Genomic DNA, 72,089 nt, shown 5'->3' with positions numbered 1-72,089 from the left:
GTAGGTGGTATACAATTATGGATGGACTGCCGAGTGCCGACACAGAGATAGCTACAGCCGTGGACTACCGTACTGTACTGTGTCTGCTGCTAATATAGACTGGATGATAATAAGATGTAGTATGTATAAAGAAGAAAAAAAAAAAACCACGGGTAGGTGGTATACAATTATGGATGGACTGCCGAGTGCCGACACAGAGGTAGCTACAACCGTGGACTACCGTACTGTACTGTGTCTGCTGCTAATATAGACTGGATGATAATGAGATGTAGTATGTATAAAGAAGAAAGAAAAAAAAACCCACGGGTAGGTGGTATACAATTATGGATGGACTGCCGAGTGCCGACACAGAGGTAGCTACAGCCATGGACTACCGTACTGTACTGTGTCTGCTGCTAATATAGACTGGTTGATAATGAGATGTAGTATGTATAAAGAAGAAAGAAAAAAAAAACCACGGGTAGGTGGTATACAATTATGGATGGACTGCCGAGTGCCGACACAGAGGTAGCTACAGCCGTGGACTACCGTACTGTACTGTGTCTGCTGCTAATATAGACTGGATGATAATGAGATGTAGTATGTATAAAGAAGAAAGAAAAAAAAACCACGGGTAGGTGGTATACAATTATGGATGGACTGCCGAGTGCCGACACAGAGGTAGCTACAGCCGTGGACTACCGTACTGTACTGTGTATGCTGCTAATATAGACTGGATGATAATGAGATGTAGTATGTATGTATAAAGAAGAAAGAAAAAAAAAAACACGGGTAGGTGGTATACAATTATGGATGGACTGCCGAGTGCCGACACAGAGGTAGCTACAGCCGTGAACTACCGTACTGTGTCTGCTGCTAATATTGACTGGTTGATAATGAGATGTAGTATGTATAAAGAAGAAAGAAAAAAAAAACCACGGGTAGGTGGTATACAATTATGGATGGACTGCCGAGTGCCGACACAGAGGTAGCTACAGCCGTGGACTACCGTACTGTACTGTGTCTGCTGCTAATATAGACTGGTTGATAATGAGATGTAGTATGTATAAAGAAGAAAGAAAAAAAAAACCATGGGTAGGTGGTATACAATTATGGATGGACTGCCGAGTGCCGACACAGAGATAGCTACAGCCGTGGACTACCGTACTGTACTGTGTCTGCTGCTAATATAGACTGGATGATAATGAGATGTAGTATGTATAAAGAAGAAAGAAAAAAAAACCACGGGTAGGTGGTATACAATTATGGATGGACTGCCGAGTGCCGACACAGAGGTAGCTACAGCCGTGAACTACCATACTGTGTCTGCTGCTAGTATAGACTGGATGATAAATAATGATATAAAAAATATATATATATCACTACTGCAGCCGGACAGGTATATATTATATAATGACGGACCTGCTGGACACTGTCTGTCAGCAGAATGAGTTTTTTAATTTTTATAGAATAAAAAAACACCACACAAGTCACACGACGAGTGTACTTTTTCAGGCAGACATTCAATCACAATATATATACTATACTGGTGGTCAGTGTGGTCAGGTCACTGGTCACAGTGGTCAGTGGTCAGTCACACTGGCAGTGGCACTCTGGCAGCAAAAGTGTGCACTGTTTAATATGTACTCCTGGCTCCTGCTATAACCTATAACTGCTCCCCAGTCTCCCCCACAATTAAGCTGTGTGAGCACAGTCAGATATTATACATAGATGATGCAGCACACTGGGCTGAGCACAGATATGGTATGTGAGTGTGACTGTGAGCACAGATATGGTATGTGAGTGTGACTGAGTCACTGTGTATCGTTTTTTTCAAGCAGAGAACAAGAACAGAACGGATTATTAAATAATAATGAATTATAAAACTGCACTGGTGGTCAGGTCACTGGTCATCAGTCACTAGTATAACTCCTCCTAAGCTCCAGTAAGTAAATGAAGTGTCTCACTCTCACTCTCCTATCTATTTTAATTTCTAAACGGAGAGGACGCCAGCCACGTCCTCTCCCTATCAATCTCAATGCACGTGTGAAAATGGCCGCGACGCGCGGCTCCTTATATAGAATCCGAGCCTCGCGAGAATCCGACAGCGTGATGATGACGTTCGGGCGCGCTCGGGTTAACCGAGCAAGGCGGGAAGATCCGAGTCGCTCGGACCCGTGTAAAAAAACATGAAGTTCGGGCGGGTTCGGATTCAGAGAAACCGAACCCGCTCATCTCTAATTATAAACACTATTTACTTCATTTTATATTTTTTTCTAAATTTCTCACTAAGAAACTATGGTCTTGGGGTGCCATGACAGAAATTCTGAAACTCTAGGGCAGGGGTGTCAAACTCGCAGCTCCTACCGCATCCTTTTGTGGCCCGCGAGCAGGGGTCCTTTTGCGGCCCAGCCACCTTGCTTGCATCGAGGGCAGGAGAGCACAGCGCACACCTCTCTTGCTCCCCAGTCCAATCTCCGGCGATGGCACGGGTATCTTAAATCAGGTGCCGGTCCGTGTTCACGGACCAGAAGCCAATCAGGAGCAGTGCCAGAGTCTTTGCTTTCTATGTGCAATGCCATCTTCCCAAAGAAATCACCATGAAGACGGCACCACTGCCACTGGCTACAGCACAGGCATACTGGGGAGGGGTAGCAAACTGGGGCTTCTGCCAGGCCCCTCCAGCAGCCCCTTTACCAATGCTCGTCTTTTGTTGGTTTTATAACAACATGGAGACGACACTGTAGCAAAGAGATTTTCAACCCTTTACATCTCGCGGCACACTGAACAAGATTTAAGTATTGCCAAGGCACATTCAAATATAATGGTGATGCATGGTGCAGTTGCATGTCCAATGATGTCATGTTACAGCTTCTCCATAGGTAACGCCTGAGCCACATCTGAGAAAGCCAGAAGAGCCCAACACTGCCCGGGTCCTAAATAAGAACTGGCTCTGCAACCACTAAAACCACCAGTATTGATCGTTCCAGGGCCTCAGTAACGGCAAAACACTGACGGGCCTGGATGTGCTTCTATGGCGGCACACCTGGAGACTGCTCAGGGCACACTAGTTTTCATCGTTTTGTCCTTAAATGAGGTTATCATTGAAACACTGGAACAGTAGAAAACAACATAACAACAGTGGAAATTGGGTTCACACAAAGCCTTACATAGCCAAAGATAAATAGGGACACCCTACAATAAAAATATATACATATAATAAAACTGTAAGGGTTGTGTCTGTACATAGACATTTTTTTAATGAGAATTATACTTCTAGGGACTGTTTATGGACCATGGAGACAAAAAAAAGTGAAATTTAGACTGTGTCTGTACGTTCTGGCATCACACAAAAACTACTGTATGAATTTATATCACATTTTCACTGTTGTATAGCTTAGTGACCTAGAAAAGGATTGAGGTATGTATGGTCTCGATCTAACATCAGGGAGAGGAACAATAAATGAACAACCAGATGCTTGCAGTGTGCAGGCTCCTCAAGTCCAAAAAGGATGCGGTTACAATACCAGCGCTGGCATCATGAACACTGACTAGCCCGCCAGTTGGCATGCCGAGCAACAGGTACTATTCCCATAGAGTGAGATAGAACCTGTGGCAAGCGCAACGAGCCCGCAAGGGTCTTTGTTGTGCTGGCCGAAATCCCCCCTGCTGGCCATCTAACAGACGGAATCCCGGCGTCGGTATGGTGACCGCCAGTCTCCCAACCACCGATCACCCAATACCAACCTGTCCAAAATGACTATACAGTATGAGTGGAATTATTACACTCACTTAGTGCAGTTGGACTTACAGCATATAGCACTGCACTGACAGTTGGTGTTCCGGTCATGCTTCTGCAGACCTTGACTCTGCCCAGGTTATACTGTTTTCAGCTAGAAAGCTGTCCAATCTGATTTTGAATGCATTTACAGAGTCCGCCATTATTACCTTCTCCGGCAGGGAGTTCCAAATCTTTATTGCCCTGAAGAACCCCTTCTACGTTTTGTATGGAATTTTCTCTCCTCTAACCTCAGTGAGTGTCCATGTGTCCTATACAGAGTTCTATTAATAAACAAATCCCCTGCTAACTCCTTGTAATGACCCTTTACATATTTGAAGATATTAATAATATCTCCTCTTATACGCCTCTTTTCTAGAGTATACATATTTAACATAGTTAGCCTTTCCTCGTACTCCAGTGTCTCTAACCCTTTAATCAGTTTAGTAGCACGCCTTTGAACTCTTTCGAGTTCTCCAATATCTTTTTTATAATATGGTGCCAAAAACTTAACACAATATTCCAGGTGCGGACGTTCCAATGATTTGTACAGCGCCATGATTACATCCTCGTCCCTGGTCTCAATACCCCGTTTTATGCAAGCAAGGACTTTACTTGTCTTCTTCACTGCATTTTAACACTGTGTACTGCTATTGAGTGTATTATCTATGAGGACCCCCAAATCTTTTTCCACTACTGATACCACTATATTTTCCCCATTAAGTGAATAGGATGCAAGTTTGTTTTTAATCCCAAAATGCATAGCTTTGCATTTTTCAATATTGAACCTCATTCCCTATTTAGACACCCAGAATTCAAGTTTAAATAAGTCATTCTGTAGAGACTCCACATCTATTTCTGAATTAATTACCTTACACAGTTTAGTATCATCTGCAAAGATTGATACTATGCTTCCCAGGCCTATTCCTAGGTCATTAATACATATATTGAACAGTAGCGGACCAAATATGGACCCTTGTGGTATACCGCTGACTACTAGTGCCGAGCTGGAGAACATCTCATTGACCACTACTCGTTGTACCCTGTTATCCAGCCAATTACCTATCCATGTACAAATAGTGTATCCTAGGCCAAGTTCCCTTAATTTGATGATCAGTCTCTTGTGAGGCACTGTATTGAAGGCTTTTGCAAAATCTAAATAGACCACATCCACTGCTTTTCCCTGGTTAAGATTATCGCTCACTTCGTCGTAGAAGCTAATTAAGTTAGTTTGACATGATCTGTCGCTCACAAACCCATGCTAACTCCTGCTCATAAATTTAGTATTCCACAGATAATCCTCTATGCTATCCCTCAAAATTCCTTCTAATATTTTACCCACTATAGAGGTTAAACTAACTGGTCTATAGTACCCAGGATGATTTTTTTAGAACCCTTTTTAAATAATGGCACTACCTCAGCTATACGCCAATCCATCGGTACCATACCCGATTTAATGGAACTATAGAAAATCAAGTATAAGGGTCTTGCAAGCTGTGCCTTAAGCTCCATAATAACCCTCATATGAAAACCATTTGGTCCCGGTGATTTATTAATCTTTATGTTGCTTAGTCTCTCCAGGACTATTTCCTCACTTAAACAAGCATCTAGCCAAGAATCATTACCTTCACTGTCGTTATGCACTACTAACACCGTCTGATCCTCCCTGGTGAAAAAAAGCTGTTCAGTATATCCGCTTTTATTTTGACATCGATTCCAAGGCTCACAGTTCATCTTTTAATGGGCCTATGTTCTATTTTTTTAACCCTTTAATGTTTATGTATTTATAAAACTCTTTGGGATTGGCTTTATTCTCTATAGCAATTTGTTTTTCGTTTACAATTGTAGCTGCCCTTATTACTTTTTTTGCATCTTTTATTGCATTCTTTGTAATACTGGAATGACTCCTCCCCTCCATTAGTTTTAAATGCTTTTAAAGAACACCTCTTTTTAGCCATTGCTTCTTTGACATCCTTATTAAGCCACATTGATTTGAGTCTATTACTCTTGCATTTACTGCCCAAGGGTATGAATTTGTGAATATTGCTATCAAGCAACCCTTTTAAAGCATCTACATTTCCGATGTGTCTTTACTATGAAACAAAACTTCCCAGTCAATGTCGTTTAGCATATTGAAGTTAGCTTTTCTAAAGTTGAATGTTTTTGTTGATTCCTTATAGCTATGTTTCTTGAAACTGATGCTGAATGTGATCATATAGTGATCACTGGGGGTAATTCCAAGTTGATCGCAGCAGGAAATTTTTTAGCAGTTGGGCAAAACCATGTGCACTGCAGGGGAGGCAGATTTAACATGTGCAGAGAGAGTTCGATTTGGGTGGGTTATTTTATTTCTGTGCAGGGTAAATACTGGCTGCTTTATTTTTACACTGCAAATTAGATTGCAGATTGAACACACCACACCCAAATATATCTCTCTCTGCAAACGTTATATCTGCCCCCCCCCCCCCCCCCTGCAGTGCACATGGTTTTGCCCAACTGCTAAAAAAATTCCTGCTGCGATCAACTTGGAATTACCCCCACTGTTTCCCAAGGTCTCCCCAACTGTAATGTTTGATATAATGTCCACATTATTGGTAATAACTTGGTCCAGAACATTATAACCTCTGGTTGGGTCCTCGACTAATTGAGACAAGTATTGATCCTTTAATGTGTTTAGAATCCTGCTGCTCCTAATTTTTACACATGAATCGTTACTCCAGTTTATACCCGGATAGTTAAAAATCCCCTAACACTAGGATGTCCCCCATTCCCGCAGCTTTTTCAATTTGCTGTGAGAGCAGTTCCTCGTCACGTATGCTAATATCTGGTTGCTTGTAGCACGTGCCAATGACTAGTTTCTTTATTTCAGTGCCCCCACTAGTGATCTCAACCCATAGTGATTCCACATTATCACCAGTCCCCTCGTAAATAACATATATTAAGTTTGGTTTTAGAGATGGTTTTACATAGAGACATACCCCTCCTCCCCTTTTGGTAGCCCTGTCCCTCCTGAGAAGTGAATATCCCTCCAAATTAGTAACCCAGTCGTGAGAGTCATCCCACCATGTTTCCGTAATACCTATAATATCATACTGATTTTTTGATACATGCCATTCCAATTCCCCCATTTTACCTGATAGGCTTCTTGCTTTCGCAAGCAGACATTTTATGTTAATATTTCCTTTGCCCTTTTGCTTTAATGGTAACTTACCATTATTTACAAGTGCCTTTCTAGAATTACTCTTACCAACTGTTATTCTATTCTCTACCTTACCCCCCATCAGGGGTTAAGGTGCAATCAGTGAGATTGCTGGACTATTCAGGGAGTTTGGGAGATTTCTTCTATTTCAGGGAGTCTCCTGCAGAATGAGGGAGAGTAGGCAAGTATGTTTATACCAACAGAATAATGTACAAAAAGACAGCAAACTACATGTACAGTAGTTTAATTTGGACCACATGGCCTGCCTGGTAGTGGTATCACATCCTATAGCAACAATACACTGTTCAACACTTAAGTCACGTAATCGGTCAGGCAGAGATGCACCTCTCTGCCGGTAACCTCAGGGTACCATGTGTAAAATGTGGCACTGGTGCTCCCGAACTGTGCCATGTGGAACGCAAAACTGGATATAAGCAGCTAGCTCCTCCTGTGGAATGCAACAACTTCTAATGCAGCTACCAGTTAGCAAGCAACATCAGTGCACATGTGCAGACCAGTACGGACCATATGGTAGCACTGATCCCAAGTTTTGAATGACCAGCTAAACTACAAGAATAATTTATTAAACTCAATAAAACAGGAGTTAAAGGGAATGTCTCATATCAGCACATCCCTAGGCATACAATGCTAGCAAACTCAATGTGGTATTAGAATATTACTAGTGGCGGATCTTGCCACGGGGAAGCAGGACTTTTGCCCGGGGCGCCGCCTTCCGGAGGGCGCTGGCGCATTCCGGAGGGCGCCGCACCGTGGCAAGATCCGCCACTGCTGCCCGCTGTGTCCCTGTCCGCCTCCGCTGCCGTCCCCGTCCCCATCCCCGTCCCCGTCTGCCTCCTGAAGGGAACTAGACGCTATGCGTCTAGTTTCCCTTCCTGGAGAGTAACTTTGCTGAGCGGTGCCCGATGACGTCATCGCGCACCGTACAGCAAAGGTCCTCTCTACGAAGGGAACTAAACTCATAGCGTCTAGTTTCCCTTCGTGGAGAGGACCTTTTGCTGTGCGGTGCGCAATGACGTCATCGCGCACCGCTCAGCATTCAAGCGCGCTTTTAATGTACAGGGGGCGTAATTGACCACGCCCCCTGTATTAGGCCACACCCCATTTCCTGCCCGGGGCGCAGAGCGCCCTTGAACCGGCCCTGAATATTACTAGAGATGTGCACAGGACCATTTTTGCTGCATTTGGAATTGGCCCTGATTCGTCATCCGGCTTTGTATTTGGTTTTTGCCAAACTGCCGTGACTGGTTTTGTTTTTTTGTTTTCAAAAATTGACAAACAAAACTAAAATCACATAATTTGGGCCTTTTTTTTGTTCCATGGGGGTGATTCAGACCTGATCCTAGATGTGCTAAATTTAGCACATTTATGATCAGATTCTCTGACATGCGGGGGGACGCCCAGCACAGGGCTAGTATGCCATACATGTTAGGCGCCCGCATGAGACCCACAGCCATTTTTGTGATAGCATCGGCTGCGTGTGATGTCATGCAGCTGCACTGACTATGCCCCCTGTTTCTCCGTTGCCGCCCCTGTTTTGAAGTCTCGTCCCCGCAATACTCCATCTCCGTCTTTGAAATGGAGCGTTGCCTTCCCCCCCCCGTGACCATCTCTGCCTCATAGACAGGCAGAAGCAATAGCATTTTCTGTGGGGCGCCGTAGAAAATGCAGGCACATGCGCAGGATGGGTCCTGCTCAGGATCCCGCATCCTCTTAGCAATTTTTACCATTGGATCGCTTATTGCGATTGCGATCCAACCTTAATCAGGCTCTATTTGTAAAATATAAAATATACATCACAAGATTAGATGCCACTAAGGCCCTCATTCCGAGTTGTTCGCTCGCAATCTGCTTTTAGCAGCTTTGCACATGCTAAGTAGCCGCCTACTGGGAGTGAATCTTAGCTTCTCAAAATTGCGACCGACGGATTCGCAATATTGCGAATAGACCTTTCTTAGCAGTTTCTGAGTAGCTCCGGACTTACTCAGCCATTGCGATCAGTTCAGTCAGTTTCGTTCCTGGTTTGACGTCACAAACACACCCAGCGTTCGCCCAGACACTCCCCCGTTTCTCCAGCCACTCCCGCGTTTTTCCCAGAAACGGTAGCATTTTTTCCAACACACCCACAAAACGGCCAGTTTCCACCCAGAAACACCCACTTCCTGTCAATCACATTACGATCACCAGAACGAAGAAAAAACCTTGTAATGCCGTGAGTAAAATACCTAACTGCATAGCAAATTTACTTGGCGCAGTCGCACTGCGGGCATTGCGCATGCGCAGTAAGCGGAAAATCGCAAAATAACAAAAATTGGCAACGAGCGAACAACTCGGAATGACCACCTAAGTGAGCAAAACTGCCGGCAAATGGCAGTAATAAAATTTTTCTCATATAATAATTTTAAGTCACATTTCCCTTAGGTCAGTCATGTAAAAGACAAGGGCCTCAAACCAGAAATAACCAGTCTTAGCCGGTCTGGTGGGGTGTGTGAGGTCATGCTGTGATGTCATAATGGAAACTGCCTATGTCAGGGCTATGCTGTTGCTGTCTCTTGCATATGCTTTCAGAGGCCTGGCACGGCATAGCACACTGGTAGAAGGTTAGTGACTGGACAAAGATAAGAGCAGCTTATTTTGAATCGTCGGCAGACGTTTAGCATGACTATTATAATATATGACTTACGACCTTGGGGATAGCATAGTATTGGATAAAAACAAAATCTCACACCTACTGGGACAGTGCCATTACTTAACATCCACAAGCGGCTGCAAATGGGCCATTGGAGATATATGAAGGGTGCTTTACTCTCTCTCTCTCTCTGCCTGCCTAAATCCCAGTGTGCCAGTGTTGCACGCTGATCCATTTTTATTAATATGTAGAGATGTAAGAGAATTAAATTGTGCTTTAATCATTTGTTTTTATCCAATACTATATACAGATGTAGCCATGCTGATCATGGCTACATCTGAGGGAAACGTGCACCCTCGACGCAGCTATGCAAACCTGTGCCTAGCTATGTCGAGTTGCGGCATTTGCCGCCCCCATCCATGTGAATGGGGCACACACATGTCTTAGATGTCCAGATGTACATGGTGCGGTCGCGACTAACAAGGCGCAATCGCCTTAAGATGTAGCCACAATGAGAATAGCTACATTTGTACAGTTGTAATTCCTGTTAGCGTCAGAAATGAATGCTATGGTGGTAATGACTGTCCCCCTCCCCCCTCATTCCCACTCAAGGAGTGTGGGGGGAGGGGGACAGTCATAACCCATAGGGGTACAGGGGAAACTACCGGTGGGCCCTACTGTCTGGGGGCCCACCTCCTCGTCTATGGATCAGGTCCCGTCTGTGCACTTGAATTGTACATTATACATATTATCTACAGTGCATTGCAGTTATTAATCTGGTACATTATCATGCATGTACTAGCAGTATTTACTATATATATTTATCATGGGCCTTATACCATGTTAGCCAAGCCTCTGTGGCAGCAGGCCACACCCCTAAGCATGGGCCTTTACCTCTGCATTCCCCCGGTGGGCTCTCCATGCCCCACTTATTTCTTGCTCTCTTTTTTCACTCTCTAACCATTGACGTATAGGTGTGTTTTTCTCCTGCCGGGTAAATAGGGCAAGATATCAGATTTGAGGTGACAGATGGGAAGACTGGGTTAGGCAAGGTTAGTTGGAGGGCGGGTGGTCTGGGCAAACCAGGGACGTGCAGTCAGGGAAGGCAAGGGAGGCAGTGCCTCCCCTGTCATTAATGATTAAAATAATATAAAGAAGATACTTATGACACATACTGTATTCTGTGTCATAGGTATCTCCTTTATATTAATCTAATCATTATCCCTGTTTAAATGTGTTTGGGAGGCACCGATCATGGTGCCTCCCATTGTGAATGGGGAAGGGTGTGGGAGCGGGGGGCGGGGGTGGGCGGGGCCTAGCCATGGGTATTAAAAGTCCATTGGAAATGCATGGGAAAGCGGCACCATTAGAGATGAACCCATGAAAGCACACCCCTGTCAGTGAGGCCACAGTGATTGGCCAGAGGATCCGTCACTGGATCCGCTGCCATCACTATATGGGTGCGCGGAGGTGTGGGCATTGGTGGCAGTGAGAGTATTAGTGGCACTGCCATTCTGCAGAGTTTGGCAGCGGAGCAGTACCAATTTCATAAATGGCTCCTCAGCGTAATTTTTTAAATTCAAGATGGCAACCACGAGCCAATCACGGCTCGCTGCGTCATCACCCCGGCCCCTCCGGCTGACTTATATAAGTCAGCACGAGGCATCGGCGTCAGTCCGACGGCGGAAGAGCTCCTGAAGAAAGAAGACGCTGGAAGTCCTGGATGGGCTGTAGCCATGCAAACGAGCTTAAAGGCTGCCGCCCCCAGGTGAAGACCCTGAATAATAAACTTTTTTTAAAGATGGTGTGGTGTTTTTATTTTAATATTTTCTTTACAGGTGGACTACAGGTGCCAGCGGGCCCTTTATGTCCGGACATGCTGGCACTTGTGGTTCTTCAAGTGCTATGCAAAAGAGCTTAACGGCTGCCGCCCACCAGGTGAAGATGCTGGAAGCCCTGGGAAGTCGGCAGCCATGCAAAAGAGCTTAAAGGCCGCTGCCTCCCCGGTGAAGACACTGGAAGCCCTGGGGAGGCGGCGGCCCCCCAGGTGAAGGCGTCGGAAGCCCTGGAGAGGCGGCAGCCATGCAAAAAAGCTTAAAGGCCGCCGCCCCCAGGTGAAGACCCTGACTAATAAACTTTTTTTTAAAGACGGAGTGGTGTTTTTATTTTAATATTTTTTTTACAGGTGGACTACAGGTGCCAGTGGGCCCTTTATGTCCGGACATGCTGGCACTTGTGGTTCTCCAAGTGCTATGCAAAAAAGCTTAACAGCCACCATCCACCAGGTGAAGACGCTGGAAGCCCCGGGAAGGCGGCAGCCATGCAAAAGAGCTTAAAGGCCGCTGCCTCCCAGGTGAAGACGCCGGAGAAAGACGACGGAAGCCCTGGGGAGACGGCGGCCCCCCAGGTGAAGATGGCGGATGCCCTGGAGAGGCAGTGGCCATGCAAAAGTGCTTAAATGCCGCCGTCCCCAGGTGAAGACCCTGACTAATAAAAAAAAATTTAAAGACGGTGTGGTGTTTTTATTTTAAGATTTTCTTTACAGGTGCCAGGGGGCCCTTTATGTCTGGACATGCTGGCAATTGTGGTTCTCCAAGTGCTATGCAAAAGAGCTTAACAGCCGCCGCCCACCAGGTGAAGAAGCTGGAAGCCCTGGGAAGGCGGCAGCCATGCTAAAGAACTTAAAGGCTTCCGCCCCCAGGTGAAGACCCTGACTAATAAACTTTTTTCTTAAAGACGGTGTGGTGTTTTTAAAGAAGAAGAGGAAGACAAAGAAGAAGAAGAAGAAGGAGAAGAAGAAGATGAAGAAGAAGTAGTAGTAGTAGAACAAAAATAGGCTACATTTTGCTTAAAATAAAAATAGACATTTATTTTTTAAATATATTTTGCTTGAAGTTGTCTTAATAAATACATTCTCTCAAAAGGTGAAGAAATGACACATACTTAGGGAGACAAATATATTAGGAGAGTTTAAAACCATGCATTGTTTATTCTACACAAGAGAGTACCATGTGAGGCAGCCATTTTGGGTCCACTACATAGATTACACTGTGCTATAAGTAAAACATGGCAGTAAGGCATACAAAGGTTAAATGAAACGCAACTAACAGGACACCTAGTTTGCAGCTTACGCAGTAAGGAAAATGGTCTTACTCTATAATTGATTTTAGATAACTTTCTCCTTTATAACTATTTTAAAGTGAGCTGAGGGGAAAATAACAATACAGGGTCCAGTTACATTATAAAATAATAAAAAAAAATTCTCTGACCAAAAAATAAAAATGATTGTATAATAATTCTCCAACACTCTGAAGATGGTAAGCTCATACTGTGAATTGCATAAAATATTTCTATGAACCCCACTTAATCACTGTTACACACTGGTTCTCACTGAGCGGAGGCTGAGATGATAGAGGTGTTATTCGGAAGGATCACTGGAAGTCAGCAGACATCTTGGTACAGGGAGTGAAGCCTCCCTGAAGGAACAGTATGGAATCTGCGAAGTAGCGCTCTCCCCTTTCAACACTTTTTATGTACAAATAGGATAATAATGCTAAAACTCCCACATAGTCATCTAAATGGGATGTAGTCACCATCCCGGCGGTCAGCTTACCACCACCGGGATCCCGTCCACCGAATGCAGTCAGTGGGGCTAAGGACTATTCCCACTAGTTGGTGTCCATGACACCCATGGAGAGGGAATAGAACCTGTGGCAAGCGCAGCAAGACACCAAGTTCGCAGCGTGAAGCCCACAGCAAGGGGCTTCATTTTGCTTGCCCCTCTCCCGGCATTCTGGCAGTCAGGATCCCGTCATCGGTATGCTGACCACCAGGATCCCGGCCGCCGGTCAACAACGCATCTGAATTATTACTTGTGCCTGGTGTAGGATTTTCAAATATGTGTAGTTTACTGTATACAAGGATATAAAACCTTAAAGGAACTGAGATCTAAGGTGTATTACATGTGGTTATAAAAATAAGTTTATTTTATGGCAGTAGTTTCCATACAGGGGGCCGTGAGACCCTGGGGTTCCTTGGGAAAGGTGGGAAGGGGGGGATAGGGGAGGCCTTGCAGTGGTGCTGTAGTTTGGTGGTCCATGAACAATTCAAATTGCTTATACTGACTTTAATCGGCAAAACCAGTCCTTCACCACATAACTGAACCTAAGGTTAACATATTATAAACACTATTTACTTCATTTTATATATTTTTCTAAATTTCTCACTAAGAAACTATGGTCTTGGGGTGCCATGACAGAAATTCTGAAACTCTAGGGCAGGGGTGTCAAACTCGCAGCTCCTACCGCATCCTTTTGTGGCCCGCGGGCAGGGGTCCTTTTGCGGCCCAACCACCTTGCTTGCATCGAGGGCAGGAGAGCACAGCGCACACCTCTCTTGCTCCCAAGACCAATCTCCGGCGATGGCACGGGTATCTTAAATCAGGTGCCGGTCCGTGTTCACGGACCAGAAGCCAATCAGGAGCAGTGCCAGAGTCTTTGCTTTCTATGTGCAGTGCCATCTTCCCAAAGAAATCCCCATGAAGACGGCGCCACTGCCACTGGCTACAGCACAGGCATACTGGGGAGGGGTAGCAAACTGGGGCTTCTGCCAGGCCCCTCCAGCAGCCCCTTTACCAATGCTCTTCTTTTGTTGTTTTTATAACAACATGGTGACGACACTGTAGCAAAGAGATTTTCAACCCTTTACATCTCGCGGCACACTGAACAAGATTTAAGTATTGCCAAGGCACATTCAAATATAATGGTGATGCATGGTTTAGTTGCATGTCCTATGATGTCATGTTACAGCTTCTCCATAGGTAACGCCTGAGCCACATCTGAGAAAGCCCGAAGAGCCCAACACTGCCCGGGTCCTAAATAAGAACTGGCTCTGCAACCACTAAACCCACCAGTATTGATCGTTCCAGGGCCTCAGTAACGGCAAAACACTGACGGGCCTGGATGTGCTTCTATGGCGGCACACCTGGAGACTGCTCAGGGCACACTAGTTTTCATCGTTTTGTCCTTAAATGAGGTTATCATTGAAACACTGGAACAGTAATAAACAACATAACAACAGTGGAAATTGGGTTCACACAAATCCTTACATAGCCAAAGATAAATAGGGACACCCTTCAATAAAAATATATACATATAATAAAACTGTAAGGGTTGTGTCTGTACATAGACATTTTTTTATTGAGAATTATACTTCTAGGGACTGTTTATGGACCATGGAGACAAAAAAAAAGTGAAATTTAGACTGTGTCTGTACGTTCTGGCATCACACAAAAACTACTGTATGAATTTATATCACATTTTCACTGTTGTATAGCTTAGTGACCTAGAAAAGGATTGAGGTATGTATGGTCTCGATCTAACATCAGGGAGAGGAACAATAAATGAACAACCAGATGCTTGCAGTGTGCAGGCTCCTCAAGTCCAAAAAGGATGCGGTTACAATACCAGCGCTGGCATCATGAACACTGACTAGCCCGCCAGTTGGCATGCCGAGCAACAGGGACTATTCCCATAGAGTGGGATAGAACCTGTGGCAAGCGCAACGAGCCCGCAAGGGTCTTTGTTGTGCTGGCCGAAATCCCCCCTGCTGGCCATCTAACAGACGGAATCCCGGCATCGGTATGGTGACCGCCAGTCTCCCAACCACCGATCACCCAATACCAACCTGTCCAAAATGACTATACAGTATGAGTGGAATTATTACACTCACTTAGTGCAGTTGGACTTCCAGCATATAGCACTGCACTGACAGTTGGTGTTCCGGTCATGCTTCTGCAGACCTTGACTCTGCCCAGGTTATACTGTTTTCAGCTAGAAAGCTGTCCAATCTGATTTTGAATGCATTTACAGAGTCCGCCATTATTACCTTCTCCGGCAGGGAGTTCCAAATCTTTATTGCCCTGAAGAACCCCTTCCTACGTTTTGTATGGAATTTTCTCTCCTCTAACCTCAGTGAGTGTCCATGTGTCCTATACAGAGTTCTATTAATAAACAAATCCCCTGCTAACTCCTTGTAATGACCCTTTACATATTTGAAGATATTAATAATATCTCCTCTTAGACGCCTCTTTTCTAGAGTATACATATTTAACATAGTTAGCCTTTCCTCGTACTCCAGTGTCTCTAACCCTTTAATCAGTTTAGTAGCACGCCTTTGAACTCTTTCGAGTTCTCCAATATCTTTTTTATAATATGGTGCCAAAAACTTAACACAATATTCCAGGTGCGGACGTTCCAAGTATTTGTACAGCGCCATGATTACATCCTCGTCCCTGGTCTCAATACCCCGTTTTATGCAAGCAAGGACTTTACTTGTCTTCTTCACTGCATTTTAACACTGTGTACTGCTATTGAGTGTATTATCTATGAGGACCCCCAAATCTTTTTCCACTACTGATACCACTATATTTTCCCCATTAAGTGAATAGGATGCAAGTTTGTTTTTAATCCCAAAATGCATAGCTTTGCATTTTTCAATATTGAACCTCATTCCCCATTTAGACACCCAGAATTCAAGTTTAAATAAGTCATTCTGTAGAGACTCCACATCTATTTCTGAATTAATTACCTTACACAGTTTAGTATCATCTGCAAAGATTGATACTATGCTTCCCAGGCCTATTCCTAGGTCACTAATACATATATTGAACAGTAGCGGACCAAATATGGACCCTTGTGGTATACCGCTGACTACTAGTGCCCATCTGGAGAACATCTCATTGACCACTACTCGTTGTACCCTGTTAACCAGCCAATTACCTATCCATGTACAAATAGTGTATCCTAGGCCAAGTTCCCTTAATTTGATGATCAGTCTCTTGTGAGGCACTGTATTGAAGGCTTTTGCAAAATCTAAATAGATTACATCCACTGCTTTTCCCTGGTTAAGATTATCGCTCACTTCGTCGTAGAAGCTAATTAAGTTAGTTTGACATGATCTGTCGCTCACAAACCCATGCTAACTCCTGCTCATAAACTTAGTATTCCGCAGATAATCCTCTATGCTATCCCTCAAAATTCCTTCCAATATTTTACCCACTATAGAGGTTAAACTAACTGGTCTATAGTACCCAGGATGATTATTTAGAACCCTTTTTAAATAATGGCACTACCTCAGCTATACGTCAATCCATCGGTACCATACCCGATTTAATGGAACTATAGAAAATCAAGTATAAGGGTCTTGCAAGCTGTGCCTTAAGCTCCATAATAACCCTCGTATGAAAACCATTTGGTCCCGGTGATTTATTAATCTTTATGTTGCTTAGTCTCTCCAGGACTATTTCCTCACTTAAACAAGCATCTGGCCAAGAATCATTACCTTCACTTTCGTTATGCACTACTAACACCGTCTGATCCTCCCTGGTGAAAAAAAGCTGTTCAGTATATCCGCTTTTATTTTGACATCGTTTCCAAGGCTCACAGTTCATCTTTTAATGGGCCTTTGTTCTATTTTTTTTAACCCTTTAATGTTTATGTATTTATAAAACTCTTTGGGATTGGCTTTATTCTCTATAGCAATTTGTTTTTCGTTTACAATTGTAGCTGCACTTATTACTTTTTTGCATCTTTTATTGCATTCTTTGTAATACTGGAATGACTCCTCCCCTCCATTAGTTTTAAATGCTTTTAAAGAACACCTCTTTTTAGCCATTGCTTCTTTGACATCCTTATTAAGCCACATTGATTTGAGTCTATTACTCTTGCATTTACTGCCCAAGGGTATGAATTTGTGAATATTTCTATCAAGCAACCCTTTTAAAGCATCCCACATTTCTGATGTGTCTTTACTATGAAACAAAACTTCCCAGTCAATGTCGTTTAGCATATTGAAGTTAGCTTTTCTAAAGTTGAATGTTTTTGTTGATTCCTTATAGCTATGTTTCTTGAAACTGATGCTGAATGTGATCATATAGTGATCACTGTTTCCCAAGGTCTCCCCAACTGTAATGTTTGATATAATGTCCACATTATTGGTAATAACTTGGTCCAGAACATTATAACCTCTGGTTGGGTCCTCGACTAATTGAGACAAGTATTGATCCTTTAATGTGTTTAGAATCCTGCTGCTCCTAATTTTTACACATGAATCGTTACTCCAGTTTATACCCGGATAGTTAAAAATCCCCTAACACTAGGATGTCCCCCATTCCCGCAGCTTTTTCAATTTGCTGTGAGAGCAGTTCCTCGTCACGTATGCTAATATCTGGTTGCTTGTAGCACGTGCCAATGACTAATTTCTTTATTTTAGTGCCCCCACTAGTGATCTCAACCCATAGTGATTCCACATTATCACCAGTCCCCTCGTAAATAACATATATTAAGTTTGGTTTTAGAGATGGTTTTACATAGAGACATACCCCTCCTCCCCTTTTGGTAGCCCTGTCCCTCCTGAGAAGTGAATATCCCTCCAAATTAGTAACCCAGTCGTGAGAGTCGTCCCACCATGTTTCCGTAATACCTATAATATCATACTGATTTTTTGATACATGCCATTCCAATTCCACCATTTTACCTGATAGGCTTCTTGCTTTCGCAAGCAGACATTTTATGTTAATATTTCCTTTGCCCTTTTGCTTTAATGGTAACTTACCATTATTTACAAGTGCCTTTCTAGAATTACTCTTACCAACTGTTATTCTATTCTCTACCTTACCCCCCATCAGTGGTTAAGGTGCAATCAGTGAGATTGCTGGACTATTCAGGGAGTTTGGGAGATTTCTTCTATTTCAGGGAGTCTTCTGCAGAATGAGGGTGAGTAGGCAAGTATGTTTCTACCAACAGAATAATGTACAAAAAGACAGCAAACTACATGTACAGTAGTTTAATTTGGACCACATGGCCTGCCTGGTAGTGGTATCACATCCTATAGCAACAATACACTGTTTAACACTTAAGTCACGTAATCGGTCAGGCAGAGATGCACCTCTCTGCCGGTAACCTCAGGGTACCATGTGTAAAATGTGGCACTGGTGCTCCCGAACTGTGCCATGTGGAATGCAAAACTGGATATAAGCAGCTAGCTCCTCCTGTGGAATGCAACAACTTCTAATGCAGCTACCAGTTAGCAAGCAACATCAGTGCACATGTGCAGACCAGTAGGGACCATATGGTAGCACTGATCCCAAGTTTTGAATGACCAGCTAAACTACAAGAATAATTTATTAAACTCAATAAAACAGGAGTTAAAGGGAATGTCTCATATCAGCACATCCCTAGGCATACAATGCTAGCAAACTCAATGTGATATTAGAATATTACTAGAGATGTGCACAGGACCATTTTTGCTGCATTTGGAATTGGCCCTGATTCGTCATCCGGCTTTGTATTTGGTTTTTGCCAAACTGCCGTGACTGGTTTTGTTTTTTTGTTTTCAAAAATTGACAAACAAAACTAAAATCACATAATTTGGGCCTTTTTTTTGTTCCATGGGGGTGATTCAGACCTGATCCTAGATGTGCTAAATTTAGCACATTTATGATCAGATTCTCTGACATGCGGGGGGACGCCCAGCACAGGGCTAGTATGCCCCACATGTTAGGCGCCCGCATGAGACCCACAGCCATTTTTGTGATAGCATCGGCTGCGTGTGATGTCATGCAGCTGCACCGACTATGCCCCCTGTTTCTCCGTTGCCGCCCCTGTTTTGAAGTCTCGTCCCCGCAATACTCCATCTCCGTCTTTGAAATGGAGCGTTGCCTCCCCCCCCGTGACCATCTCTGCCTCATAGACAGGCAGAAGCAATAGCATTTTCTGTGGGGCGCCGTAGAAAATGCAGGCGCATGCGCAGGATGGGTCCTGCGCAGGATCCCGCATCCTCTTAGCAATTTTTACCGTTGGATCGCTTATTGCGATTGCGATCCAACCTTAATCAGGCTCTATTTGTAAAATATAAAATATACATCACAAGATTAGATGCCACTAAGGCCCTCATTCCGAGTTGTTCGCTCGCAAGCTGCTTTTAGCAGCTTTGCACACGCTAAGTCGCCGCCTACTCGGAGTGAATCTTAGCTTCTCAAAATTGCGACCGACGGATTCGCAATATTGCGAATAGACCTTTCTTAGCAGTTTCTGAGTAGCTCCGGACTTACTCAGCCATTGCGATCAGTTCAGTCAGTTTCGTTCCTGGTTTGACGTCACAAACACACCCAGCGTTCGCCCAGACACTCCCCCGTTTCTCCAGCCACTCCCGCGTTTTTCCCAGAAACGTTAGCGTTTTTTCCAACACACCCACAAAACGGCCAGTTTCCACCCAGAAACACCCACTTCCTGTCAATCACATTACGATCACCAGAACGAAGAAAAAACCTTGTAATGCCGTGAGTAAAATACCTAACTGCATAGCAAATTTACTTGGCGCAGTCGCACTGCGGGCATTGCGCATGCGCAGTAAGCGGAAAAAACGCAAAATAACAAAAATCGGCAACGAGCGAACAACTCGGAATGACCACCTAAGTGAGCAAAACTGCCGGCAAATGGCAGTAATAAAATTTTTCTCATGTAATAATTTTAAGTCACATTTCCCTTAGGTCAGTCATGTAAAAGACAAGGGCCTCAAACCAGAAATAACCAGTCTTAGCCGGTCTGGTGGGGTGTGTGAGGTCATGCTGTGATGTCATAATGGAAACTGCCTATGTCAGGGCTATGCTGTTGCTGTCTCTTGCATATGCTTTCAGAGGCCTGGCACGGCATAGCACACTGGTAGAAGGTTCTGTTTAGCTGGGGGTGTGCTCTGCGCTCCCTAAAATGTTTACTTGTTTGTTTTGTGTAACCGAGCAGCCCAGGTTGGAGTAGGAAACTCTTTTCGTTTGTTTCCTTGCTTTACAAAATCTGGGGGGAGGGGAACCAACCTTTGGCGCTACTGGTTTAAAACTCAGGAATAATGATTTATTCACAATAGAACACAATTTTCTGCAACTGATATATAATAGGTGTGTATATTTATGCACAATGTATATGGGTGTGGTGGATATATATGGAGGCAGTAGAATGTGTCTAGTTAACAAGTAGTTTATTTGGTAAAAATAATTTAAAAGTTTTTGACAATATTAATTCAAGCCTTACTGCTTTGGCGCGCTCTTTGTACTATTTTCAAACAGTGAAATGAAATTTAATAAAATTAAAATTAAAAAGCTAAAATCTATTGTTATTAAACACGTGATCAATAACACTTTGTGTGTAATTATAGAGACCGGTCTCTTTCTCTTTACGGTACTTTAGGATTGTCAAGTGTGAATCACGGCAGAGCTGATTGTGTCCACAAAAAATCCGGTTTTCAGTGAGTTCCTGATAGTCCGTGAAAGCAGATTGCAATAACAGTAGTATGGTTTTCAGGTGACAGGTTATTACGAGTTGCTTACGTGTCTTCACCCTATTCAGGGCTGTGGAGTCCGTGGGTGTCTAATGGTGCTGCAGGTGTCTTTTTCTCTGTAGCCGCGGTTTGTTACAGGCGCCTGTAACTCCGGTTCCTTTGGTGTTGCCTCGTCGGCGTCTTCCAGGAAGTCGGGATCTCCGGGTTTCGGGTGAAAGAAGGGGGCATGGTCCAACGCGTTTCACTCGCCCAATGGTGCCGTGCTTCGTCAGGGACAATGTGATGATGTGTGCCTCAGGCTCTCTTAAATAGTATTGAGTCTGTTGTGATTGGTTCAGGATAATTTCCTTTCAATCAGTGCAGTTAGCACTTCTGTTGTAAAAACTGTTTCTTTTTTAAAGTCCTGTCTTTGGTTTGTTTAACAATAATGAAAGCCTATTTTCGTCTTCATCTTGTCATAAATAGTATTTTGTTATATCAGAAGACAGATTGCAAGTTTCTGATACATTCGATTGGTCTGAAACTTAGTGTCTAAAATACTTTTATGTAAAGTTGCTATTATTTCACAGAGGAGTTTACAATTAAAATGTCCTTGTTATATATATATATGGCTTTTATAAGGATAGTGAGAGAAGAAGAAAAATGTTAAGTAGAGGTTATATGTGGATAAGAATAAATATAAATGTTGTACTGATAAGAAAGAAATAGTTAAGAGATATTAGATGTCTAGACGGACAATACAGTGGCATCATAGAGAACGGTCTATGTTCTTAGTGTTGTTTATGATAGGTCTGTGATGCATATTTAGGTATATTTAGGTATGGTATCTAAAAAAGATAAATTAGATGCTTAGACGGACAGTACAGTGACATCACAGGGAGCATTCTTCAGTACTGGTATGGTATCTAAGAAAGGTATATTAGATGCCTAGACGGACAGTACAGTGACATCACAGGGAGCATTCTACAATACTGGTACGGTATCTAAGAAAGGTATATTAGATGTTTAGACGGACAGTACAGTGGCATCACAGAGAGCATTCTACAGTAATTGTATGGTATCTAAGAAAGAAATATTAGAAATATTGGATGCCTAAACGAACAGTACAGTAGCATCGTAGAGAGCAATCTACAGTACTGGTATTGTTTATAACAGGTGTATGTCACATATTTAGGTGTGATACCTATGAAGTTTCTGTAAAGGATATAAATATTGTTTGGGCATCTGTTGTGGATATGGAAAACGATGTATATAAATGTTGAAAATTTAATTAGCATGCAGATAGGTAATCATAAGTATAATGTGTAATGAGTGGATAGAAGTATTCAATTGGATGTTTTATGGAGCAATATTTTGATATTTGCTTGTTTAATAGTCATTTATCTTGTAAGAAGTGTTTATTCCTCTTTGCTTGGTCGTGGATATTTCGATTATTCCTTATTCCTTGATTGTTCTTGGTTCAGGCCTGAGTGTTTTTCCTGGTTGATTAGTCCTTATTCCACTTGTGCCCCAGGCAGGCTATCCCACATCATCACCAGGGTGTTGCTAGAAGTGACATTACTGCACCTAGGGTTCATAGATGGTCTCCCATTCTATTACTTGCTAGGCCCAAACCTCTTTACTTCCGAGTTCGGAATGGGATCGGGTGGTTTGTGGATGGTATGGCAGTATTTATTCACTTTTTTGCAGTCCTGGTGGTGTGGGTAAACCTACTGGGCATTTTTGTGGCATCGGTTAATCTCCCAAAAAACTGCTGAGCTCAAAGTCGATATTTAAACCCTTTGGTGCTAGGGTTTGCATATTGTATATACACTTTGTTTCCTCTCTTGACATAGTTTTGATGTAATCTCCACCTCGCCAGGGTATAATGACTTTCTTAATTGCTATGAAGTTTAGAAGGCTTCCATCATGCTTATGGTTCTTTTTGAAGTGATCTGAAACGATGCGTGTTTCTACTTCGTTGTCAATATTCCTTAGATGTTCGCTTATCCTTGTTTTTAGGCTTCTTGTGGTTCGTCCTATATATTGTAGGTTGCATGGACAGGTTAGTAGATATACTACTCCTGTTGTGTCGCAGGTCATCTTTTCTTTTATCTTGAAAATTTCCTTGGTTTCGTTCGATATAAAGTTATTTATTGGTTTGGTGCTTCTCTGTTTGCATGTTTTACATGCTTTGCATCTTGTGCAGTGATAGAATCCTGGTGTGGTATCGTTTATCCAGGTCCTTTCTTTTTCCTTTTTCTCTTCAGGTATAAAGCTGGATACTATTTCTTGCTTTATGTTTGGTGCTTTTCTGTAAACTAACCTTGGGCGGTCTTGTATATATTCCTTGATTTCCTCGTCGCGTCTGAGTAGAGGCCAGTTCTTGTTGATTATTCTTTCAAAGTGTTTGTGCTGGCTGGTGTAGTTGGTGATGAAGGTCACTTCTTTCGCTTCCTGGTTGTTTTTTTCTTTATATTTGAGGAGGTCTTCTCTTTTTGTTTCTTTTGCTGCTTCTATAGCTTTATGAACAGTGTCTTTGTCGTAGCTCCTTTCAAGAAACTTCTCTTCTAATGTCAAAATTTGGTCCTCAAAGGTGATGTTTTTGGAACAATTCCTCTTGAATCTTTTGAATTGTCCCCCAGGTATTCCTCGCAGCCAGTTCTTATGATGGTTGCTGGTTGCTGGTATGTAGTTGTTGCAGTCCACGGACTTGATAAAAGTTTTTGTCTGTATTGTTCTGTTTTCAATGTAAATTGTTAAATCCAGAAAATTAATTGTTTCGAAACTATGTGTTTCTGTGAATTCCAAATTTAGGTTGTTGTGATTAATATGTTTTGTGAATTCTATGAGTTTGTTGAGTGGTCCTGTCCAGATGACTATGATGTCATCGATGTAGCGTTTCCAAAGTGCTATGTGCTCTAGTAGGCTGTTGTTTTTCCAAATGTAGTCTTCCTCCCATTGCGCCATAAATAGGTTCGCGTAACTCGGTGCGAATTTCGTGCTCATAGCGGTCCCGCGGACCTGTCTGTAGTGGGTCTTGTTGTACCAGAATATGTTGTGGTTGAGAATGAATTGGATACCTTCTATCACGAAATGTATCTGTTCTTCCGGTAGATCTGACTGATTTCCTAGGATTTGTGTGATGGCCTTGCATCCATTCTGATGGTCTATACATGTGTATAATGATTTTACGTCATAAGTTACTAGGATGTAGTTGTCCTCCCATTTTATTTCGTCCAGTAATTTCAATATTTGAGTGGTGTCTCTGAGGTAGCTTTTTTGTGTGGTTACTGTTCCTTGTAATATGTTATCTATGTATTCTGATAGATGGGTAGTGAGTGATCCGATTCCTGATACTATGGGTCGTCCTGGTGGGTTAGTGATATCCTTATGAATTTTTGGTAAAAAATAGAAGACTGGCATCCTTGGGTTTGCTTGTTGGAGAAATGCATTTTCTTTTTTATTTAGGATTCCTTTTGTGCTTCCTTTCTTTATCAGTGTTACATATTCTTTTTTGTATAGTTCAATTGGGTTATTCGGGAGTTCTTCATAAGTGTCTTTGTCAGCTAGAAGTCTCATTGCTTCCTGGTGGTATTTTTCTTTGTCCAAAATCACAATTCCTCCTCCCTTGTCTGCAGGTTTTATTACTATCTGTTTGTTTTCTTTCAGTTCTCTAAGTCCTTTTCTTTCATCGTTTGTGAGATTGAGGGTTTGTTTATTCCTAGATGGGTTGATATTGAGATTTTCAAGATCCCGTTCCACACATTTTTCGAATGCTTCGAGAAAGGGTCCTTTAATATGTTTTGGGTAGAATTTTGAATTTTCTTTCAAGTTAGTGTGTTTGTATTCATCTGTGTTGTTTTCGTCTATACTCGGCTTGCCTTGACCTTTTCTGTTTCTCTTGAAGAATTTTTTCAGGGTTAGCGTCCTCATCAAACAATGTAAATCTATGAATGATTGAAATCTATTTAGTTTGTTAGATGGTGCAAATTTTAATCCTTTCCTTAGGAGGCTTCTCTGTGCATAGGTGAGTTTGTGTTTGCTTATGTTGTAAATGCCTAGGGATTTTTCTTCTTCTTCTTCATATATTTTTCCGTGTTTGTTTTTCTTTGTTTTTCTCTTGGTTTTTCCTCCTCTTGTTCCTCTTCTGACGATTCTGTGTCTAGGCACTTCCTTTTTGTCATACTTATTTTGGTTGGATCTGCTTTCTTTGTTGAGTCTGGTAGAAATTCTTCTTCCTGTATTACTTCTAAAAAAAACTCCAGATTTTCTTCTGGGTCATTTCTTTCCTTTCGTGAGAGTTTCTCAAGTAGTTCTTTTGTTTTTTGTTCTTCTTGTTTGATTGCTTCAGCCATTCCTTTTCTATAGTTTTCCCTTATTTTATCGTATTGTGGTTCATCTGTGTAGCTGAACTGTGCTCTGTTGTATGGTTGGTAAATTCTGCCTTCTGCTGTACTCCTAGGTGTTTGTTTGATAAGCAGTGACCTATAGTTGTTTGACATGTTTCCATAGTAACCCTGATTCCTCTGTGGTCCTCTTTGTTGTTCCTGATGGTGTTGTATCTTAAAGTTTCTGTTATATGTGTTGTATCTTCTCTGTGGATTTTGGTAGCTTTGGTAGTTTTGATAATTTTGGTGATTCCTTGTTTGTCTGTTCCCGTCGGTCTCTCTATTGAACTGCTGTTGTGTGTTCCTATGTTTTGCCCAATCTCTCTGTTTATTTTGGTAATCGTTCTTGTCTCTTCTAAATTTCCTTTTCTTGATTGATATAACTTCATTTTCTAGTTTGTGTAGTTTGTTTCTTGTGGTGTTTTCTAAAGTCTTGTAGTCTTCCATGTGCTCTAGAGGTTCTATCTTTGTTTTGATGTATGAGATTTCTTTCCTGATTTTTTCCATAGATTTTTCCCTAGATTTTTCCCTATCTTCAATGATAAGTTCCATTAATTTAAAGGAGCATTGGTCTGGGGCCAGGTCCCCTTTTTCTTGTAAGTTTTGTTCGTGTGGAATGAAGGTGGGGTATTTGAACAGTCTTAGACCCCTGGGCACAATGCGGTGCTCAATATATTTCTTCAGTGTGTTGCTATCCCACCATTGTTTTGTCTCTAAATTAAAAAGTTTCTCTAATTTGAGATAATATGAACAGAAGTTGTCTTCTTCCACAAATAAGTCTACTTCTTCCGTGTCAGGTTCATTACAAAAAATGTTTTCTAGTCTTTCTAGTCTTTGTTCTTTGTTTGTATCCATTAATAGGTTTGTTGCAGTGCACTGAAAAGAGTTTTTCGTTTCTGTGTAGCTGGGGGTGTGCTCTGCGCTCCCTAAAATGTTTACTTGTTTGTTTTGTGTAACCGAGCAGCCCAGGTTGGAGTAGGAAACTCTTTTCGTTTGTTTCCTTGCTTTACAAAATCTGGGGGGAGGGGAACCAACCTTTGGCGCTACTGGTTTAAAACTCAGGAATAATGATTTATTCACAATAGAACACAATTTTCTGCAACTGATATATAATAGGTGTGTATAGTTATGCACAATGTATATGGGTGTGGTGGATATATATGGAGGCAGTAGAATGTGTCTAGGTAACAAGTAGTTTATTTGGTAAAAATAATTTAAAAGTTTTTGACAATATTAATTCAAGCCTTACTGCTTTGGCGCGCTCTTTGTACTATTTTCAAACAGTGAAATGAAATTTAATAAAATTAAAATTAAAAAGCTAAAATCTATTGTTATTAAACACGTGATCAATAACACTTTGTGTGTAATTATAGAGACCGGTCTCTTTCTCTTTACGGTACTTTAGGATTGTCAAGTGTGAATCACGGCAGAGCTGATTGTGTCCACAAAAAATCCGGTTTTCAGTGAGTTCCTGATATTCCGTGAAAGCAGATTGCAATAACAGTAGTATGGTTTTCAGGTGACAGGTTATTACGAGTTGCTTACGTGTCTTCACCCTATTCAGGGCTGTGGAGTCCGTGGGTGTCTAATGGTGCTGCAGGTGTCTTTTTCTCCGTAGCCGCGGTTTGTTACAGGCGCCTGTAACTCCGGTTCCTTTGGTGTTGCCTCGTCGGCGTCTTCCAGGAAGTCGGGATCTCCAGGTTTCGGGTGAAAGAAGGGGGCGTGGTCCAACGCGTTTCACTCGCCCAATGGTGCCGTGCTTCGTCAGGGACAATGTGATGATGTGTGCCTCAGGCTCTCTTAAATAGTATTGAGTCTGTTGTGATTGGTTCAGGATAATTTCCTTTCAATCAGTGCAGTTAGCACTTCTGTTGTAAAAACTGTTTCTTTTTTAAAGTCCTGTCTTTGGTTTGTTTAACAATAATGAAAGCCTATTTTCGTCTTCATCTTGTCATAAATAGTATTTTGTTATATCAGAAGACAGATTGCAAGTTTCTGATACATTCGATTGGTCTGAAACATAGTGTCTAAAATACTTTTATGTAAAGTTGCTATTATTTCACAGAGGAGTTTACAATTAAAATGTCCTTGTTATATTTATATACGGCTTTTATAAGGATAGTGAAAGAAGAAGAAAAATGTTAAGTAGAGGTTATATGTGGATAAGAATAAATATAAATGTTGTACTGATAAGAAAGAAATAGTTAAGAGATATTAGATGTCTAGACGGACAATACAGTGGCATCATAGAGAACGGTCTATGTTCTTAGTGTTGTTTATGATAGGTCTGTGATGCATATTTAGGTATATTTAGATATGGTATCTAAAAAAGATAAATTAGATGCTTAGACGGACAGTACAGTGACATCACAGGGAGCATTCTTCAGTACTGGTATGGTATCTAAGAAAGGTATATTAGATGCCTAGACGGACAGTACAGTGACATCACAGGGAGCATTCTACAATACTGGTACGGTATCTAAGAAAGGTATATTAGATGTTTAGACGGACAGTACAGTGGCATCACAGAGAGCATTCTACAGTAATTGTATGGTATCTAAGAAAGAAATATTAGAAATATTGGATGCCTAAACGAACAGTACAGTAGCATCGTAGAGAGCAATCTACAGTACTGGTATTGTTTATAACAGGTGTATGTCACATATTTAGGTGTGATACCTATGAAGTTTCTGTAAAGGATATAAATATTGTTTGGGCATCTGTTGTGGATATGGAAAACGATGTATATAAATGTTGAAAATTTAATTAGCATGCAGATAGGTAATCATAAGTATAATGTGTAATGAGTGGATAGAAGTATTCAATTGGATGTTTCATGGAGCAATATTTTGATATTTGCTTGTTTAATAGTCATTTATCTTGTAAGAAGTGTTTATTCCTCTTTGCTTGGTCGTGGATATTTCGATTATTCCTTATTCCTTGATTGTTCTTGGTTCAGGCCTGAGTGTTTTTCCTGGTTGATTAGTCCTTATTCCACTTGTGCCCCAGGCAGGCTATCCCACATCATCACCAGGGTGTTGCTAGAAGTGACATTACTGCACCTAGGGTTCATAGATGGTCTCCCATTCTATTACTTGCTAGGCCCAAACCTCTTTACTTCCGAGTTCGGAATGGGATCGGGTGGTTTGTGGATGGTATGGCAGTATTTATTCACTTTTTTGCAGTCCTGGTGGTGTGGGTAAACCTACTGGGCATTTTTGTGGCATCGGTTAATCTCCCAAAAAACTGCTGAGCTCAAAGTCGATATTTAAACCCTTTGGTGCTAGGGTTTGCATATTGTGTATCCACTTTGTTTCCTCTCTTGACATAGTTTTGATGTAATCTCCACCTCGCCAGGGTATAATGACTTTCTTAATTGCTATGAAGTTTAGAAGGCTTCCATCATGCTTATGGTTCTTTTTGAAGTGATCTGAAACGCTGTGTGTTTCTACTTCATTGTCAATATTCCTTAGATGTTCGCTTATCCTTGTTTTTAGGCTTCTTGTGGTTCGTCCTATATATTGTAGGTTGCATGGACAGGTTAGTAGATATATTACTCCTGTTGTGTCGCAGGTCATCTTTTCTTTTATCTTGAAAATTTCCTTGGTTTCGTTCGATATAAAGTTATTTATTGGTTTGGTGCTTCTCTGTTTGCATGTTTTACATGCTTTGCATCTTGTGCAGTGATAGAATCCTGGTGTGGTATCGTTTATCCAGGTCCTTTCTTTTTCCTTTTTCTCTTCAGGTATAAAGCTGGATACTATTTCTTGCTTTATGTTTGGTGCTTTTCTGTAAACTAACCTTGGGCGGTCTTGTATATATTCCTTGATTTCCTCGTCGCGTCTGAGTAGAGGCCAGTTCTTGTTGATTATTCTTTCAAAGTGTTTGTGCTGGCTGTTGTAGTTGGTGATGAAGGTCACTTCTTTCGCTTCCTGGTTGTTTTTTTCTTTATATTTGAGGAGGTCTTCTCTTTTTGTTTCTTTTGCTGCTTCTATAGCTTTATGAACAGTGTCTTTGTCGTAGCTCCTTTCAAGAAACTTCTCTTCTAATGTCAAAATTTGGTCCTCAAAGGTGATGTTTTTGGAACAATTCCTCTTGAATCTTTTGAATTGTCCCTCAGGTATTCCTCACAGCCAGTTCTTATGATGGTTGCTGGTATGTAGTTGTTGCAGTCCACGGACTTGATAAAAGTTTTTGTCTGTATTGTTCTGTTTTCAATGTAAATTGTTAAATCCAGAAAATTAATTGTTTCGAAACTATGTGTTTCTGTGAATTCCAAATTTAGGTTGTTGTGATTAATATGTTTTGTGAATTCTATGAGTTTGTTGAGTGGTCCTGTCCAGATGACTATGATGTCATCGATGTAGCGTTTCCAAAGTGCTATGTGCTCTAGTAGGCTGTTGTTTTTCCAAATGTAGTCTTCCTCCCACTGCGCCATAAATAGGTTCGCGTAACTCGGTGCGAATTTCGTGCCCATAGCGGTCCCGCGGACCTGTCTGTAGTGGGTCTTGTTGTACCAGAATATGTTGTGGTTGAGAATGAATTGGATACCTTCTATCACGAAATGTATCTGTTCTTCCGGTAGATCTGACTGATTTCCTAGGATTTGTGTGATGGCCTTGCATCCATTCTGATGGTCTATACATGTGTATAATGATTTTACGTCATAAGTTACTAGGATGTAGTTGTCCTCCCATTTTATTTCGTCCAGTAATTTCAATATTTGAGTGGTGTCTCTGAGGTAGCTTTTTTGTGTGGTTACTGTTCCTTGTAATATGTTATCTATGTATTCTGATAGATGGGTAGTGAGTGATCCGATTCCTGATACTATGGGTCGTCCTGGTGGGTTAGTGATATCCTTATGAATTTTTGGTAAAAAATAGAAGACTGGCATCCTTGGGTTTGCTTGTTGGAGAAATGCATTTTCTTTTTTATTTAGGATTCCTTTTGTGCTTCCTTTCTTTATCAGTGTTACATATTCTTTTTTGTATAGTTCAATTGGGTTATTCGGGAGTTCTTCATAAGTGTCTTTGTCAGCTAGAAGTCTCATTGCTTCCTGGTGGTATTTTTCTTTGTCCAAAATCACAATTCCTCCTCCCTAGTCTGCAGGTTTTATTACTATCTGTTTGTTTTCTTTCAGTTCTCTAAGTCCTTTTCTTTCATCGTTTGTGAGATTGAGGGTTTGTTTATTCCTAGATGGGTTGATATTGAGATTTTCAAGATCCCGTTCCACACATTTTTCGAATGCTTCGAGAAAGGGTCCTTTAATATGTTTTGGGTAGAATTTTGATTTTTCTTACAAGTTAGTGTGTTTGTATTCATCTGTGTTGTTTTCGTCTATACTCGGCTCGCCTTGACCTTTTCTGTTTCTCTTGAAGAATTTTTTCAGGGTTAGCTTCCTCATAAAACAATGTAAATCTATGAATGATTGAAATCTATTTAGTTTGTTAGATGGTGCAAATTTTAATCCTTTCCTTAGGAGGCTTCTCTGTGCATAGGTGAGTTTGTGTTTGCTTATGTTGTAAATGCCTAGGGATTTTTCCTCTTCTTCTTCATATATTTTTCCGTGTTTGTTTTTCTTTGTTTTTCTCTTGGTTTTTCCTTCTCTTGTTCCTCTTCTGACGATTCTGTGTCTAGGCACTTCCTTTTTGTCATACTTATTTTGGTTGGATCTGCTTTCTTTGTTGAGTCTGGTAGAAATTCTTCTTCCTGTATTACTTCTAAAAAAAACTCCAGATTTTCTTCTGGGTCATTTCTTTCCTTTCGTGAGAGTTTCTCAAGTAGTTCTTTTGTTTTTTGTTCTTCTTGTTTGATTGCTTCAGCCATTCCTTTTCTATAGTTTTCCCTTATTTTATCGTATTGTGGTTCATCTGTGTAGCTGAACTGTGCTCTGTTGTATGGTTGGTAAATTCTGCCTTCTGCTGTACTCCTAGGTGTTTGTTTGATAAGCAGTGACCTATAGTTGTTTGACATGTTTCCATAGTAACCCTGATTCCTCTGTGGTCCTCTTTGTTGTTCCTGATGGTGTTGTATCTTAACGTTTCTGTTATATGTGTTGTATCTTCTCTGTGGATTTTGGTAGCTTTGGTAGTTTTGATAATTTTGGTGATTCCTTGTTTGTCTGTTCCCGTCGGTCTCTCTATTGAACTGCTGTTGTGTGTTCCTATGTTTTGCCCAATCTCTCTGTTTATTTTGGTAATCGTTCTTGTCTCTTCTAAATTTCCTTTTCTTGATTGATATAACTTCATTTTCTAGTTTGTGTAGTTTGTTTCTTGTGGTGTTTTCTAAAGTCTTGTAGTCTTCCATGTGCTCTAGAGGTTCTATCTTTGTTTTGATGTATGAGATTTCTTTCCTGATTTTTTCCATAGATTTTTCCCTAGATTTTTCCCTATCTTCAATGATAAGTTCCATTAATTTAAAGGAGCATTGGTCTGGGGCCAGGTCCCCTTTTTCTTGTAAGTTTTGTTCGTGTGGAATGAAGGTGGGGTATTTGAACAGTCTTAGACCCCTGGGCACAATGCGGTGCTCAATATATTTCTTCAGTGTGTTGCTATCCCACCATTGTTTTGTCTCTAAATTAAAAAGTTTCTCTAATTTGAGATAATATGAACAGAAGTTGTCTTCTTCCACAAATAAGTCTACTTCTTCCGTGTCAGGTTCATTACAAAAAATGTTTTCTAGTCTTTCTAGTCTTTGTTCTTTGTTTGTATCCATTAATAGGTTTGTTGCAGTGCACTGAAAAGAGTTTTTCGTTTCTGTGTAGCTGGGGGTGTGCTCTGCGCTCCCTAAAATGTTTACTTGTTTGTTTTGTGTAACCGAGCAGCCCAGGTTGGAGTAGGAAACTCTTTTCGTTTGTTTCCTTGCTTTACAAAATCTGGGGGGAGGGGAACCAACCTTTGGCGCTACTGGTTTAAAACTCAGGAATAATGATTTATTCACAATAGAACACAATTTTCTGCAACTGATATATAATAGGTGTGTATAGTTATGCACAATGTATATGGGTGTGGTGGATATATATGGAGGCAGTAGAATGTGTCTAGGTAACAAGTAGTTTATTTGGTAAAAATAATTTAAAAGTTTTTGACAATATTAATTCAAGCCTTACTGCTTTGGCGCGCTCTTTGTACTATTTTCAAACAGTGAAATGAAATTTAATAAAATTAAAATTAAAAAGCTAAAATCTATTGTTATTAAACACGTGATCAATAACACTTTGTGTGTAATTATAGAGACCGGTCTCTTTCTCTTTACGGTACTTTAGGATTGTCAAGTGTGAATCACGGCAGAGCTGATTGTGTCCACAAAAAATCCGGTTTTCAGTGAGTTCCTGATATTCCGTGAAAGCAGATTGCAATAACAGTAGTATGGTTTTCAGGTGACAGGTTATTACGAGTTGCTTACGTGTCTTCACCCTATTCAGGGCTGTGGAGTCCGTGGGTGTCTAATGGTGCTGCAGGTGTCTTTTTCTCCGTAGCCGCGGTTTGTTACAGGCGCCTGTAACTCCGTTTCCTTTGGTGTTGCCTCGTCGGCGTCTTCCAGGAAGTCGGGATCTCCAGGTTTCGTGTGAAAGAAGGGGGCGTGGTCCAACGCGTTTCACTCGCCCAATGGTGCCGTGCTTCGTCAGGGACAATGTGATGATGTGTGCCTCAGGCTCTCTTAAATAGTATTGAGTCTGTTGTGATTGGTTCAGGATAATTTCCTTTCAATCAGTGCAGTTAGCACTTCTGTTGTAAAAACTGTTTCTTTTTTAAAGTCCTGTCTTTGGTTTGTTTAACAATAATGAAAGCCTATTTTCGTCTTCATCTTGTCATAAATAGTATTTTGTTATATCAGAAGACAGATTGCAAGTTTCTGATACATTCGATTGGTCTGAAACATAGTGTCTAAAATACTTTTATGTAAAGTTGCTATTATTTCACAGAGGAGTTTACAATTAAAATGTCCTTGTTATATTTATATACGGCTTTTATAAGGATAGTGAAAGAAGAAGAAAAATGTTAAGTAGAGGTTATATGTGGATAAGAATAAATATAAATGTTGTACTGATAAGAAAGAAATAGTTAAGAGATATTAGATGTCTAGACGGACAATACAGTGGCATCATAGAGAACGGTCTATGTTCTTAGTGTTGTTTATGATAGGTCTGTGATGCATATTTAGGTATATTTAGGTATGGTATCTAAAAAAGATAAATTAGATGCTTAGACGGACAGTACAGTGACATCACAGGGAGCATTCTTCAGTACTGGTATGGTATCTAAGAAAGGTATATTAGATGCCTAGACGGACAGTACAGTGACATCACAGGGAGCATTCTACAATACTGGTACGGTATCTAAGAAAGGTATATTAGATGTTTAGACGGACAGTACAGTGGCATCACAGAGAGCATTCTACAGTAATTGTATGGTATCTAAGAAAGAAATATTAGAAATATTGGATGCCTAAACGACCAGTACAGTAGCATCGTAGAGAGCAATCTACAGTACTGGTATTGTTTATAACAGGTGTATGTCACATATTTAGGTGTGATACCTATGAAGTTTCTGTAAAGGATATAAATATTGTTTGGGCATCTGTTGTGGATATGGAAAACGATGTATATAAATGTTGAAAATTTAATTAGCATGCAGATAGGTAATCATAAGTATAATGTGTAATGAGTGGATAGAAGTATTCAATTGGATGTTTCATGGAGCAATATTTTGATATTTGCTTGTTTAATAGTCATTTATCTTGTAAGAAGTGTTTATTCCTCTTTGCTTGGTCGTGGATATTTCGATTATTCCTTATTCCTTGATTGTTCTTGGATCAGGCCTGAGTGTTTTTCCTGGTTGATTAGTCCTTATTCCACTTGTGCCCCAGGCAGGCTATCCCACATCATCACCAGGGTGTTGCTAGAAGTGACATTACTGCACCTAGGGTTCATAGATGGTCTCCCATTCTATTACTTGCTAGGCCCAAACCTCTTTACTTCCGAGTTCGGAATGGGATCGGGTGGTTTGTGGATGGTATGGCAGTATTTATTCACTTTTTTGCAGTCCTGGTGGTGTGGGTAAACCTACTGGGCATTTTTGTGGCATCGGTTAATCTCCCAAAAAACTGCTGAGCTCAAAGTCGATATTTAAACCCTTTGGTGCTAGGGTTTGCATATTGTGTATCCACTTTGTTTCCTCTCTTGACATAGTTTTGATGTAATCTCCACCTCGCCAGGGTATAATGACTTTCTTAATTGCTATGAAGTTTAGAAGGCTTCCATCATGCTTATGGTTCTTTTTGAAGTGATCTGAAACGCTGTGTGTTGCTACTTCATTGTCAATATTCCTTAGATGTTCGCTTATCCTTGTTTTTAGGCTTCTTGTGGTTCGTCCTATATATTGTAGGTTGCATGGACAGGTTAGTAGATATATTACTCCTGTTGTGTCGCAGGTCATCTTTTCTTTTATCTTGAAAATTTCCTTGGTTTCGTTCGATATAAAGTTATTTATTGGTTTGGTGCTTCTCTGTTTGCATGTTTTACACGCTTTGCATCTTGTGCAGTGATAGAATCCTGGTGTGGTATCGTTTATCCAGGTCCTTTCTTTTTCCTTTTTCTCTTCAGGTATAAAGCTGGATACTATTTCTTGCTTTATGTTTGGTGCTTTTCTGTAAACTAACCTTGGGCGGTCTTGTATATATTCCTTGATTTCCTCGTCGCGTCTGAGTAGAGGCCAGTTCTTGTTGATTATTCTTTCAAAGTGTTTGTGCTGGCTGTTGTAGTTGGTGATGAAGGTCACTTCTTTCGCTTCCTGGTTGTTTTTTTCTTTATATTTGAGGAGGTCTTCTCTTTTTGTTTCTTTTGCTGCTTCTATAGCTTTATGAACAGTGTCTTTGTCGTAGCTCCTTTCAAGAAACTTCTCTTCTAATGTCAAAATTTGGTCCTCAAAGGTGATGTTTTTGGAACAATTCCTCTTGAATCTTTTGAATTGTCCCCCAGGTATTCCTCACAGCCAGTTCTTATGATGGTTGCTGGTTGCTGGTATGTAGTTGTTGCAGTCCACGGACTTGATAAAAGTTTTTGTCTGTATTGTTCTGTTTTCAATGTAAATTGTTAAATCCAGAAAATTAATTGTTTTGAAACTATGTGTTTCTGTGAATTCCAAATTTAGGTTGTTGTGATTAATATGTTTTGTGAATTCTATGAGTTTGTTGAGTGGTCCTGTCCAGATGACTATGATGTCATCGATGTAGCGTTTCCAAAGTGCTATGTGCTCTAGTAGGCTGTTGTTTTTCCAAATGTAGTCTTCCTCCCACTGCGCCATAAATAGGTTCGCGTAACTCGGTGCGAATTTCGTGCCCATAGCGGTCCCGCGGACCTGTCTGTAGTGGGTCTTGTTGTACCAGAATATGTTGTGGTTGAGAATGAATTGGATACCTTCTATCACGAAATGTATCTGTTCTTCCGGTAGATCTGACTGATTTCCTAGGATTTGTGTGATGGCCTTGCATCCATTCTGATGGTCTATACATGTGTATAATGATTTTACGTCATAAGTTACTAGGATGTAGTTGTCCTCCCATTTTATTTCGTCCAGTAATTTCAATATTTGAGTGGTGTCTCTGAGGTAGCTTTTTTGTGTGGTTACTGTTCCTTGTAATATGTTATCTATGTATTCTGATAGATGGGTAGTGAGTGATCCGATTCCTGATACTATGGGTCGTCCTGGTGGGTTAGTGATATCCTTATGAATTTTTGGTAAAAAATAGAAGACTGGCATCCTTGGGTTTGCTTGTTGGAGAAATGCATTTTCTTTTTTATTTAGGATTCCTTTTGTGCTTCCTTTCTTTATCAGTGTTACATATTCTTTTTTGTATAGTTCAATTAGGTTATTCGGGAGTTCTTCATAAGTGTCTTTGTCAGCTAGAAGTCTCATTGCTTCCTGGTGGTATTTTTCTTTGTCCAAAATCACAATTCCTCCTCCCTAGTCTGCAGGTTTTATTACTATCTGTTTGTTTTCTTTCAGTTCTCTAAGTCCTTTTCTTTCATCGTTTGTGAGATTGAGGGTTTGTTTATTCCTAGATGGGTTGATATTGAGTTTGTCAAGATCCCGTTCCACACATTTTTCGAATGCTTCGAGAAAGGGTCCTTTAATATGTTTTGGGTAGAATTTTGATTTTTCTTACAAGTTAGTGTGTTTGTATTCATCTGTGTTGTTTTCGTCTATACTCGGCTCGCCTTGACCTTTTCTGTTTCTCTTGAAGAATTTTTTCAGGGTTAGCTTCCTCATAAAACAATGTAAATCTATGAATGATTGAAATCTATTTAGTTTGTTAGATGGTGCAAATTTTAATCCTTTCCTTAGGAGGCTTCTCTGTGCATAGGTGAGTTTGTGTTTGCTTATGTTGTAAATGCCTAGGGATTTTTCTTCTTCTTCTTCATATATTTTTCCGTGTTTGTTTTTCTTGGTTTTTCTCTTGGTTTTTCCTCCTCTTGTTCCTCTTCTGACGATTCTGTGTCTAGGCACTTCCTTTTTGTCATACTTATTTTGGTTGGATCTGCTTTCTTTGTTGAGTCTGGTAGAAATTCTCTTTCCAATCAAGGAATAAGGAATAATCGAAATATCCACGACCAAGCAAAGAGGAATAAACACTTCTTACAAGATAAATGACTATTAAACAAGCAAATATCAAAATATTGCTCCATGAAATATCCAATTGAATACTTCTATCCACTCATTACACATTATACTTATGATTACCTATCTGCATGCTAATTAAATTTTCAACATTTATATACATCGTTTTCCATATCCACAACAGATGCCCAAACAATATTTATATCCTTTACAGAAACTTCATAGGTATCACACCTAAATATGTGACATACACCTGTTATAAACAATACCAGTACTGTAGATTGCTCTCTACGATGCTACTGTACTGTTCGTTTAGGCATCCAATATTTCTAATATTTCTTTCTTAGATACCATACAATTACTGTAGAATGCTCTCTGTGATGCCACTGTACTGTCCGTCTAAACATCTAATATACCTTTCTTAGATACCGTACCAGTATTGTAGAATGCTCCCTGTGATGTCACTGTACTGTCCGTCTAGGCATCTAATATACCTTTCTTAGATACCATACCAGTACTGAAGAATGCTCCCTGTGATGTCACTGTACTGTCCGTCTAAGCATCTAATTTATCTTTTTTAGATACCATACCTAAATATACCTAAATATGCATCACAGACCTATCATAAACAACACTAAGAACATAGACCGTTCTCTATGATGCCACTGTATTGTCCGTCTAGACATCTAATATCTCTTAACTATTTCTTTCTTATCAGTACAACATTTATATTTATTCTTATCCACATATAACCTCTACTTAACATTTTTCTTCTTCTCTCACTATCCTTATAAAAGCTGTATATATATATATAACAAGGACATTTTAATTGTAAACTCCTCTGTGAAATAATAGCAACTTTACATAAAAGTATTTTAGACACTATGTTTCAGACCAATCGAATGTATCAGAAACTTGCAATCTGTCTTCTGATATAACAAAATACTATTTATGACAAGATGAAGACGAAAATAGGCTTTCATTATTGTTAAACAAACCAAAGACAGGACTTTAAAAAAGAAACAGTTTTTACAACAGAAGTGCTAACTGCACTGATTGAAAGGAAATTATCCTGAACCAATCACAACAGACTCAATACTATTTAAGAGAGCCTGAGGCACACATCATCACATTGTCCCTGACGAAGCACGGCACCATTGGCCGAGTGAAACGCGTTGGACCACGCCCCCTTCTTTCACCCGAAACCCGGAGATCCCGACTTACTGGAAGACGCCGACGAGGCAACACCAAAGGAACCGGAGTTACAGGCGCCTGTAACAAACCGCGGCTACGGAGAAAAAGACACCTGCAGCACCATTAGACACCCACGGACTCCACAGCCCTGAATAGGGTGAAGACACGTAAGCAACTTGTAATAACCTGTCACCTGAAAACCATACTACTGTTATTGCAATCTGCTTTCACGGACTATCAGGAACTCACTGAAAACCGGATTTTTTGTGGACACAATCAGCTCTGCCCTGATTCACACTTGACAATCCTAAAGTACCGTAAAGAGAAAGAGACCGGTCTCTATAATTACACACAAAGTGTTATTGATCACGTGTTTAATAACAATAGATTTTAGCTTTTTAATTTTAATTTTATTAAATTTCATTTCACTGTTTGAAAATAGTACAAAGAGCGCGCCAAAGCAGTAAGGCTTGAATTAATATTGTCAAAAACGTTTAAATTATTTTTACCAAATAAACTACTTGTTACCTAGACACATTCTACTGCCTCCATATATATCCACCACACCCATATACATTGTGCATAACTATACACACCTATTATATATCAGTTGCAGAAAATTGTGTTCTATTGTGAATAAATCATTATTCCTGAGTTTTAAACCAGTAGCGCCAAAGGTTGGTTCCCCTCCCCCCAGATTTTGTAAAGCAAGGAAACAAACGAAAAGAGTTTCCTACTCCAACCTGGGCTGCTCGGTTACACAAAACAAACAAGTAAACATTTTAGGGAGCGCAGAGCACACCCCCAGCTACACAGAAATGAAAAACTCTTTTCAGTGCACTGCAGCAAACCTATTAATGGATACAAACAAAGAACAAAGACTAGAAAGACTAGAAAACATTTTTTGTAATGAACCTGACACGGAAGAAGTAGACTTATTTGTGGAAGAAGACAACTTCTGTTCATATTATCTCAAATTAGAGAAACTTTTTAATTTAGAGACAAAACAATGGTGGGATAGCAACACACTGAAGAAATATATTGAGCACCGCATTGTGCCCAGGGGTCTAAGACTGTTCAAATACCCCACCTTCATTCCACACGAACAAAACTTACAAGAAAAATGGGACCTGGCCCTAGACCAATGCTCCTTTAAATTAATGGAACTTATCATTGAAGATAGGGAAAAATCTATTGAAAAAATCAGGAAAGAAATCTCATACATCAAAACAAAGATAGAACCTCTAGAGCACATGGAAGACTACAAGACTTTAGAAAACACCACAAGAAACAAACTACACAAACTAGAAAATGAAGTTATATCAATCAAGAAAAGGAAATTTAGAAGAGACAAGAACGATTACCAAAATAAACAGAGAGATTGGGCAAAACATAGGAACACACAACAGCAGTTCAATAGAGAGACCGACGGGAACAGACAAACAAGGAATCACCAAAATTATCAAAACTACCAAAGTTACCAAAATCCACAGAGAAGATACAACACATATAACAGAAACTTTAAGATACAACACCATCAGGAACAACAAAGAGGACCACAGAGGAATCAGGGTTACTATGGAAACATGTCAAACAGCTATAGGTCACCGCTTATCAAACAAACACCTAGGAGTACAGCAGAAGGCAGAATTTACCAACCATACAACAGAGCACAGTTCAGCTACACAGATGAACCACAATACGATAAAATAAGGGAAAACTATAGAAAAGGAATGGCTGAAGCAATCAAACAAGAAGAACAAAAAACAAAAGAACTACTTGAGAAACTCTCACGAAAGGAAAGAAATGACCCAGAAGAAAATCTGGAGGTTTTTTTAGAAGTAATACAGGAAGAAGAATTTCTACCAGACTCAACAAAGAAAGCAGATCCAACCAAAATAAGTATGACAAAAAGGAAGTGCCTAGACACAGAATCGTCAGAAGAGGAACAAGAGGAGGAAAAACCAAGAGAAAAACCAAGAAAAACAAACACGGAAAAATATATGAAGAAGAAGAAGAAAAATCCCTAGGCATTTACAACATAAGCAAACACAAACTCACCTATGCACAGAGAAGCCTCCTAAGGAAAGGATTAAAATTTGCACCATCTAACAAACTAAATAGATTTCAATCATTCATAGATTTACATTGTTTTATGAGGAAGCTAACCCTGAAAAAATTCTTCAAGAGAAACAGAAAAGGTCAAGGCGAGCCGAGTATAGACGAAAACAACACAGATGAATACAAACACACTAACTTGAAAGAAAAATCAAAATTCTACCCAAAACATATTAAAGGACCCTTTCTCGAAGCATTCGAAAAATGTGTGGAACTGGATCTTGAAAATCTCAATATCAACCCATCTAGGAATAAACAAACCCTCAATCTCACAAACGATGAAAGAGAAGGACTTAGAGAACTGAAAGAAAACAAACAGATAGTAATAAAACCTGCAGACAAGGGAGGAGGAATTGTGATTTTGGACAAAGAAAAATACCACCAGGAAGCAATGAGACTTCTAGCTGACAAAGACACTTATGAAGAACTCCCGAATAACCCAATTGAACTATACAAAAAAGAATATGTAACACTGATAAAGAAAGGAAGCACAAAAGGAATCCTAAATAAAAAAGAAAATGCATTTCTCCAACAAGCAAACCCAAGGATGCCAGTCTTCTATTTTTTACAAAAAATTCATAAGGATATCACTAACCCACCAGGACGACCCATAGTATCAGGAATCGGATCACTCACTACCCATCTATCAGAATACATAGATAACATATTACAAGGAACAGTAACCACACAAAAAAGCTACCTCAGAGACACCACTCAAATATTGAAATTACTGGACGAAATAAAATGGGAGGACAACTACATCCTAGTAACTTATGACGTAAAATCATTATACACATGTATAGACCATCAGAATGGATGCAAGGCCATCACACAAATCCTAGGAAATCAGTCAGATCTACCGGAAGAACAGATACATTTCGTGATAGAAGGTATCCAATTCATTCTCAACCACAACATATTCTGGTACAACAAGACCCACTACAGACAGGTCCGCGGGACAGCTATAGGCACGAAATTCGCACCGAGTTACGCGAACCTATTTATGGCGCAGTGGGAGGAAGACTACATTTGGAAAAACAACAGCCTATTAGAGCACATAGCACTTTGGAAACGCTACATCGATGACATCATAGTCATCTGGACAGGACCACTCAACAAACTCATAGAATTCACAAAACATATTAATCACAACAACCTAAATTTGGAATTCACAGAAACACATAGTTTCGAAACAATTAATTTTCTGGATTTAACAATTTACATTGAAAACAGAACAATACAGACAAAAACTTTTATCAAGTCCGTGGACTGCAACAACTACATACCAGCAACCAGCAACCATCATAAGAACTGGCTGCGAGGAATACCTGGGGGACAATTCAAAAGATTCAAGAGGAATTGTTCCAAAAACATCACCTTTGAGGACCAAATTTTGACATTAGAAGAGAAGTTTCTTGAAAGGAGCTACGACAAAGACACTGTTCATAAAGCTATAGAAGCAGCAAAAGAAACAAAAAGAGAAGACCTCCTCAAATATAAAGAAAAAAACAACCAGGAAGCGAAAGAAGTGACCTTCATCACCAACTACAACAGCCAGCACAAACACTTTGAAAGAATAATCAACAAGAACTGGCCTCTACTCAGATGCGACGAGGAAATCAAGGAATATATACAAGACCGCCCAAGGTTAGTTTACAGAAAAGCACCAAACATAAAGCAAGAAATAGTATCCAGCTTTATACCTGAAGAGAAAAAGGAAAAAGAAAGGACCTGGATAAACGATACCACACCAGGATTCTATCACTGCACAAGATGCAAAGCATGTAAAACATGCAAACAGAGAAGCACCAAACCAATAAATAACTTTATATCGAACGAAACTAAGGAAATTTTCAAGATAAAAGAAAAGATGACCTGCGACACAACAGGAGTAATATATCTACTAACCTGTCCATGCAACCTACAATATATAGGACGAACCACAAGAAGCCTAAAAACAAGGATAAGCGAACATCTAAGGAATATTGACAACGAAGTAGAAACACACAGCGTTTCAGATCACTTCAAAAAGAACCATAAGCATGATGGAAGCCTTCTAAACTTCATAGCAATTAAGAAAGTCATTATACCCTGGCGAGGTGGAGATTACATCAAAACTATGTCAAGAGAGGAAACAAAGTGGATATACAATATGCAAACCCTAGCACCAAAGGGTTTAAATATCGACTTTGAGCTCAGCAGTTTTTTGGGAGATTAACTGATGCCACAAAAATGCCCAGTAGGTTTACCCACACCACCAGGACTGCAAAAAAGTGAATAAATACTGCCATACCATCCACAAACCACCCGATCCCATTCCGAACTCGGAAGTAAAGAGGTTTGGGCCTAGCAAGTAATAGAATGGGAGACCATCTATGAACCCTAGGTGCAGTAATGTCACTTCTAGCAACACCCTGGTGATGATGTGGGATAGCCTGCCTGGGGCACAAGTGGAATAAGGACTAATCAACCAGGAAAAACACTCAGGCCTGAACCAAGAACAATCAAGGAATAAGGAATAATCGAAATATCCACGACCAAGCAAAGAAGAATAAACACTTCTTACAAGATAAATGACTAATAAACAAGCAAATATCAAAATAATGCTCCATGAAACATCCAATTGAATACTTCTATCCACTCATTACACATTATACTTATGATTACCTATCTGCATGCTAATTAAATTTTCAACATTTATATACATCGTTTTCCATATCCACAACAGATGCCCAAACAATATTTATATCCTTTACAGAAACTTCATAGGTATCACACCTAAATATGTGACATACACCTGTTATAAACAATACCAGTACTGTAGATTGCTCTCTACGATGCTACTGTACTGTTCGTTTAGGCATCCAATATTTCTAATATTTCTTTCTTAGATACCATACAATTACTGTAGAATGCTCTCTGTGATGCCACTGTACTGTCCGTCTAAACATCTAATATACCTTTCTTAGATACCGTACCAGTATTGTAGAATGCTCCCTGTGATGTCACTGTACTGTCCGTCTAGGCATCTAATATACCTTTCTTAGATACCATACCAGTACTGAAGAATGCTCCCTGTGATGTCACTGTACTGTCCGTCTAAGCATCTAATTTATCTTTTTTAGATATCATACCTAAATATACCTAAATATGCATCACAGACCTATCATAAACAACACTAAGAACATAGACCGTTCTCTATGATGCCACTGTATTGTCCGTCTAGACATCTAATATCTCTTAACTATTTCTTTCTTATCAGTACAACATTTATATTTATTCTTATCCACATATAACCTCTACTTAACATTTTTCTTCTTCTCTCACTATCCTTATAAAAGCCGTATATATATATAACAAGGACATTTTAATTGTAAACTCCTCTGTGAAATAATAGCAACTTTACATAAAAGTATTTTAGACACTATGTTTCAGACCAATCGAATGTATCAGAAACTTGCAATCTGTCTTCTGATATAACAAAATACTATTTATGACAAGATGAAGATGAAAATAGGCTTTCATTATTGTTAAACAAACCAAAGACAGGACTTTAAAAAAGAAACAGTTTTTACAACAGAAGTGCTAACTGCACTGATTGAAAGGAAATTATCCTGAACCAATCACAACAGACTCAATACTATTTAAGAGAGCCTGAGGCACACATCATCACATTGTCCCTGACGAAGCACGGCACCATTGGCCGAGTGAAACGCGTTGGACCACGCCCCCTTCTTTCACCCGAAACCCGGAGATCCCGACTTCCTGGAAGACGCCGACGAGGCAACACCAAAGGAAACGGAGTTACAGGCGCCTGTAACAAACCGCGGCTACGGAGAAAAAGACACCTGCAGCACCATTAGACACCCACGGACTCCACAGCCCTGAATAGGGTGAAGACACGTAAGCAACTCGTGATAACCTGTCAACTGAAAACCATACTACTGTTATTGCAATCTGCTTTCACGGACTATCAGGAACTCACTGAAAACCGGATTTTTTGTGGACACAATCAGCTCTGCCGTGATTCACACTTGACAATCCTAAAGTACCGTAAAGAGAAAGAGACCGGTCTCTATAATTACACACAAAGTGTTATTGATCACGTGTTTAATAACAATAGATTTTAGCTTTTTAATTTTAATTTTATTAAATTTCATTTCACTGTTTGAAAATAGTACAAAGAGCGCGCCAAAGCAGTAAGGCTTGAATTAATATTGTCAAAAACTTTTAAATTATTTTTACCAAATAAACTACTTGTTACCTAGACACATTCTACTGCCTCTATATATATCCACCACACCCATATACATTGTGCATAACTATACACACCTATTATATATCAGTTGCAGAAAATTGTGTTCTATTGTGAATAAATCATTATTCCTGAGTTTTAAACCAGTAGCGCCAAAGGTTGGTTCCCCTCCCCCCAGACTGGTAGAAGGTTAGTGACTGGACAAAGATAAGAGCAGCTTATTTTGAATCGTCGGCAGACGTTTAGCATGACTATTATAATATATGACTTATGACCTTGGGGATAGCATAGTATTGGATAAAAACAAAATCTCACACCTACTGGTACAGTGCCATTACTTAACATCCACAAGCGGCTGCAAATGGGCCATTGGAGATATATGAAGGGTGCTTTACTCTCTCTCTCTCTCTGCCTGCCTAAATCCCAGTGTGCCAGTGTTGCACGCTGATCCATTTTTATTAATATGTAGAGATGTAAGAGAATTAAATTGTGCTTTAATCATTTGTTTTTATCCAATACTATATACAGATGTAGCCATGCTGATCATGGCTACATCTGAGAGAAACGTGCACCCTCGACGCAGCTATGCGAACCTGTGCCTAGCTATGTCGAGTTGCGGCATTTGCCGCCCCCATCCATGTGAATGGGGCACACACATGTCTTAGCTGTCCAGATGTACGCGGTGCGGTCGCGACTAACAAGGCGCAATCGCCTTAAGATGTAGCCACAACGAGAATAGCTACATTTGTACAGTTGTAATTCCTGTTAGCGTCAGAAATGAATGCTATGGTGGTTATGACTGTCCCCCTCCCCCCTCATTCCCACTCAGGGAGTGTGGGGGTAGGGGGACAGTCATAACCCATAGGGGTACAGGGGAAACCACTGGTGGGCCCTACTGTCTGGGGGCCCACCTCCTCGTCTATGGATCAGGTCCCGTCTGTGCACTTGAATTGTACATTATACATATTATCTACAGTGCATTGCAGTTATTAATCTGGTACATTATCATGCATGTACTAGCAGTATTTACCATATATATTTATCATGGGCCTTATACCATGTTAGCCAAGCCTCTGTGGCAGCAGGCCACACCCCTAAGCATGGGCCTTTACCTCTGCATTCCCCCGGTGGGCTCTCCATGCCCCACTCATTTCTTGCTCTCTTTTTTCACTCTCTAACCATTGACGTATAGGTGCGTTTTTCTCCTGCCGGGTAAATAGGTCAAGATATCAGATTTGAGGTGACAGATGGGAAGACTGGGTTAGGCAAGGTTAGTTGGAGGGCGGATGCTCTGGGCAAACCAGGGACGTGCAGTCAGGGAAGGCAGGGGAGGCAGTGCCTCCCCTGTCATTAATGATTAAAATAATATAAAGAAGATACTTATGACACATACTGTATTCTGTGTCATAGGTATCTCCTTTATATTAATCTAATCATTATCCCTGTTTAAATGTGTTTGGGAGGCACCGATCGTGGTGCCTCCCAGTGTGAATGGGGAAGGGTGTGGGAGCGGGGGGCGGGGCCTAGCCATGGGTATTAAAAGTCCATTGGAAATGCATGGGAAAGCGGCACCATTAGAGGTGCTGCTTTCATACAGGGACGTGCTTTCAACCCATGAAAGCACACCCCTGTCAGTGAGGCCACAGTGATTGGCCAGAGGATCCGTCACTGGATCCGCTGCCATCACTATATGGGTGCGCGGAGGTGTGGGCATTGGTGGCAGTGAGAGTATTAGTGGCACTGCCATTCTGCAGAGTTTGGCAGCGGAGCAGTACCAATTTCAAAAATGGCACCTCAGCGTAATTTTTTAAATTCAAGATGGCAACCACAGACAATCACGGCTCGCTGCGTCATCACCCCGGACTCTCCGGCTAACTTATATAAGTCAGCACGAGGCATCTGCGTCAGTCCGACGGCGGAAGAGCTCCTGAAGAAAGAAGACGCTGGAAGTCCTGGATGGGCTGTAGCCATGCAAACGAGCTTAAAGGCCGCCGCCCCCAGGTGAAGACCCTGAATAATAAACTTTTTTTTAAAGATGGTGTGGTGTTTTTATTTTAATATTTTCTTTACAGGTGGACTACAGGTGCCAGCGGGCCCTTTATGTCCGGACATGCTGGCACTTGTGGTTCTCCAAGTGCTATGCAAAAGAGCTTAACGGCTGCCGCCCACCAGGTGAAGACGCTGGAAGCCCTGGGAAGGCGGCAGCCATGCAAAAGAGCTTAAAGGCCGCTGCCTCCCCGGTGAAGACGCTGGAAGCCCTGGGGAGGCGGCGGCCCCCCAGGTGAAGGCGTCGAAAGCCCTAGAGAGGCGGCAGCCATGCAAAAAAGCTTAAAGGCCGCCGCCCCCAGGTGAAGACCCTGACTAATAAACTTTTTTTTAAAGACGGAGTGGTGTTTTTATTTTAATATTTTTTTTACAGGTGGACTACAGGTGCCAGTGGGCCCTTTATGTCCGGACATGCTGGCACTTGTGGTTCTCCAAGTGCTATGCAAAAAAGCTTAACAGCCACCATCCACCAGGTGAAGACGCTGGAAGCCCCGGGAAGGCGGCAGCCATGCAAAAGAGCTTAAAGGCCGTTGCCTCCCAGGTGAAGACGCCGGAGAAAGACGACGGAAGCCCTGGGGAGGCGGCGGCCCCCCAGGTGAAGACGGCGGAAGCCCTGGAGAGGCAGTGGAAAATGCAATGCAAAAGTGCTTAAATGCCGCCGTCCCCAGGTGAAGACCCTGACTAATAAAAATTTTTTTAAAGACGGTGTGGTGTTTTTATTTTAATATTTTCTTTACAGGTGCCAGGGGACCCTTTATGTCTGGACATGGTGGCAATTGTTGTTCTCCAAGTGCTATGCAAAAGAGCTTAACAGCCGCCGCCCACCAGGTGAAGAAGCTGGAAGCCCTGGGAAGGCGGCAGCCATGCTAAGGAACTTAAAGGCTGCCGCCCCCAGGTGAAGACCCTGACTAATAAACTTTTTTCTTAAAGATGGTGTGGTGTTTTTAAAGAAGAAGAGGAAGACAAAGAAGAAGAAGAAGGAGAAGAAGAAGAAGAAGAAGAAGAAGAAGAAGAAGATGAAGAAGAAGTAGTAGTAGTAGAACAAAAATAGGCTACATTTTGCTTAAAATAAAAATAGACATTTATTTTTTAAATATATTTTGCTTGAAGTTGTCGTAATAAATAAATTCTCTCAAAAGGTGAAGAAATGACACATACTTAGGGAGACAAATATATTAGGAGAGTTTAAAACCATGCATTGTTTATTCTACACAAGAGAGTACCATGTGAGGCAGCCATTTTGGGTCCACTACATAGATTACACTGTGCTATAAGTAAAACATGGCAGTAAGGCATACAAAGATAAAATGAAAAGCAACTAACAGGACACCTAGTTTGCAGCTTACGCAGTAAGGAAAATGGTCTTACTCTATAATTGCTTTTAGATATCTTTCTCCTTTATAACTATTTTAAAGTGAGCTGAGGGGAAAATAACAATACAGGGTCCAGTTACATTATAAAATAATAAAAAAAAATTCTCTGACCAAAAAATAAAAATGTATAATAATTCTCCAACACTCTGAAGATGGTAAGCTCATACTGTGAATTGCATAAAATATTTCTATGAACCCCGCTTAATCACTGTTACACACTGGTTCTCACTGAGCGGAGGCTGAGATGTGTTATTCGGCAGGATCACTGAAAGTGTTGTGGATCTCTTATAATCTCAGGTCTCTGAGGAGTTAAGTGAAAAACTACTGTCTCCCACTGTGATGCTCTAAGACATTGACAAGATGCAGCCGCATTTATGTGCAGGATTTAGGTCAGCAGCCATCTTGGTACAGGGAGTGAAGCCTTCCTGAAGGAACAGTATGGAATCTGCGCAGTAGCGCTCTCCCCTTTCAACACTTTTTATGTACAAATAGGATAATAATGCTAAAACTCCCACATAGTCATCTAAATGGGATGTAGTCACCATCCCGGCGGTCAGCTTACCACCACCGGGATCCCGGCCACCGATTGCAGTCAGTGGGGCCAAGGACTATTCCCACTAGTTGGTGTCCATGACACCCATAGAGAGGGAATAGAACCTGTGGCAAGCGCAGCAAGCCACCAAGTTCGCAGCGTGAAGCCCACAGCAAGGGGCTTCATTTTGCTTGCCCCTCTCCCGGCATTCTGGCAGTCAGGATCCCGTCATCGGTATGCTGACCACCAGGATCCCGGCCGCCGGTCAACAACGCATCTGAGTTATTACTTGTGCCTGGTGTAGGATTTTCAAATATGTGTAGTTTACTGTATACAAGGATATAAAACCTTAAAGGAACTGAGATCTAAGGTGTATTACATGTGGTTATAAAAATAAGTTTATTTTATGGCAGTAGTTTCCATACAGGGGGCCGTGAGACCCTGGGGTTCCTTGGGAAAGGTGGGAAGGGGGGGGATAGGGGAGGCCTTGCAGTGGTGCTGTAGTTTGGTGGTCCATGAACAATTCAAATTGCTTATACTGAATTTAGTCGGCAAAACCAGTCCTTCACCACATAACTGAACCTAAGGTTAACATATTATAAACACTATTTACTTCATTTTATATTTTTTTCTAAATTTCTCATTAAGAAACTATGGTCTTGGGGTGCCATGACAGAAATTCTGAAACTCTAGGGCAGGGGTGTCAAACTCGTAGCTCCTACCGCATCCTTTTGTGGCCCGCGGGCAGGGGTCCTTTTGCGGCCCAACCACCTTGCTTGCATCGAGGGCAGGAGAGCACAGCGCACACCTCTCTTGCTCCCCAGTCCAATCTCCGGCAATGGCACGGGTATCTTAAATCAGGTGCCGGTCCGTGTTCACGGACCAGAAGCCAATCAGGAGCAGTGCCAGAGTTTTTGCTTTCTATGTGCAGTGCCATCTTCCCAAAGAAATCACCATGAAGACGGCGCCACTGCCACTGGCTACAGCACAGGCATACTGGGGAGGGGTAGCAAACTGGGGCTTCTGCCAGGCCTTTCCAGCAGCCCCTTTACCAATGCTCGTCTTTTGTTGTTTTTATAACAACATGGTGACGACACTGTAGCAAAGAGATTTTCAACCCTTTACATCTCGCGGCACACTGAACAAGATTTAAGTATTGCCAAGGCACATTCAAATATAATGGTGATGCATGGTTCAGTTGCATGTCCTATGATGTCATGTTACAGCTTCTCCATAGGTAACGCCTGAGCCACATCTGAGAAAGCCAGAAGAGCCCAACACTGCCCGGGTCCTAAATAAGAACTGGCTCTGCAACCACTAAACCCACCAGTATTGATCGTTCCAGGGCCTCAGTAACGGCAAAACACTGACGGGCCTGGATGTGCTTCTATGGCGGCACACCTGGAGACTGCTCAGGGCACACTAGTTTTCATCGTTTTGTCCTTAAATGAGGTTATCATTGAAACACTGGAACAGTAATAAACAACATAACAACAGTGGAAATTGGGTTCACACAAAGCCTTACATAGCCAAAGATAAATAGGGACACCCTTCAATAAAAATATATACATATAATAAAACTGTAAGGGTTGTGTCTGTACATAGACATTTTTTTATTGAGAATTATACTTCTAGGGACTGTTTATGGACCATGGAGACAAAAAAAAAGTGAAATTTAGACTGTGTCTGTACGTTCTGGCATCACACAAAAACTACTGTATGAATTTATATCACATTTTCACTGTTGTATAGCTTAGTGACCTAGAAAAGGATTGAGGTATGTATGGTCTCGATCTAACATCAGGGAGAGGAACAATAAATGAACAACCAGATGCTTGCAGTGTGCAGGCTCCTCAAGTCCAAAAAGGATGCGGTTACAATACCAGCTCTGGCATCATGAACACTGACTAGCCCGCCAGTTGGCATGCCGAGCAACAGGGACTATTCCCATAGAGTGGGATAGAACCTGTGGCAAGCGCAACGAGCCCGCAAGGGTCTTTGTTGTGCTGGCCGAAATCCCCCCTGCTGGCCATCTGACAGACGGAATCCCGGCGTCGGTATGGTGACCGCCAGTCTCCCAACCACCGATCACCCAATACCAACCTGTCCAAAATGACTGTACACTATGAGTGGAATTATTACACTCACTTAGTGCAGTTGGACTTCCAGCATATAGCACTGCACTGACAGTTGGTGTTCCGGTCATGCTTCTGCAGACCTTGACTCTGCCCAGGTTATACTGTTTTCAGCTAGAAAGCTGTCCAATCTGATTTTGAATGCATTTGCAGAGTCCGCCATTATTACCTTCTCCGGCAGGGAGTTCTAAATCTTTATTGCCCTGAAGAACCCCTTCCTATGTTTTGTATGGAATTTTCTCTCCTCTAACCTCAGTGAGTGTCCATGTGTCCTATACAGAGTTCTATTAATAAACAAATCCCCTGCTAACTCCTTGTAATGACCCTTTACATATTTGAAGATATTAATAATATCTCCTCTTAGACGCCTCTTTTCTAGAGTATACATATTTAACATAGTTAGCCTTTCCTCATACTCCAGTGTCTCTAACCCTTTAATCAGTTTAGTAGTATGCCTTTGAACTCTTTCGAGTTCTCCAATATCTTTTTTATAATATGGTGCCAAAAACTTAACACAATATTCCAGGTGCGGACGTTCCAATGATTTGTACAGCGGCATGATTACATCCTCGTCCCTGGTCTCAATACCCCGTTTTATGCAAGCAAGGACGTTACTTGTCTTCTTCACTGCATTTTGACACTGTGTACTGCTATTGAGTGTATTATCTATGAGGACCCCCAAATCTTTTTCCACTACTGATACCCCTATATTTTCCCCATTAAGTGAATAGGATGCAAGTTTGTTTTTAATCCCAAAATGCATAGCTTTGCATTTTTCAATATTGAACCTCATTCCCCATTTAGACACCCAGAATTCAAGTTTAAATAAGTCATTCTGTAGAGACTCCACATCTATTTCTGAATTAATTACCTTACACAGTTTACTATCATCTGCAAAGATTGATACTATGCTTCCCAGGCCTATTCCTAGGTCATTAATACATATATTGAACAGTAGCGGACCAAATATGGACCCTTGTGGTATACCGCTGACTACTAGTGCCCAGCTGGAGAACATCTCATTGACCACTACTCGTTGTACCCTGTTATCCAGCCAATTACCTATCCATGTACAAATAGTGTATCCTAGGCCAAGTTCCCTTAATTTGATGATCAGTCTCTTGTGAGGCACTGTATTGAAGGCTTTTGCAAAATCTAAATAGACCACATCCGCTGCTTTTCCCTGGTTAAGATTATCGCTCACTTCGTCGTAGAAGCTAATTAAGTTAGTTTGACATGATCTGTCCCTCACAAACCCATGCTAACTCCTTCTCATAAACTTAGTATTCCGCAGATAATCCTCTATGCTATCCCTCAAAATTCCTTCCAATATTTTACCCACTATAGAGGTTAAACTAACTGGTCTATAGTACCCAGGATGATTTTTAGAACCCTTTTTAAATAATGGCACTACCTCAGCTATACGCCAATCCATCGGTACCATACCCGATTTAATGGAACTATAGAAAATCAAGTATAAGGGTCTTGCAAGCTGTGCCTTAAGCTCCATAATAACCCTCGTATGAAAACCATTTGGTCCCGGTGATTTATAAATCTTTATGTTGCTTAGTCTCTCCAGGACTATTTCCTCACTTAAACAAGCATCTAGCCAAGAATCATTACCTTCACTGTCGTTATGCACTACTAACACCGTCTGATCCTCCCTGGTGAAAAAAAGCTGTTCAGTATATCCGCTTTTATTTTGACATCGTTTCCAAGGCTCACAGTTCATCTTTTAATGGGCCTATGTTCTATTTTTTTAACCCTTTAATGTTTATGTATTTATAAAACTCTTTGGGATTGGCTTTATTCTCTATAGCAATTTGTTTTTCGTTTACAATTGTAGCTGCCCTTATTACTTTTTTGCATCTTTTATTGCATTCTTTGTAATACTGGAATGACTCATCCCCTCCATTAGTTTTAAATGCTTTAAAAGAACACCTCTTGATCTTTGGGGGAGTGGTCTAGCTGCTGCTGTGAGTGGAAGTGTCTCAGCAGAGCTGCAGGATTTCTGGCACTTCTCTCCCTCCATGCACATCCATCTCTGCTCCTTTCAGCCTGGTGCCCTCTCCCCCACTCCTGCTGCTGTGCGCTGGCCGGTTGGTGGGGTCCGCGGAATTGGGGAGCACTCCTGGAGGCTCCTGCAGATTGCGGCCTACCTTCTGCCCTGAAGCAGGGGGCTACATTTTCAAGCCTACCCGGGCCGGACTTCCGGGACCCGGGAAAACTGGACGTGGCTCCGCCGGACGGCTCCTACCTCTCCCTGCAGGCTCCTGGGGGGTCCCTGGGGGCTACCAGAGGCCGAGGACCCGTGGGCCCTTGTGCTTTTACTCCTGTGTGCCTGGGATCCACCTCTGTCTCCAGCTGGGAAGGAGACATTCACAGCCAGCGCCCATTTTGGATTTTTCAGTCTGTGCATCTCTGCAGCTCTGAAACTGAACTCTGAGCTAAACCAGGACCAGTGATATCTGCCTGGGGCTCTCCTCCAGCTTTATCTACGACATCTCCCTTGGGGTGTATATTCCATTATGTGGTAGTGCTGCCGATTCCTGCTGGAATCCCCTGTACTGGATCTGTGAGTACCCCCTTGCTGGGATTTGTTGTGCCTCTCTCATAGTTGTCATTTTTCCCCGACCCTGCAAAGATCTCTCTGCATGTAATAATGTTTGAATAGGGATGTGATGTGCTCTGTCCTCTCTTCGCCTCCACCCGGGGTCCTCATGCATACATAGTAGCTTCTGTTTGGAACCAGCATACTACTCTGCCTCCAGGGCCTGTGACGCATTGGCCTTCCAGTTTCACCCGTCTACTCCTTCTACTGCAGCCCTCTAACGATGCCCCCTAAAAAAATTAAGGACACACTCCCGCCCCCGGTGGCTTTCTCTAATCAAAAAGGGGCTCGTATCTCCTCGTCTCCTGCCATGAGTTCCATACCATCGAGCCAACCTGACCGTCCTAAGGAGAGTTCTGGCCATTCCTTATCGGTCCCTGGGGTGGACTCTAATTCTACGGATCCTCTCACTGTCAAGACTCTGTGCCAAGTCCTTGCGGCTTTTAAATCTGAGCTCACTCAAGACCTCTTTCTGGCTATCCGTGAAGTTAAAGTGGAGCTAACTGCTTTAGGTGATCGCACAGACCACCTTGAACGTAAAATGGAGGAACTGGTGTCCTCTCATAATGACCTTATTTCGGCCCATGACCGACAACAAGCTGAGATGGAGACGTATAAAGACAAACTGGCGGATATAGAGGACAGGTCGCGGAGAAATAATATTAAAATCCGAGGTATCCCAGACTCTGTGGCCAATTCGGAACTTCTGAACTATGCTATGTCCCTCTTTCGCAAACTGCTACCTGGGGCGGACGACAGAGACCTTCTCATAGATCGCATTCACCGGCTTCCGAAACCACGGTCAGCTTCCGCCTCCTACACTCGGGATACCCTCCTCCGTGTTCACTTCTTTACGACCAAGGAACGGATAATGCAAGCTGCCAGATCTGCGACTGATTCGGATACGCTTGGAGGCATACAAATATTTCCTGACTTCTCGGCACTGACCATCTCTAAACGTAGAGCTCTGGCTCCTATCACGGAGGCACTACGTTCTCATGACATTAGATACAGATGGGGCTTCCCAGTGAAATTGGTGATTTCTCATGAGAATTCCTCCTACGTAGTATCCACTGTGGATGCTGGGGTTAAGCTGCTTAATGACTGGGATGTTTCGGTCAAAGTGCCCTCTACATTGAAACCTCGCCTGCCACTTACCCATGAGTGGTCTGCGACCTGACTGAGTAGTCAATGTTCCAATAAATGTAGTTCCTGGTTGATCTTCATGTTTGGTTGGGGACTCCGTCCCCCTTATAATGCATACCGGATACGTGAGTTTATATGTTATATATGTGTATGCTTTTGGTTCCTACATTTGCTGTTTATATTACTATGTGTACCTGCATTTTCCTCTGATTCTATCTCTTTTATCTTTCTTTTTCTTCTTACTGTACACATGAGGGTATCTCACTAGTCACTTACATTATTTGTTGATGTGCTTGTTGGTACCCTTATTGGTACTTGTAATTTGGCTATACGTTATTGCTCCAGGTATACATGTGCCTTTTGTACCACGGGTGGTGATACTACCGCCACCTCCCCATACTTTTTCTACTGCATACCTTTCCCCTACAGTAGCAATGCGGTCCCGATATAATGGGCCCTTTTGGTTTTTCCTGCCTGTCCCTTCCTCTTTTTTCCCTAGTTTGTCCCCCCCCCCCCCACCACCACCACCCCAATTTGGGATGTCAACTGTTTTTGCTTTTTCTATATTTTAAATGGTACAAATATATTCATTGAATGTTAAAGGGTTGAACTCCCCCAATAAACGCAGGCTAGCCTTGACCACTTTTCATAAACACAGAGCTGACATAGTTGCCTTGCAGGAAACGCATTTTTCGTCAGCAGGTCCCCCGGCTCTGAGAGACCGAAGATACCCAGTTGGCTTTTTTGCAAATGGTCCCTTCAAGCGCAATGGAGTGGCTGTTCTTTTTCGGAGCTCTGTTTCGTTTGAACTGCTGTCCCAGATAGCTGACAAGAATGGACGTTTCCTCATTCTAGTTGGAAAATTGGAGGATAAGATGGTTACGATTGTATCTCTCTACGCTCCCAATTCTAACCAAGTCCCCTTCCTTAGAAAAGTTTGCTCGACTATTGCAAGGGTTCGTCAGGGTGCCCTGCTTATGTTGGGTGACTATAATTTAGTGCTTGATCCTAAATTAGATAGATCTCCTCTGTCTTCTTCCCAGATGTCTGCGGCTCCGGCTGGCCCGTCACTAGCCTTCCGTAATTTGCTGGCAGAATATGACCTGTATGACTTGTGGAGAGTTCAGAACCCAACTTCGAGAGATTATACGTATTTCTCTCCAGTGCACAATTCCTACTCTCGCATAGATCTTATTCTTTGCGATAAGTGGACTTTGCAGCACTCAGCACAGGTGGATGTTCTGCCTATTTCCTGGTCCGATCATGCTCCTCTCCTATGGTCTTGGAATATTTGCCACCAATTTACCCCCCCTCGGCCGTGGCGCCTATCTGCCCACCTGCTGTCGGACCCTATATCTAAAAAAGCGATTGATGATTGCATCTCCCTCTATATGGAAACTAATTCCCCCTCAGATACTTCTGTCATGACTTTCTGGTGTGCCCTTAAGGCAGTTGTGCGAGGCACTGCGATCCAAGCCGGTGCTAGACTCAAACGACAAGCTATCCAACAACATCAAGACTTGGAATCTAAACTTAAGGAGGTTGAAGATAGGAATAAGCTCCACCCCTCTAGGGCCCTACGTAGGGAATTAAAGGATATCCGAGGCCAACTTCAGAAACTCCTTATGAGACGGACCCAGTTTGCTTTAAATAGGTTGAGACAGAAATTTTACCTGACTGGTAATAGACCGGGGAAAATGCTGGCTCGCAAGCTCCGTTCTCTCCAGGCTCGTAATAGGATTAGACATCTGATTTCTCCTCAGGGTGGTAAAGTGTCCAATCCAAATGACATAGCGAATCAATTCGCTAGATATTATACCAAGCTGTACAACCTTTCTTCTGATCCCCTTACTTTTCAACCCACTCCTGATTCTATACAATCCTTCCTAGCCGACATCAAACTCCCCTCCCTTTCTGCGGAACAGCTCGAGACACTAAATGCCCCGTGGACCCCCTCCGAGGTAATTCAAATAATGAAATCACTCCCGCATAATAAAGCCCCCGGTCCAGATGGCTTCATAAATGAATTTTATGTTTCTCTCTGTGATCATCTATCGCCCACCCTGACCTCCTTGTATAATTCAATCTCCTCTCTTGGTGCTTTCCCTACAGAAATGCTGGAGGCTCAGATTATCACTATACCCAAGCCAGGTAAAAACCCAGCGCATTGTCAAAATTATAGGCCCATTGCACTATTGAACGGCGATATTAAATTTTTTGCCAAACTTGTCGTTTTCCGTTTAAATGTCTTTCTGCCATCTCTCATTGCCTACGACCAAGTTGGGTTTGTGCCTGGTAGACAGGCATCTGACAATACCCGCAGGGTTTTTGACTTGATTGATATCGTTCCCTCTAGCACTGGCCTTCTCGGTTCTAGACAAGTTTGGTTTTAGTGGCCATATTCTTTCTTCGGTTTTATCTCTATATAGCTCCCCCTCTGCATGGGTATTTAGTAACGGTTTCCTCTCCGATACATTTCCTATTACGAATGGAACCCGACAGGGTTGCCCTCTATCACCCTTAATATTTACATTGGGCATAGAACCCCTTGCTCAGAAGATTAGGATGTCTGGGGGCTTCCCGGGGGGTGACTATTGGCACTACTAATCACAAATTGTGCCTCTTTGCAGACGACGTCCTTCTGTTTGTCACGGACCCGCTAACCTCCCTTCCTTGTTTGCATGCTATCTTGGGACAGTATAGTGAAGCTTCCTTTTATAAAATTAATACAACAAAGACAGATGCTCTCCCCATTAATATCCCAGCTCCCATAGTGTCCACCCTTCAATCACAATATCCATTTAACTGGCGTTCGGCTTCAATTCAGTATTTGGGGATCCAAATACCACCTTCTACGGCCTCTGTTTTTGATGTTAACTTACCTCCAGTCATTAATAGTTTGTTAGACCTGACTAAGTCCTGGCTATCTTATGATATTTCATGGATTGGCCGCCTAGCAGCCTTCAAAATGACTCTCTTACCTAAACTCATGTACTTATACAGAACCATACCTTTTCTTTTCCCTAAAACGTACCTTGATAGATGTCGTGCTATAATGGTACGCTATGTCTGGAAGGCACGGCCACCCTGATTGGCTCGGTCCAAAATGATTCTCCCTCGTAGCCTGTGCTGGCCCAGTTTAAATACTGGTTGAGTGGGGCGCCTGTAGTGGGATGGGTATCTCTTGAACGTACTGGGAGTTTGGACCTTCCCTTAGAAGACCTTTTTAAGTTACACCCAAACTCTAGACACCGCTTATTGTCCCTCCTCCCCGCCACTAGAACATCTTTACAAATCTGGGATAAATTGGTGACTCGCCTGCCTGGACATCAATTTCCATATTCTACTATCTCACTACGAGCCATAGCTAAATTAATCCCTAATTTAAATCTCTCTACCTGGTTTGTTTGTGGTTTGACTGTCTTGGGAGACCTTATGGATGGTAATGTTATGCTATCATTTTCTCAACTTCAGTCTCGATATAATCTCCCCAGTGGAGAATTATTGCATTATTTCCAAATTCACCACTGGTACAAAGGTTTGCCTAGACAGGTGGCTCCCCCGAACCCGTTATCCCAGGTTGTCTTAACACGTGTATCTCTGTGTGACTCTAGAGGGGACATCTCGTTTTGGTACAGGACACTTATCAGCTTGCTTACTACTACTAAGTCTAATGCGCAGCTGAAATGGGAAAAAGACTTGGATCTTCTCCTATCTGAAGCCCAATGGGAACAGATTTTTATTTCTTCTTACCGGATGTCCAAGTGCTTGAATCACACGGAGATGCATATCAAACTCCTTAATAGACTATATTTAACACCGGATAGGCTACACTCATTCTGGCAGTCTTGTTCCAAATATTGCTGGCGTAACTGTGGGGAAATAGGCCATATTTTCCATATTTTCTGGTCCTGTCCCTCCCTTCGACATTTCTGGAGCGAGATATTTGCTTTGATTAATTCGGTCTTACACCTGTCCCTCACCCCCTCTCCGGCCATGGCCCTGCTCCACATTTTTCCTGCTGAGATACCACCTCATCAGAGATATCTGGTGGGACATATTTGTATAGCTGCCAGGGCTGCATTGGCCCAAAGTTGGAAACAAGCTTCTCCCCCTCCTCTATCACTAGTCACCGACAAAATTCAATTCCATTTTACTATGGAAACTAAGTTCATGCCTTACTCTTCTGCGGCCTCCTCCCCAATGGTGAAATGGAGAGCATGGCATGACTTCGTCACTGCTGGAGGGGGTGTTTCGCCTTCTCCCTAACTGACTCGGCATATACTTCCGCTCTGTGCACCGGCTGTGCCTTACTAGCCCTGTGTCTATTATTGATTATCTGTTTATTGATATGTTTTCATGTTTGACCCGTGTTTATCTTTATCTGTATCTTTTTCCAAGATGACTTTGTATTTTTCCTATTGTATCTATATTGGATTGCTATATTTAACTTCTGACAATTTTGATATTTGCATGTTTACATCCCGTTCCCTTGGTTCTTTGTACCCCCCCCCCCTCTTCCTTCTTTCTTTCTGTACCCCTTCCCCTTGTAAAAAGAAAACTTGTTTTCAATAAAAACTATTGATGAAAAAAAAAAAAAAGAACACCTCTTTTTAGCCATTGCTTCTTTGACATCCTTATTAAGCCACATTGATTTGAGTCTATTACTCTTGCGTTTACTGCCCAAGGGTATGAATTTGTGAATATTGCTATCAAGCAACCCTTTTAAAGCATCCCACATTTCCGATGTGTCTTTACCATGAAACAAAACTTCCCAGTCAATGTCGTTTAGTGCCTGTCTCAGCATATTGAAGTTAGCTTTTCTAAAGTTGAATGTTTTTGTTGATTCCTTATAGCTATGTTTCTTGAAACTGATGCTGAATGTGATCATATAGTGATCACTGTTTCCCAAGGTCTCCCCAACTGTAATGTTTGATATAATGTCCACATTATTGGTAATAACTTGGCCCAGAACATTATTACCTCTGGTTGGGTCCTCGACTAATTGAGACAAGTATTGATCCTTTAATGTGTTTAGAATCCTGCTGCTCCTAATTTTTACACGTGAATCGTTACTCCAGTTTATACCCGGATAGTTAAAAATTCCCTAACACTAGGATGTCCCCCATTCCCGCAGCTTTTTCAATTTGCTGTGAGAGCAGTTCCTCGTCACGTATGCTAATATCTGGTTGCTTGTAGCACGTGCCAATGACTAGTTTCTTTATTTCAGTGCCCCCACTAGTGATCTCAACCCATAGTGATTCCACATTATCACCAGTCCCCTCGTAAATAACATATATTAAGTTTGGTTTTAGAGATGGTTTTACATAGAGACATACCCCTCCTCCCCTTTTGGTAGCCCTGTCCCTCCTGAGAAGTGAATATCCCTCCAAATTAATAACCCAGTCGTGAGAGTCGTCCCACCATGTTTCCGTAATACCTATAATATCATACTGATTTTTTGATACATGCCATTCCAATTCCCCCATTTTACCTGATAGGCTTCTTGCTTTCGCAAGCAGACATTTTATGTTAATATTTCCTTTGCCCTTTTGCTTTAATGGTAACTTACCACTATTTACAAGTGCCTTTCTAGAATTACTCTTACCAACTGTTATTCTATTCTCTACCTTACCCCCCATCAGGGGTTAAGATGCAATCAGTGAGACTGCTGGACTATTCAGGGAGTTTGAGAGATTTCTTCTATTTCAGGGAGTCTCCTGCAGAATGAGGGAGAGTAGGCAAGTATGTTTATACCAACAGAATAATGTACAAAAAGACAGCAAACTACATGTACAGTAGTTTAATTTGGACCACATGGCCTGCCTGGTAGTGGTATCACATCCTATAGCAACAATACACTGTTCAACACTTAAGTCACGTAATCGGTCAGGCAGAGATGCACCTCTCTGCCGGTAACCTCAGGGTACCATGTGTAAAATGTGGCACTAGTGCTCCCGAACTGTGCCATGTGGAACGCAAAACTGGATATAAGCAGCTAGCTACTCCTGTGGAATGCAACAACTTCTAATGCAGCTACCAGTTAGCAAGCAACATCAGTGCACATGTGCAGACCAGTAGGGACCATATGGTAGCACTGATCCCAAGTTTTGAATGACCAGCTAAACTACAGGAATAATTTATTAAACTCAATAAAACAGGAGTTAAAGGGAATGTCTCATATCAGCACATCCCTAGGCATTCAATGCTAGCAAACTCAATGTGGTATTAGAATATTACTAGAGACGTGCACAGGACCATTTTTGCTGGATTTGCAATTGGCCCTGATTCGTCATCCGGCTTTGTATTTGGTTTTTGCCAAACTGCCGTGACTGGTTTTGTTTTTTTGTTTTCAAAAATGGACAAACAAAACTAAAATCACATAATTTGGGCCTTTTTTTTGTTCCATGGGGGTGATTCAGACCTGATGCTAGATGTGCTAAATTTAGCACATTTATGATCAGATTCTCTGACATGCGGGGGGACGCCCAGCACAGGGCTAGTATGCCCCACATGTTAGGCGCCCGCATGAGACCCACAGCCATTTTTGTGATAGCATCGGCTGCGTGTGATGTCATGCAGCTGCACCGACTACGCCCCCTGTTTCTCCGTTGCCGCCCCTGTTTTGAAGTCTCGTCCCCGCAATACTCCATCTCTGTCTTTGAAATGGAGCGTTGCCTCCCCCCCCCCCCTCCCTGTGACCATCTCTGCCTCATAGACAGGCAGAAGCAATCGCATTTTCTGTGGGGCGCCGTAGAAAATGCAGGCGCATGCGCAGGATGGGCCCTGCGCAGGTTCCTGCATCCTCTTAGCAATTTTTACCGTTGGATCGCTTATTGCGATTGCGATCCAACCTTAATCAGGCTCTATTTGTAAAATATAAAATATACATCACAAGATTAGATGCCACTAAGGCCCTCATTCCGAGTTGTTCGCTCGCAAGCTGCTTTTAGCAGCTTTGCACACGCTAAGTCGCGGCCTACTGGGTGTGAATCTTAGCTTCTCAAAATTGCGACCGTCGGATTCGCAATATTGCGAATAGACCTTTCTTAGCAGTTTCTGAGTAGCTCCGGACTTACTCAGCCATTGCGATCAGTTCAGTCAGTTTCGTTCCTGGTGTGACGTCACAAACACACCCAGCGTTCGCCCAGACACTCCCCCGTTTCTCCAGCCACTCCCGCGTTTTTCCCAGAAACGGTAGCTTTTTTCCAACACACCCACAAAACGGCCAGTTTCCACCCAGAAACACCCACTTCCTGTCAATCACATTACGATCACCAGAACGAAGAAAAAACCTCGTAATGCCGTGAGTAAAATACCTAAATGCATAGCAAATTTACTTGGCGCAGTCGCACTGCGGGCATTGCGCATGCGCAGTAAGCGGAAAATCGCAAAATAACGAAAATCGGCAACGAGCGAACAACTCGGAATGACCACCTAAGTGAGCAAAACTGCCGGCAAATGGCAGTAATAAAATTTTTCTCATGTAATAATTTTAAGTCACATTTCCCTTAGGTCAGTCATGTAAAAGACAAGGGCCTCAAACCAGAAATAACCAGTCTTAGCCGGTCTGGTGGGGTGTGTGAGGTCATGCTGTGATGTCATAATGAAAACTGCCTATGTCAGGGCTATGCTGTTGCTGTCTCTCACATAAGCTTTCAGAGGCCTGGCACGGCATAGCACACTGGTAGAAGGTTAGTGACTGGACAAAGAAAAGAGCAGCTTATTTTGAATCGTCGGCAGACGTTTAGCATGACTATTACAATATATGACTTATGACCTTGGGGATAGCATAGTATTGGATAAAAACAAAATCTCACACCTACTGGGACAGTGCCATTACTTAACATCCACAAGCGGCTGCAAATGGGCCATTGGAGATATATGAAGGGTGCTTTACTCTCTCTCTCTCTCTGCCTGCCTAAATCCCAGTGTGCCAGTGTTGCACGCTGATCCATTTTTATTAATATGTAGAGATGTAAGAGAATTAAATTGTGCTTTAATCATTACCTTTGTTTTTATCCAATACTATATACAGATGTAGCCATGCTGATCATGGCTACATCTGAGGGAAACGTGCACCCTCGATGCAGCTATGCGCACCTGTGCCTAGCTATGTCGAGTTGCGGCATTTGCCGCCCCCATCCATGTGAATGGGGCACACACATGTCTTAGATGTCCAGATGTACGCGGTGCGGTCGCGACTAACAAGGCGCAATCGCCTTAAGATGTAGCCACAATGAGAATAGCTACATTTGTACAGTTGTAATTCCTGTTAGCGTCAGAAATGAATGCTATGGTGGTTATGACTGTCCCCCTCCCCCCTCATTCCCACTCAGGGAGTGTGGGGGGAGGGGGGACAGTCATAACCCATAGGGGTACAGGGGAAACCACCGGTGGGCCCTACTGTCTGGGGGCCCACCTCCTCGTCTATGGATCAGGTCCCATCTGTGCACTTGAATTGTACATTATACATATTATCTACAGTGCATTGCAGTTATTAATCTGGTACATTATCATGCATGTACTAGCAGTATTTACTATATATATTTATCATGGGCCCTATACCATGTTAGCTAAGCCTCTGTGGCAGCAGGCCACACCCCTAAGCATGGGCCTTTACCTATGCATTCCCCCGGTGGGCTCTCCATGCCCCACTCATTTCTTGCTCTCTTTTTTCACTCTCTAACCATTGACGTATAGGTGCGTTTTTCTCCTGCCGGGTAAATAGGTCAAGATATCAGATTTGAGGTGACAGATGGGAAGACTGGGTTAGGCAAGGTTAGTTGGAGGGCGGGTGGTCTGGGCAAACCAGGGACGTGCAGTCAGGGAAGGCAGGGGAGGCAGTGCCTCCACTGTCATTAATGATTAAAATAATATAAAGAAGATACTTATGACACATACTGTATTCTGTGTCATAAGTATCTCCTTTATATTAATCTAATCATTATCCCTGTTAAAATGTGTTTGGGAGGCACCGATCGTGGTGCCTCCCAGTGTGAATGGGGAAGGGTTTGGGAGCGGGGGGCGGGGGTGGGCGGGGCCTAGCCATGGGTATTAAAAGTCCATTGGAAATGCATGGGGAAGCGGCACCATTAGAGGTGCTGCTTTCATACAGGGATGTGCTTTCAACCCATGAAAGCACACCCCTGTCAGTGAGGCCACAGTGATTGGCCAGAGGATCCGTCACTGGATCCGCTGCCATCACTATATGGGTGCGCGGAGCTGTGGGCATTGGTGGCAGTGAGAGTATTAGTGGCACTGCCATTCTGCAGAGTTTGGCAGCGGAGCAGTACCAATTTCAAAAATGGCACCTCAGCGTAATTTTTTACATTCAAGATGGCAACCACGAGCCAATCACAGCTCGCTGCGTCATCACCCCGGCCCCTCCGGCTGACTTATATAAGTCAGCACGAGGCATCAGCGTCAGTCCGACGGCGGAAGAGCTCCTGAAGAAAGAAGACGCTGGAAGTCCTGGATGGGCTGTAGCCATGCAAACGAGCTTAAAGGCCGCCGCCCCCAGGTGAAGACCCTGAATAATAAACTTTTTTTTTAAAAATGGTGTGGTGTTTTTATTTTAATATTTTCTTTACAGGTGGACTACAGGTGCCAGCGGGCCCTTTATGTCCGGACATGCTGGCACTTGTGGTTCTCCAAGTGCTATGCTAAAGAACTTAAAGGCTGCCGCCCCCAGGTGAAGACCCTGACTAATAAACTTTTTTCTTAAAGACCGTGTGGTGTTTTTAAAGAAGAAGAGGAAGACAAAGAAGAAGAAGGAGAAGAAGAAGAAGAAGAAGAAGAAGAAGTAGTAGTAAAACAAAAATAGGCTACATTTTGCTTAAAATAAAAATAGACATTTATTTTTTAAATATATTTTGCTTGAAGTTGTCTTAATAAATAAATTCTCTCAAAGGGTGAAGAAATGACACATACTTAGGGAGACAAATAAATTAGGAGAGTTTAAAACCATGCATTATTTATTCTACACAAGAGAGTACCATGTGAGGCAGCCATTTTGGGTCCACTACATAGATTACACTGTGCTATAAGTAAAACATGGCAGTAAGGCATACAAAGGTAAAATGAAAAGCAACTAACAGGACACCTAATTTGCAGCTTACGCAGTAAGGAAAATGGTCTTACTCTATAATTGCTTTTAGATATCTTTCTCCTTTATTTCTATTTTAAAGTGAGCTGAGGGGAAAATAGCAATACAGGGTCCAGTTACATTATAAAATAATAAAAAAAAATTCTCTGACCAAAAAATAAAAATGTATAATAATTCTCCAACACTCTGAAGATGGTAAGCTCATACTGTGAATTGCATAAAATATTTCTATGAACCCCACTTAATCACTGTTACACACTGGTTCTCACTGAGCAGAGGCTGAGATGAGAGGGGTGTTATTCGGCAGGATCACTGGAAGTCAGCAGCCATCTTGGTAGTGAAGCCTTCCTGAAGGAACAGTATGGAATCTGTGCAGTAGCGCTCTCCCCTTTAAACACTTTTTATATACAAATAGGATAATAATGCTAAAACTCCCACATAGTCATCTAAATGGGATGTAGTCACCATCCCGGTGGTCAGCTTACCACCACCGGGATCCCGGCCACCGAATGCAGTCAGTGGGGCCAAGGACTATTCCCACTAGTTGGTGTCCATGACACCCATAGAGAGGGAATAGAACCTGTGGCAAGCGCAGCAAGCCACCAAGCTCGCAGCGTGAAGCCCACAGCAAGGGGCTTCACTTTGCTTGCCCCTCTCCCGGCATTCTGGCAGTCAGGATACCGTCATCGGTATGCTGACCACCAGGATCCCGGCCGCCGGTCAACAACGCATCTGAATTATTACTTGTGCCTGGTGTAGGATTTTCAAATATGTGTAGTTTACTGTATACAAGGATATAAAACCTTAAAGGAACTGAGATCTAAGGTGTATTACATGTAGTTATAAAAATAAGTTTATTTTATGGCAGTAGTTTCCATACAGGGGGCCGTGAGACCCTGGGGTTCCTTGGGAAAGGTGGGAAGGGGGGGATAGGGGAGGCCTTGCAGTGGTGCTGTAGTTTGGTGGTCCATGAACAATTCAAATTGCTTATACTGAATTTAATCGGCAAAACCAGTCCTTCACCACATAACTGAACCTAAGGTTAACATATTATAAACACTATTTACTTCATTTTATATTTTTTTCTAAATTTCTCACTAAGAAACTATGGTCTTGGGGTGCCATGACAGAAATTCTGAAACTCTAGGGCAGGGGTGTCAAACTCGCAGTTCCTACCGCATCCATTTGTGGCCCGCGGGCAGGGGTCCTTTTGCGGCCCAGCCACCTTGCTTGCATCGAGGGCAGGAGAGCACAGCGCACACCTCTCTTGCTCCCCAGTCCAATCTCCGGCGATGGCACGGGTATCTTAAATCAGGTGCCGGTCCGTGTTCACGGACCAGAAGCCAATCAGGAGCAGTGCCAGAGTCTTTGCTTTCTATGTGCAGTGCCATCTTCCCAAAGAAATCACCATGAAGACGGCGCCACTGCCACTGGCTACAGCACAGGCATACTGGGGAGGGGTAGCAAACTGGGGCTTCTGCCAGGCCCCTCCAGCAGCCCCTTTACCAATGCTCGTCTTTTGTTGTTTTTATAACAACATGGTGACGACACTGTAGCAAAGAGATTTTCAACCCTTTACATCTCGCGGCACACTGAACAAGATTTAAATATTGCCAAGGCACATTCAAATATAATGGTGATGCATGGTGCAGTTGCATGTCCTATGATGTCATGTTACAGCTTCTCCATAGGTAACGCCTGAGCCACATCTGAGAAAGCCAGAAGAGCCCAACACTGCCCGGGTCCTAAATAAGAACTGGCTCTGCAACCACTAAACCCACCAGTATTGATCGTTCCAGGGCCTCAGTAACGGCAAAACACTGACGGGCCTGGATGTGCTTCTATGGCGGCACACCTGGAGACTGCTCAGGGCACACTAGTTTTCATCGTTTTGTCCTTAAATGAGGTTATCATTGAAACACTGGAACAGTAATAAACAACATAACAACAGTGGAAATTGGGTTCACACAAAGCCTTACATAGCCAAAGATAAATAGGGACACCCTACAATAAAAATATATACATATAATAAAACTGTAAGGGTTGTGTCTGTACATAGACATTTTTTTATTGAGAATTATACTTCTAGGGACTGTTTATGGACCATGGAGACAAAAAAAAGTGAAATTTAGACTGTGTCTGTACGTTCTGGCATCACACAAAAACTACTGTATGAATTTATATCACATTTTCACTGTTGTATAGCTTAGTGACCTAGAAAAGGATTGAGGTATGTATGGTCTCGATCTAACATCAGGGAGAGGAACAATAAATGAACAACCAGATGCTTGCAGTGTGCAGGCTCCTCAAGTCCGAAAAGGATGCGGTTACAATACCAGCGCTGGCATCATGAACACTGACTAGCCCGCCAGTTGGCATGCCGAGCAACAGGGACTATTCCCATAGAGTGGGATAGAACCTGTGGCAAGCGCAACGAGCCCGCAAGGGTCTTTGTTGTGCTGGCCGAAATCCCCTCTGCTGGCCATCTGACAGACGGAATCCCGGCGTCGGTATGGTGACCGCCAGTCTCCCAACCACCGATCACCCAATACCAACCTGTCCAAAATGACTATACAGTATGAGTGGAATTATTACACTCACTTAGTGCAGTTGGACTTCCAGCATATAGCACTGCACTGACAGTTGGTGTTCCGGTCATGCTTCTGCAGACCTTGACTCTGCCCAGGTTATACTGTTTTCAGCTAGAAAGCTGTCCAATCTGATTTTGAATGCATTTACAGAGTCCGCCATTATTACCTTCTCCGGCAGGGAGTTCCAAATCTTTATTGCCCTGAAGAACCCCTTCCTACGTTTTGTATGGAATTTTCTCTCCTCTAACCTCAGTGAGTGTCCATGTGTCCTATACAGAGTTCTATTAATAAACAAATCCCCTGCTAACTCCTTGTAATGACCCTTTACATATTTGAAGATATTAATAATATCTCCTCTTAGACGCCTCTTTTCTAGAGTATACATATTTAACATAGTTAGCCTTTCCTCGTACTCCAGTGTCTCTAACCCTTTAATCAGTTTAGTAGCACGCCTTTGAACTCTTTCGAGTTCTCCAATATCTTTTTTATAATATGGTGCCAAAAACGTAACACAATATTCCAGGTGCGGACGTTCCAATGATTTGTACAGCGCCATGATTACATCCTCGTCCCTGGTCTCAATACCTCGTTTTATGCAAGCAAGGACTTTACTTGTCTTCTTCACTGCATTTTAACACTGTGTACTGCTATTGAGTGTATTATCTATGAGGACCCCCAAATCTTTTTCCACTACTGATACCACTATATTTTCCCCATTAAGTGAATAGGATGCAAGTTTGTTTTTAATCCCAAAATGCATAGCTTTGCATTTTTCAATATTGAACCTCATTCCCCATTTAGACACCCAGAATTCAAGTTTAAATAAGTCATTCTGTAGAGACTCCACATCTATTTCTGAATTAATTACCTTACACAGTTTAGTATCATCTGCAAAGATTGATACTATGCTTCCCAGGCCTATTTCTAGGTCATTAATACATATATTGAACAGTAGCGGACCAAATATGGACCCTTGTGGTATACCGCTGACTACTAGTGCCCAGCTGGAGAACATCTCATTGACCACTACTCGTTGTACCCTGTTATCCAGCCAATTAGCTATCTATGTACAAATAGTGTATCCTAGGCCAAGTTCCCTTAATTTGATAATCAGTCTCTTGTGAGGCACTGTATTGAAGGCTTTTGCAAAATCTAAATAGACCACATCCACTGCTTTTCCCTGGTTAAGATTATCGCTCACTTCGTCGTAGAAGCTAATTAATTTAGTTTGACATGATCTGTCGCTCACAAACCCATGCTAACTCCTGCTCATAAACTTAGTATTCCACAGATAATCCTCTATGCTATCCCTCAAAATTCCTTCCAATATTTTACCCACTATAGAGGTTAAACTAACTGGTCTATAGTACCCAGGATGATTTTTTAGAACCCTTTTTAAATAATGGCACTACCTCAGCTATACGCCAATCCATCGGTACCATACCCGCTTTAATGGAACTATAGAAAATCAAGTATAAGGGTCTTGCAAGCTGTGCCTTAAGCTACATAATAACCCGCGTATGAAAACCATTTGGTCCCGGTGATTTATTAATCTTTATGTTGCTTAGTCTCTCCAGGACTATTTCCTCACTTAAACAAGCATCTAGCCAAGAATCATTACCTTCACTGTCGTTATGCACTACTAACACCGTCTGATCCTCCCTGGTGAAAAAATGCTGTTCAGTATATCCGCTTTTATTTTGACATCGTTTCCAAGGCTCACAGTTCATCTTTTAATGGGCCTATGTTCTATTTTTTTAACCCTTTAATGTTTATGTATTTATAAAACTCTTTGGGATTGGCTTTATTCTCTATAGCAATTTGTTTTTTGTTTACAATTGTAGCTGCCCTTATTACTTTTTTGCATCTTTTATTGCATTCTTTGTAATACTGGAATGACTCCTCCCCTCCATTAGTTTTAAATGCTTTAAAAGAACACCTCTTTTTAGCCATTGCTTCTTTGACATCCTTATTAAGCCACATTGATTTGAGTCTATTACTCTTGCATTTACTACCCAAGGGTATGAATTTGTGAATATTACTATCAAGCAACCCTTTTAAAGCATCCCACATTTCCGATGTGTCTTTACTATGAAACAAAACTTCCCAATCAATGTCGTTTAGCATATTGAAGTTAGCTTTTCTAAAGTTGAATGTTTTTGTTGATTCCTCATAGCTATGTTTCTTGAAACTGATGCTGAATGTGATCATATAGTGATCACTGTTTCCCAAGGTCTCCCCAACTGTAATGTTTGATATAATGTCCACATTATTGGTAATAACTTGGTCCAGAACATTATAACCTCTGGTTGGGTCCTCGACTAATTGAGACAAGTATCGATCCTTTAATGTGTTTAGAATCCTGCTGCTCCTAATTTTTACACATGAATCGTTACTCCAGTTTATACCCGGATAGTTAAAAATCCCCTAACACTAGGATGTCCCCCATTCCCGCAGCTTTTTCAATTTGCTGTGAGAGCAGTTCCTCGTCACGTATGCTAATATCTGGTTGCTTGTAGCACGTGCCAATGACTAGTTTCTTTATTTCAGTGCCCCCACTAGTGATCTCAACCCATAGTGATTCCATATTATCACCAGTCCCCTCGTAAATAACATATATTAAGTTTGGTTTTAGAGATGGTTTTACATAGAGACATACCCCTCCTCCCCTTTTGGTAGCCCTGTCCCTCCTGAGAAGTGAATATCCCTCCAAATTAGTAACCCAGTCGTGAGAGTCGTCCCACCATGGTTCCGTAATACCTATAATATCATACTGATTTTTTGATACATGCCATTCCAATTCCCCCATTTTACCTGATAGGCTTCTTGCTTTCGCAAGCAGACATTTTATGTTAATATTTCCTTTGCCCTTTTGCTTTAATGGTAACTTACCATTATTTACAAGTGCCTTTCTAGAATTACTCTTACCAACTGTTATTCTATTCTCTACCTTACCCCCCATCAGGGATTAAGGTGCAATCAGTGAGATTGCTGGACTATTCAGGGAGTTTGGGAGATTTCTTCTATTTCAGGGAGTCTCCTGCAGAATGAGGGAGAGTAGGCAAGTATGTTTATACCAACAGAATAATGTACAAAAAGACAGCAAACTACATGTACAGTAGTTTAATTTGGACCACATGGCCTGCCTGGTAGTGGTATCACATCCTATAGCAACAATACACTGTTCAACACTTAAGTCACGTAATCGGTCAGGCAGAGATGCACCTCTCTGCCGGTAACCTCAGGGTACCATGTGTAAAATGTGGCACTGGTGCTCCCGAACTGTGCCATGTGGAACGCAAAACTGGATATAAGCAGCTAGCTCCTCCTGTGGAATGCAACAACTTCTAATGCAGCTACCAGTTAGCAAGCAACATCAGTGCACATGTGCAGACCAGTAGGGACCATATGGTAGCACTGATCCCAAGTTTTGAATGACCAGCTAAACTACAGGAATAATTTATTAAACTCAATAAAACAGGAGTTAAAGGGAATGTCTCATATCAGCACATCCCTAGGCATACAATGCTAGCAAACTCAATGTGGTATTAGAATATTACTAGAGATGTGCACAGGACCATTTTTGCTGGATTTGCAATTGGCCCTGATTCGTCATCCGGCTTTGTATTTGGTTTTTGCCAAACTGCCGTGACTGGTTTTGTTTTTTTTGTTTTCAAAAATTGACAAACAAAACTAAAATCACATAATTTGGGCCTTTTTTTTGTTCCATGGGGGTGATTCAGACCTGATCCTAGATGTGCTAAATTTAGCACATTTATGATCAGATTCTCTGACATGCGGGGGGACGCCCAGCACAGGGCTAGTATGCCCCACATGTTAGGCGCCCGCATGAGACCCACAGCCAATTTTGTGATAGCAACGGCTGCGTGTGATGTCATGCAGCTGCCCCGATTACGCCCCCTGCTTCTCCGTTGCCGCGCTGTTTTGAAGTCTCGTCCCCGCAATACTCCATCTCCGTCTTTGAAAAAGGGCATTGCCTCCCCCCCCCCCTGCCTGTGACCATCTCTGCCTCATAGACAGGCAGAAGCAATCGCATTTTCTGTGGGGCGCCGTAGAAAATGCAGGCGCATGCGCAGGATGGGCCCTGCGCAGGTTCCCGCATCCTCTTAGCAATTTTTACCGTTGGATCGCTTATTGCGATTGCGATCCAACCTTAATCAGGCTCTATTTGTAAAATATAAAATATACATCACAAGATTAGATGCCACTAAGGCCCTCATTCCGAGTTGTTCGCTCGCAAGCTGCTTTTAGCAGCTTTGCACACGCTAAGTCGCCGCCTACTGGGTGTGAATCTTAGCTTCTCAAAATTGCGACCGACGGATTCGCAATATTGCGAATAGACCTTTCTTAGCAGTTTCTGAGTAGCTCCGGACTTACTCAGCCATTGCGATCAGTTCAGTCAGTTTCGTTCCTGGTTTGACGTCACAAACACACCCAGCGTTCGCCCAGACACTCCCCCGTTTCTCCAGCCACTCCCGCGTTTTTCCCAGAAACGGTAGCGTTTTTTTCAACACACCCACAAAACGGCCAGTTTCCACCCAGAAACACCCACTTCCTGTCAATCACATTACGATCACCAGAACGAAGAAAAAAACTCGTAATGCCGTGAGTAAAATACCTAACTGCATAGCAAATTTACTTGGCGCAGTCGCACTGCGGGCATTGCGCATGCGCAGTAAGCGGAAAATCGCAAAATAACGAAAATCGGCAACGAGCGAACAACTCGGAATGACCACCTAAGTGTTAGGGTCTCCTGCCCTGTGCTGCCACGTCGTCATGGCAACCGGGAGACAAGTGCTAGTGGAGTAACCTGAGCGCAGCTGATACCCTGGTTCGGGTCTTTTGCTGTGCAGTGGTTATAGGCTCTGTGCACGGCAGGGGATCCGGTGCTGGTTTTTGTGCTCACAGTCTGTGAGGTCTGAGTGGGGCGTGGACAGCACCTGCTTTATAAGGCCTCTTTTCAGGGTAAGCAGATGCTGCTGAATCTTTGTTGGTTAGTCAGTTCATGAACGTTAGCCAGTACTGTGTAGCTTTGTA

General features: G+C 42.0%; 4 pseudogenes; 1 reads left to right on the top strand and 3 right to left on the bottom strand.

Moving 5' to 3' along the window:
- Window positions 1-22,488: 22,488 nt before the first annotated feature.
- LOC134944744 (5S ribosomal RNA) lies at window positions 22,489-22,607 on the bottom strand (annotated as a pseudogene).
- A 5,747-nt stretch (window positions 22,608-28,354) lies between these two features.
- LOC134944738 (5S ribosomal RNA) lies at window positions 28,355-28,473 on the bottom strand (annotated as a pseudogene).
- A 5,740-nt stretch (window positions 28,474-34,213) lies between these two features.
- On the bottom strand, window positions 34,214-34,332 carry LOC134944736 (5S ribosomal RNA; annotated as a pseudogene).
- An 8,181-nt stretch (window positions 34,333-42,513) lies between these two features.
- Window positions 42,514-42,632, top strand: LOC134944735 (5S ribosomal RNA; annotated as a pseudogene).
- The last annotated feature ends 29,457 nt before the right edge of the window (window positions 42,633-72,089 follow it).

Source organism: Pseudophryne corroboree, chromosome 1, assembly GCF_028390025.1.
Source record: "Pseudophryne corroboree isolate aPseCor3 chromosome 1, aPseCor3.hap2, whole genome shotgun sequence".
NCBI lineage: Eukaryota > Metazoa > Chordata > Amphibia > Anura > Myobatrachidae > Pseudophryne > Pseudophryne corroboree.
This window is presented reverse-complemented; position numbering and strand designations above follow the sequence as displayed.